The sequence below is a fragment of the Micropterus dolomieu genome, linkage group LG22 (assembly GCF_021292245.1).
Source record: "Micropterus dolomieu isolate WLL.071019.BEF.003 ecotype Adirondacks linkage group LG22, ASM2129224v1, whole genome shotgun sequence".
Lineage (NCBI taxonomy): Eukaryota > Metazoa > Chordata > Actinopteri > Centrarchiformes > Centrarchidae > Micropterus > Micropterus dolomieu.
The window spans coordinates 23,634,085-23,703,876 of NC_060171.1; the positions used below are offsets into that span (position 1 = coordinate 23,634,085).

The following is a 69,792-nucleotide window of genomic DNA, read 5'->3' on the forward strand; positions in this document are numbered from 1 at the left end:
AATGATCCCTGTGTCAGTGCATCCTGTGTGCGTGTTTGTGTGACTGTGCGCACGTGCGTGAATCTGTGTGCACGGTGTACACTCTTCAAGGACATCATAATCATTGGGTATCACTTTACACAGACAGCTGCAGGAGATATAGTATACCCTCATCCCATGTTCTATCTGTAGTAGGTGGTGGTACATTATATAATCCAACACCCTTTATCTGTGTATTTTTTTCCTATTAATAGTTGTTATTGCTGTATAATACTAGGCATCATCCACAGTCACAACCAGCTGTTCATGATGTGCACAGCGGATGGACACAATCAAGCCTCGGTAATAAGAAGCATCACAGCAGCAGGTGGAGATCTGCCTCCTCCCCCGTGCTGCCGAGCCCCTGATATTTTTCCAGGTCTGACTGGCATGCCTGTGACCTTCGAGGCCACCTCCATGAACAGGCCTTTGATTATTAATGTTGAAGGCGGAGGTCTGGCTTTCGACCTGGCCCGACACCGCAGTGATCTTTACTTAGCCTGGAGAAGGAAAGTATTGTTAATTTATGAGACATGCTGCCTCTCTGGGTTACTTCTTCTCTGAGCATATCTGGTCCTACCCGTTGCACTACTCAACAATCGGCATGTGAAAGTCAGCGGGGCGGTTGTTTCAGGGACACGTTTTTCAGGAATCTAAAGCAAAAATATTTATAAGGAGACTTTATGTGTTTGTAGTGTTTATACTGACCAGAATTTTTCCTTACATCTGTAACTATGTTTACTGTGGTGAGTTTACATGGTCTTACTGTAAGTTATAGCATTATTATCTCCAGTTATGTCACCTTAATATTCCTATAATATCCCTGCAGGAGCTCACTGTACTTAGTGGTGACTTTATAGTGATGATACACTAGTTTATGATTATCCCCTGGGGTATCACTACAGTATTCGCAAAGAGGCTGTTAAATGTCCTGTAAAATGTCTTTAGGTTGATATCCATAAGGGTCAAAGACAAGACTCCTTTTATAAAACGAAAAAGTCATTCATGAGTTGAATAGACAAGGTTTCTCTCAGGAAAAGCCTACCTTTTCCGTAGTTGAAGTTTAGTTTGATGGTCTTGCCCTGGTTGATGTGCAGGTAGGTGAACCACACGGCGGAGGTGAGCAGCACCAGCAGCAGCAGGAGCTTGAACTGCTTCCGGATTTTCTTCACGGGGAAGCGCAGCATCCTGGCTCAAACATCCTCCGGGTAGCCGCCCGGTAGATAGTCAAAACGGGTCCGTAAGGTAGGCAAGTCGCTCGCTGCTGTGTTTTGTTTCTGGCAGACCGCGGCTCTACTGAGGGGCTTCCTCTCCCGGTCACAGCGCCAGCATGTGACCGGCCAGCAAACAGGGAGTATTAACTACACCCTTGCAGCGTGTCTCATTCCCGCGGGTCCACGGGGTGACAGCAGCGCCGAACTCGTGGTATCCTCGGATCTGGGTCCAAACACATCTGTGGCAGTCATTGCTTATGAATGCAACCCGACTCCCGCACCTCTTCCTCGATGAATAGCCTGGCTTGTAAACAGGCTTGCCTGCTGGAGTTTCCAGGCGGCTGGGGCAGCAGGGGAAAGGCTGCACATCAAAAGCCGTTCAAAGTTCAGCTAAGAGTGTGATCGAGGGAGCAAAATAGCAGTCCTGCGATAATCTACACAAATCCCCCTGTAGCTCAAGCCTTTGCTGACACCGCGACGTTGATCATTTCATCGGCTACTCAAGGATCATCCCCGTCCATGGGTTTAGCGCAAAGAGCAAGAAGAGAAATGTGATTTTCATGTGGAGAGGTGATCGGACAGAGCATCTCCACAGAGCAGCAGCATCCCTTCCTTCCAGAGCGGAAGGGATGCTTGTAATCTGTACAAATGAGTAGGCTACAAATTAAATTAAAGGGCCTTCTGTGAAAATGTGACATCGGCTAATGCCTAAAATCCTCTTAGGGAATGTCAAGTGTAAAGGTAACCTAATCAGGGAAAGGTTAAGGTGGCAATCGACCAAATGTCACAGCCCTCTGCGCTCCATCTATTGTTGAACACAGCTGAAACTGAGACTCTGGCTTCCAATCGAGGGCAGCGGATTCAGATGGAGCGCGTTTTTATTTAAGTCCCGGGAGAGGAGGGGCGATCAGCTGTCATCCTCATACTCGGGTTGGTTTGAAGCCCCGCGACCAGTAAATATTAAACCGATGTAGATTAAAATCCGTGAATGCTCCATGGCGGCGTAACAAGAGAGGGTTGACAGAAATATTCAGATATGACTGTCCGATTTAATGTCCAGCGAAAATATGTCCATGTGCTCCGTTGTCTCACGGCAGGTGCATTTTTACCCAATTCCCCCCGAAGTACCTGCGTTGTCCGAGTCTACCGTGCACGCGCGATAAAGATCTCAAGCAAATAATCTCATCCGGATGAAACTAATAAACACTGATCTGGGGCGCTAGCGGCGATGCACTGCCTTCTGTTGTTATTCTCTCATGAGCTTTTTTCCCTTTAAAACGCCGCAATAGCATCGTCCAACCCGCTTGTCACCGCGCGCAGGGAGAAAAAACAGCTGAGCTCCAGTAAGGGTGTCGCGGGGAAACCAGCAACAAGCAGTGGTATCACCAGGACAGAACATGGTTTTGTTTTGCTACAATGGAACACGTAAGGGTATCTCCTTTCACTGCACAGTCCAATACGCCCATCAATTGAGCGTTTTAACGGTGCAGAACAACCTAACCTGGGTACGGTGGAATGACAAGTCCGGCGTCCAATTACACCCCTGGAAAGTGTTCAGAGGAGGCGGGATGACAAGGTTTGCTCTCACCGCTTGCTTGCCACCAGTGTGATCCATCATCCAATAGCGGTGCGCACAGCCTGAAACTTGTTAAGTAGCCTACCTATTCAACCCTTTCCCCCTGAATTAGAATGTCACTTGTCAATTTGATAAACAATGATTATATTGTAGAAGCAAGTAAAAAAAAAAAAAAGTACTGTAATATAGCTGTAGGTCTAGTACTATCTGTGCATAGAAATAAACGTTTTGTGTCAACGTTTATTGACACCCTGATTAAACAATTTAAATGCATTTTAATGAATCAATGAAATGCATTTCTTAATTAATTTCTCCCCTAGAACAATTATTCCTCATACTAGCTCTCTGTCCATCAAATCCTTACATTACTCAGCTGGAGAGCATCCCCTCTGAAATCACCTGTATTTTCATTTGTTTGACATTTGTTCAAAACAGATGCCTTTTGCTTCACTTATATCAGAGGTAATGGAAAGTCCATTTCGATTTTGAAAAACTTCAACTTCAGGCTGATATTTAAAGAGAAGTTGACACATTTATTGTATATTATATTTTTACTGTGTTGAAATATTTGTGCAGTTCGTGACATTGCTGGTTACAAAGTAATTATACACAACGTAGCGTGTGTGTGTGTGTGTGTGTGTGTGTGTGTGCAGGCGCAGGATACGCGCTTGACTGCCGCCCTCTGGTCAAAGATAAAAGAGCAATTTAGTGAGGCAAGAGAGTCTTTGGTCTTTACAAACCATTTAGTGAAAGCAAGGTTGTTTGTGTTCAAATCTTAAAAATATAAAAGTAAAATAAGTGTATATGCCTTTATCTCACCATCTACTACGTTTGAACTATTTCCAATGACAAGTCAAAATGGCTGAAGTTTTTGGTTCGACCAAAATATCTGAGTTCAGTGTTTTTCATTTATTCTTGCTCAGATTGATGTTGGGTCGAGCTGTACTGGGAATTATGATGGTATCAAACTCAATATAACAAGTGGAAAAAGGTATACTAAAACTAATACATATATTTATATACATATATATATATTTAAACAACTTGATTTTTGAGTGCCATGTTCACAATATCCACAAAAAAAATGAGAGAGCTGCTCACAGCTGAAAAAATGAAAACAAACTGTGGATGGTGGTGATTTGAAAAACCCCTTTCTGTCTCTTTCTGTTTAATTTAGATTCTAAAGTCGCAGTGTGATTAGTGTCTGATGGTGCAAGCATCATTTTCTGTTAGTTGGCTATGAAATGGTTCAGTATGTTGATTTCTTGTTTACTAATTAAAAAAACACACTATACTATAGATATTAACATTAGAGTACCAACTCTACACAGTTAGTATGTAGTATGGAATTGGGACATTGAGAACAATAAAGTTTTAAAATTTCCCACCCTGATAGGTGAGGTCTGTACACACCCACACAGTCCTGAGTGAGAAGATGTCTCATCAGACAAACACATGTGGGGTTGAGCCATGGGTGTGGAGTGTTAAAATAAAATGCAACAATAGTAGTAAACCTCTTTTAACATATTCACTTTAGGCTGACAAAATGCATCAAACATGCTGTTTATCCCTATACAAGTACACAAGTCCTATCATACAGCTGTAGCTAAGATAAGCTATTGATGCCATTATGATTCTAGATAAAGGACCAAATGTCATGAAACCTAGCCTATAAGAATATGACCTCAATTTTGTTTGTCCCAGCTGTGCTTTCTGAATCAGTCAGACCACAAACCATAATCTTCTGTCTCCGTGGATTAATAATGTAATCTTCAAAGCAAACACAGTGCGTAAATGAAATGCTTAGGTATTCATCTGGGCCCCATTGAAATGAGTACTTAGTGAATGACCTCAGCCAAACATCATTTACGCTGAAACAAAAACTTGGCAGCATTCACCTTGCTTAGGCTGTTGCAGGGAAAACTGAAGGTATTTCATCACACACACACACTGGGTTTGAAAGTCATCCAAAGTATGTAATCAAATAGTTTCATGTCTTTTTGTCTTTTTCTCCCTCTGTCTCTCTCTCCCTCCCTTGGCTGTAGGACATTATCATGGGCCCTTTGAGGTCCTGATATTATTCCTCTTGTTTGATCATCTGACTTGTTTTTGTCAGGCTGAAGACAACAACAACTCTATTTTCTACTCAGTCAGTGTACCTGATATTCTGTCTGTCTGCTCCTCTGTTATTTCTTTTTCATCCAAGGGCAGGCAACCATCTAATGCACAGCAAGGGACCTGCACACTTTTAACTCACATTAAAGGCAGCCAGAAAGTTTCACACACTGCATATGGCTCCATTTATTGGTGAGTAACACAAGGAGAGGGTGTAAATTGGATAAGAGAACGGTTTTATCAGAAAACACTTGTCTTAGAGTTTAGACTTTAACTTGTGCTGTTTTCCCTCTCTGCCTCCCCTCTCTTTCATGCCTGTAGAAACATTTGGCACCTAGGTGCCACCCTCTAGGGATCTCCATGCTTGAATGAATCCAGGAGGAGGTGGTGGTGTGCAGTGGAATGATATGGACAGAGAGGGTGTTCAAGGTGGGGGCTGATAAAGGTAGAGGAGCTGCTGTCTCCTGGGGTATTACAGAGAACAAGCCCACAGGGAGGATTGAATGCCCAGCTGGCTGTGACAGGTGTCAATGTGTGGCATTGAAGTTATGATACCACTGTGCACAGCTGAGGGGAAGGCACCACCAGGGACTCTCTATGCAGAGAGCATCAGCTCAGAGTGTGATGGCTTTTGCATTTTGAACAGAGGAGATGTGATACAAGGGAGAGAGGAGAAAATAGCCTCTTTATCAAGGCTGCCACGTCTTTAGTCAGCAATTCATCTGATCCAAGACCTGCAGCTTTTTAAAATGTCTCTCCATTTACTAATCCAGCATCTGCTTGTCTGTCGCTGCCCAACTGACTGCCTGCCTGACTGCCTGCCTGTCTGTCTGTCTGTCTGTCTGTCTGTCTGTCTGTCTGTGCCTCAGCCTCCTTCAGTCGCTCACAAACATGTCCTCCTCACCCTTTTCCAGCCTTCCTTTTTCCCAGACAGCACAGCAGCTCACAGGCTTTGATGAGAGGTCTAAGCTAAAATGTCACAAGGATTAAGGGGTTTCGCCTCCTGCACCCTACCGGATCAGTCCTGCCGACTCGCTGTGCTGGAGCTTCCTCCTCCGCAAACAGGTGTGGAGTGGCATTTCTTTCTGCTCCGCTGTGCCCTATTCAATTTCCTCCTGGGGAAATAAAATTCATCCACGTTTACAGATGAGTAAAGGAAGGAAACGGGGGATGAGGAGAGGTAAAGTGAAGGGATGAGGAGAAATGAAATGAAAAAAAAAGAGGAGTGGAGATGGAGTAAGATAAATTGAAGGGAGCGCAGATCAGGGAGGTGGCAGGTGATACTTAAAGGAGAGGGAAGAAATGGGAAAATGTGTTTTTCTACATTTTGGTTAAATGGGAATATTGGTCCGTATTAACTTAGTAAAGTAGTCCACATTGTATATTCCTCATAAAACAAATGCATGCAAACAGTACAAATACAAAGTAATGGTAATTATGTTTTAAAAGTTCTGAGTTTGAGAAGCTGACTTAAATCATTTCTAAATTCAGCACCCGCCCAGTGTCCCACACACACATAGCAAAGCACAGACACATGTCCTTATCTGCAGCTGCTTCCTCCAAATACAGTTAGACAGATTTGAAAATTAGATGTCTCCAGAGACCCGCAGTTCAGACGGAGCGCTTAACATCACATAGCTACAGCTGCTGTCATCTGCAGTTTTTTCTGACTGGGTCTACAGGAAGTTAGAGTTAACAAACCCTCTCGCATTCACTCATTCACCTTAACCTTTTCCCTGCAGATCTGCACATCTCCACACATCTTGTCAGTGTTGTTGTTGTGCATTGCTATAGTGAATTACTACATTACCATCTGAACAGGTGAAGTGTCTGAACACAGCAACAGTAAAAATAGCTCTGCTGCCACTGTTATATTAGCTGTAACCATTTATAATGGTGGCTTCTTCAGTTTTCTTAGTTATAAAGTATTTGTTCTGAGGTGCTATCACAAGGAAGTGTGCAATATCAAAAGAAATCAAACGCATGCTTTTTGTTGACAATGTTCAAGCCTCTTTCTCCAAGCACAGATTACGCTGATTATCAAGCCACTGATGAAGCTCAAACAACTGACACCAAAGCGAATACTGTAGCGTTAGAGTCTGTCTTTCATCAAGAGCGCATATCCATGCTTGACCTCTTTCTCAGATTGAATGCTGAAAAAAAAAAAACGCAATGCAATTCAACCAACTCATTCATTATGGACTGTGCCGTGAGTATGAATGTGCTAAGACAGAAATCTAGGTCATTTCTCCATCTTTAGTATGCCAGCCAGGTGTAGCGCAAAGAGGATTAGAGGGAAGTAATGCCAACGGGGCTCTCTAAGTCTATCTCTCGTCCTTTCTCCATCTCGCTCTCTCTCTCTCTCTCAAACCAAACAATCACACTTAAGTGCTCCCTGTTGTCACCTCAAAGAGCATATCCATGAAAAGTAGTCCAGATTTGTAATAAAACATTCATGCATTACCTGCTTCCAATGATGAGTGTGTTTCAAGCCCATTAAACAAGGAATATGTCCTAAATTTCAATTTTTACATTATGTGAGATCATAAAAGTCAGGGCCAGCAGATTGAGTCAACAGGTATTGTACATGGGTGCTTGAAGTCTCTCCCCTGGGACTGCTCTTAACAAAGAACATTGTTTTAGTAGTAGACTATACTAATATGAGCAGCAGTCCTTACCTCAGCTGGAATAGCTCCTTATGAAGTTCGTGAGAACATGGAGGAATTCAACATGAGTGATGAAACTACAGCATGCCGCAATATACTATATCAGTTTACCAGTTATCTAGCTAGCATATGTTTGCTAATAATATGACAATTACATTTTAAATGTTAATGTTAATGTGTATAATAAAATAAAAAGGGTCTAACTAGATTAGTAACTAATTTATAGTTCTCGAGTCAGCATTAGCCTTCTTGTGAGTTATTTTTTATTTCTTGCTTTGTTCCTTATTAGCTCCTTTGTAACTATTCATGATTTTGTGTACCATATTCCAAAGCATTACCAAATCAAAAAATAAGAGACGAAACATATTTGGGTGTTCATGTATCCACCAACCAAACATCAGTTGTGAGGTGGTGGGTGTGGATTCTGCAAAAACAACATGAGGAAATGACAAAGCTGTCTGGATAATACAACTTAAATTTGGGCTTTAATATTAGATCAGCCAAGTTATTTCAAATGAAATGTCACATTTGAATAAAAATACAGAAAAGAGAGCATGTATCAGTGGATTCAGGTGTTAATTTCGGTGAATACCTAGCTAGCCCCACTGTAGCCATGATTTATGTCTCTCATGTAACGTTAGCTTATGTTAGCCCCATGACTAGCAGGCCCCCCCTACAATGGCAATGATGTTGGTAGGGGTTGTATGCAGTTAATGTAAGATACATTTTTCCTGTAAAAGTTGAACATATTATTGTAATATACTTAAAATTAACAATCTCACCTTTCTGTAGCTTTTATAAGCTTCATTCTGTTTTTCTGCCATTTCAACTGGAAGTGGCCATTTGAAAGCCCAAAATATTTCTCCCTTTTAGCATTTTTCAGACCATCTTTTGGGGCTTGCCATCTTGTCCATTTTTTTTTTTTTTTCATTCTTTTTCTGAATTGAAGATGTCAGGAGACACTTTAAAATTCAGAGGAATTCATTTTCCTCCATGGCAGCAAATGAGAAGCAGAAAACAACGGTATTTTCAACCAAAACTCACTAGCCTAGCTAACGTTACAAGCCGTTATGCCACTAGGTTAATACTACAAACAACACTCAGTAGGCTAATGTGCGTTTCTCGCTCACTTAATTCAGAGAGACTGACTGTTTCTGGAATAAATGTTAAATTTATGCACTATGCCTTTAACTACTGATTCACTTCACCTTAGGTAGCCAGCTTCCTGTCCCAACACTAGCCTTAACATACAACATCTATCTCTGTAAGCTGTCAAATGGCATTTTCCAAGACTCTCCAGGAATCACAAGCAAGAAAAGGGTCATGTCATTTTTAATTTTAATATGGAGACCCAGAGTGTTCAATATTAAATAAGTAAATAAGATATTATGAAATCCAGACAAAATATAGGTTATTTAACCATGAAACTGAGAAATAGTCCAATACATATTTAAAACTCATTATTATGAGATAACACACATAACATAGCCTGGCTTGTTTTGATTGACTGACAAAGTTTTTGTGATGAAATGTGTCATTATCAAAATAATAATGGGGAAAAAACACATTTTTGTAATTTTGTAATTTTTTTTTAAACAAAAACTGCTAGAAAATTAATAAAACTATTTCATGGTTATTATGTCCTTATTTATGAGTATGATTATTTCTTCTGTGTAAGCCTCACACATCCTGAAGGGCTCTGACGAGGCAAGTACAAGGTCACTGATGCAACAGAAAATAATAATACTGTATGTAATTTATGTATTGTAACTGTTGCAAGTTGCATTTTTTAATGATACTGTAACACCTCTGACACTGATGCAGAAAATGGTATCAGAGGCAGAACCTGCTAATATCTCTCCATCACCACATGCTCCTTGGAGAATGTTAACATTCTAAAATCCTAGCCTGAGTCAGCCCACAGTGGATGCTCAAACTAAAGTGACCTGTGGGAAAAATTAGCGTGATCTATTGGTTCAGTCTAGGACAGCCTGGCCCAGCAAACCCTGAACAGATCAGAGCCTTATTTGTCCAGAGACAGGACACAGCAGGTGAGTGCCTTAGCCTTGGCTCATCCACCAAAAAAGGAACCAAGAAAGCAGTGGAGGACCGCTGAGAGGGGAGCAGTGTGTGGATTAAGACAATCATAAGAGGAGGCATTTGGGCTGGAAGCAGTTGAACCAGAATCCTGGGGCGCAGACTAACTCTGTGAGAAAGTAAAGTCTTTGCTGTAACAAGTAAGTTTCGTTGGCTGTGTGTCTTGGTTTTTCTGCAATAACAGAGCCAAGGGGGGAGTTAAAAAAAACCCTTTTGCAATCTGCCATGCTGGATGCTGTGAGAAAGAGAGAGAGATCAAGGACACTGAACAAAGAGGCAGAGAGGTAAGGAGGAAAAAGAGATGTTCTTGTGTTCCACTTGTAGTGAGACAGCAACCTGTTCAGCACTTTGTAGCTTCAAGTAACTTGCTACTCCTTTAGACTGTAGAGTTATACCATCAAAGAGTTTGCCGTGGCCGCTTGAAAACTACTTCCTTTGGTAAATATCAAAACTTACAGAACTAATTAGTTCATTAACCCCAAGGTGTTGTATTTATGCTGCAGGAAGCAAAATTTACACTTCGGTGACTAATTTTGTGGTTTATTGTTCCTTTGGCCCATAAAGTCACATTTACATGCTAAAGATATAGGCTGTTGCTAAAAGAAAAACAATTCTATATTTTTATACTGGCTCAGAAATAAAGACATGATCATGAGTACTCATCTTTACATGTATTTTTTTTCTTTTGAAGATTGTAATTTCACAAGTAGGTGCAATGAGTGACATTAATTAGAAGAATACATGGCGCTTGATACTTGGCATTTAACAGCTATGATGTGTGTAATCTTCCTTTCTTCAGCCACTGGTACAGTGGAAGCATTACACACCCATGCACAGCTTGCACACGCCCTGAAAGAAAGAAATGGGGAATGGGCATGAGAGAGGAATCCAAATTCAAAGTAAGAAAGGCAGCACACAGTTCATCAGCGGTAAGAATGCATTGCTGTATCTCACACAGCAGGTATATGGATTACCTTTTTAATTGGATCTTTGTGTGAGGCAGCCAAAGGCAAAGAAGGACTATTGTAGTCACTGTTGAAAGGAGTATGACTGAGCAGGGAGAGGGCAGGGTACGAGCAAAGGGAGGGTGGTGAGTTTCAATCATTTTTGGTGCGTGCCTCTGGAAACATAAACCCAATTACCACAGAGACAGAGCATAGACGTGTGTTCAATGCATGCACGCACATGCAAACACTCAAAAATACACTCACACCCATGCAAGCACACAAACAAAAGCATGTGTCTGCTCTGAACATCCTCTTTTGCAATCTGAGTACAGTATAGGATATTAGCTCTATCAATGTATGGATTTAGAGGGGATGGTTAAGATTGTCCTCCGTCCCCCTGGTCCCTTTTATCTACTGGATGTCAGAACACCTGTTACACACAACTAGACCTAGTCGAATAAAGAGTCAAGTGGGCTTTGTCTGCCAGTTGTAAAACAATCATTTCACATCTCTATTTGTGTCTGTCACAAGCAGGCACAGATAGGCACCACCTCAACATCCTCCTCATGGCAGCAGAGCTCCTCCAGGCCACTGGGGGCAGAATAGAGCAGATGGAACAGAAGATGAGGCAGATGTCAGAGATGCAAATGTCCTCCACCTCCTCTACCTTCAGCTCCTCCATGAGTTCCGCAAAGCTGCGAAAAGTTTCTCAGGGCTTGTTAAGAACCATGGAAGGTAGGAATTATCCACCAAGATCATCTTCTTCCCATCTGCCATGCTCTCTAATGTAACATTTTTTATCATGAGACATGGCATGAAGGAACCTCTGAGTTACATGTACATGTAAATAAGATAACAATTTTCTCACCTGTCCTACTGTGCAGACCATTCTGCTTAAACCTTGGAGCACATTGGGGACTAAAATATGTCAGGCTGCCAATTTAAGCTCCTGACCAAATGCATATCAACAATAGTTAATTAATAACATTATTCAGTACTACAGTGCAACAAAAACATACACACAAAGCAAAAACACAAAGTCATAATGATAATATCACATTTGCACGTGAGGCTGTTTTAGTAGAGTTTCGCCTGTATGTCCTTTTTGCTCCCTCAGAGCACACTGGGGTTCAGCGTAAGACCTCGGCTGTGGCAGAGTCCTTCAGCCAGGTACAGAAATCCTCCCAGATCCCCGAGGGAGAGTCTGTCCCAGATTTTGAGGAGAAGCTGCGCCCCATCACTGCCCAAGAGGGTGAGGTGAACCACTTCTTTCATCTCACAGCACCTTGAAATTTCAAGAAACGCCATTTGCGTACCCTAATATCTCTCTTCACATTGCGTTATAAACAACTGTGAACCCTTGAGACTATAAGAGAACTATGTGTGAGCTAATTTTAGACCCTTGCCCATAGTTTGCCTAGAAACTCCAGATGACACAAGCTTGAACTCTACTGGGAAGTAAAGGTTTGCTGCTAGGTGTGAACTTTAGAAAACCATTTGTCTCTCTGGGTGAAGGTACTGTAAATCCACTCTGATCAAAGTCCTGACAAAGCACACAGATACTATGATAAAGTTGGTTTAATGCTCATGACGTCCACGGAAGAAAACCTTTGCTGCATCTACTGAATACTAGTGCCTGTTCTGCATAAACTGCATGCGTTTGATGCTTATTCACCCAGGGTCTACCTGTGAATTATAGATTAAGAGGCTTGTTGAAGATAGCCCATCACAATATGCAGAACACTGCAGAGTGGCCATAGCATTAGCAGTCATGGGTTCATTTTAAACTCACTGGTCTCAAAAGGAAAACAGAAAGGGGCAAAAGAGAGGCCATTGATCTGATGCACACAAAACATTCATTCTCACTTTTCCAATTGGATTTAATGTGATGTTTGTTAAAAGTATGCATTCATGTGATATTTCATTCTTAGGTGACAATGCTGTGTTCAAGGCCAAGGTGACAGGGAAGCCCCAGCCCAGTGTTAAATGGGAACGAGCCAGTGGGTGCCCACTCTCTGATGCGACAAAATCGTTCTATGACAACATAAACAATCAGCATATACTCAAGGTTTGCCACTTTAACTACACAGCTCATAGTGTACCTCAGTTATTAAAGGATGTCACTGACAGCGTTTGCCATTGAATACAAGCCCAAGGCTGGGATTAAAGAAAACAATGATCCTGAAACTAAAATGAGGTTTGTGTTGATTCAGATCTACAGTATGAGTCTTGAGTTTTCTGTCATATGTTAAGAAGTTGAATGGTGTTTTGAAATCTGTGTTTTTATTATGTGATTTTAAATAGTATGTAGTTTTGCAGTTTTGTTTGTAGTTTTTTCTGTGTGCTTCGTTGATGGTTGATGACTTAAGAATTCATTGTTTTCAAGACAAATTCAGCACATGTAAACACAGATGCTGTTTTTTACCAAATTAGTTTGTGTTTGGAGCACCAGTATCTACAATCAACTCCACATGCATTTAAATTCACTGTAGATGCATTTACCAGGATGTGACCATAACAGACGACTATAGAGGGCAGCGGCTTTGAACAGCCTGTATCATTAAGCCAAGGGACTCTGCCATCTTGATGCTGTCAACTCAGACAGCACACCATGCATCATGAGGAAAAGTAGCTAGAAAGAAAAAAACTCTCTGATCCTTTTATCTGTAACCACTCTGGAGTGAATTTAGCGCTTTCTCTGTACCAGCCGGGGAGCTTAAGTGAAGCTTAAATAGCTATTATAAAGCAATTAACTTGTGGGTGCTGACATATGCATCTTCCCTTGCCATCTGTTTGTCTGGTGAGGGATGACTGTTAAGTTTAAAATGTTTACTGGGTATGCCCAGCGTGGCACTGCCTCCTTCTGCTCCAAATAAGTACTGCATTGGGATTTAAAGTGACCAGGCGCTGTAATTACAGTGTTTTAAATAGTCTACCAGTAAGCATCATGCAAGCCATTTTGATTCATTTTATGTAATCAGCAATGAATTTCCTACCACTTCAGATCAAAAACCTGGTCCTGGAGGATGCTGATGTCTACAAGTGCATTGCCTCCAACAAGCATGGAGAAGCCACCTACTCTATAACCCTCATTGTTACAGAAAGTAAGTCTAGCCATTTCATATAATACATCGTGTGAACCTTCCTTCGTCCTGGTAGTTATTTAGAAGCTTTCAGCTTAGTTTAGTTAGTGTTTTCACTCAGTGCCTCAGGTGATGCTGCTCTGTCTTTGTTTCTAGATCCAGCGTTGGACTTCAAAAAGATGCTGAAGAAACGGTAAGAACACAAGCCTGTTGTCTAATACTAGCCGTGACACTCCCAAAGCCTGTCAAGGTGTGATGGAGCTTTCTCTGATCCACCCCCAGATCCTTGGGTTTTTTATTATTTTTTTTTTGTATGCATCCAGAAATATCTACAGGACAGGAAATCTAAAGAGCTCCACTGTGTACCAGTTTTGCTGCAGGGAGTAGAATAAGATGCTTTTGAGCTGTCATCGTGCATATGCATACACTGTCAGACATAAATGCGCACACACACAAGCCTGGCACAAACCTTTGCACGTGCACGTAAACACACATGCACACATGGACTGTTTCCCGTGTGACGTCTCTCTCATTGTGCAGCAGTGTGGAAAAGAGAGAGGAGAAGAGGCCACCTACAGAGGAGGAGATGTTAAAGATCCTGGCTGGAGCTGACAAGAAGGACTACGAGAGGATCTGTGCCGAGCACGGCTTCACCGACTTCAGAGGTATCCTCAAGAAGCTGAAGGAGATGAAGAAGAAAGTGGAGGTGGAGGTGAGCCTATCAAACAGAGAGCTCGTTCACGCACCACAGAATCACCTAAGGAACAGAAGGTTTGGGGTCTGACAACAAACAACTTAAAAGTAGAGCAGAATTGAAAAGGAAAAACAAAAGTTTAATGTCGCATAGCAACATTCAAGTCATCTAACGCAAAGACAATACTTTACATTGTCATGTTGTAATTTTTTAAATTGTATTTGGTGTGTTCCTGTCAGTGTTTGATCCTTTAATATTTTGCCAGATGGTACGTGTGCTGAAGCCCCTGGAGGACATCACTGCCAAAGCTGGCACCAACATTGTCTTCGACACCATCCTTGAACTGAAGGATCCAAACATCAGGATGCATTGGTTTCTGGTAAAACTTATGTGTCTGTCGTGTTTCAAAGTTTGCATATATATAGGTTTCTGCTTAACATGAAGCACTTGTGAGTTCCCCACTCATCTTGGCATTTTGTTTACGATTCAGGGTGCTGAGATGCTGCGGATCCAGTACTCTCATGGGAAATACGAAGTGAAACAGATGGGAACTAAGCACATGCTGTGCATTTCGAGCGTGAGCCTCAGTGACATGGGCACCTACACTCTGCAGGTTGCAGACAAGAGACTGTCAGCCAGGCTTAACGTCATAGGCGAGTACAGAACGGGACTTGGAGCCTTCCCACTGCTCATAAGTCAGAGACAATGCCATCACACGCTTGTTTTATATTGTTTAACAGATGGGGACAAGTTTTATGTCAGCATAATGACCTGCATATGTGCCTGACTTTGTTGTTTCGCTTTTACACTATTATTCATTCCATTTATTGTCAGTTCACTGTCCCGTCTTTCATCTCATCATTCCATCTACAGGACATAAATAGACAAAATGAATGTTTAGTTTTTTGACAGAGATGTCTTTGGCACTTTCTTAGTCATCTTACATTTCTCTAAACACCCACATATCAAAGTGCCAATTGCCAAACATCTGTTGTAGCATACAAATGCATTTTTTTTTTCCAGATGAACCTTTAAGATTCCTGTCTGATTTCAAGCCCAAAAAAGTGACAGAGCGCCAGACCGCCGTGCTCGAGGTCCAGCTCTCTAAGAGGACAGATGCACCACTCATCTGGAAGGTTTGCATGCGACTCAAATATACACACTGAAGGAATTAAATACACTTTTACACAAGCACATGATATTCCATCTAGGATGAGATTTAAGACTTTGCTCTCGAGGAACATTTCACAGAGTTTTTTGGGTCTAGGTAACTCAGATGAAAGGGATGCACAGATTCAAAAATTCTAGGCAAACATGAACACCGGGGAAATACACATGAAGAGAAAGAATATGGAAATTGTTTTCCCAGAAGTGTTTGTATTTTGGCAGGTGAAAGGAAAAGAAGTGAAAAGAGATGAGAAGTTCAACGTGTCCCTGTCTGACGATGGTCTGACCTACACCTTGAAGATAAAGGATGTGAAAGTCAGTGACACTGGAGACTACACAGTCAGCATTGGAGACCTCACTGCCACCGTGCCGCTTTTCATTGAGCGTACGAACAAATATTTTCTACCTTCATAAAAAACTTTTTATGTGTACTTCTTGTTGGTTATGCTTTGTTTTGTTTTGTTTTTCCCATAAGGGCTGTGTCTTCCTGTTTTTTAGTGGAGCTAGTATATCCAAAGGAAACAAACTTCCCCCTTCAGACTCAGTGGAGATGAGTAGTTACTGTCTTTTTTTTACTCCCCTGAGATGAGAGGCTTCGTTTCTTCATAGCTATGCTAAACAACATCATCTTCCCTCTATCGTCCAAATGAAGACGTATGGGTAGCATAATAAATCCTCCCTTCTAGTGCTGAGTTGAAAGTAATCCAACCAAATCCCTCCTCACAACAAGCTCATTTATTACGCCTCTGTCTAACAAGATGCTTACTTGCCCAAGGTGCAAGCTGGGGCATGTAAATATCTTCACAAGGACATGTGGCTGTCCTCTGGGGTTGCAGGAACAGAAGCATAGTAATTGAGGTTGTGTTAATTACAGTTATTCATGAGTTGGCTCTATCTTTCTTGTTCTTTAACTTTAATTCTATAACGAAGGTCTACTGTATGTGTCGGGACTGAATATAAAGAACAAACCTAATAAGTGGGTCCAATATTAGTGATTAATTAATTGTGTATTTTCATTTTAGATTTGTTTAAAACCAGAGTGAAGCAAGCTGGTAGAAGCCAAATAAACGCTAATGTGACCCTCTTCCTTTTCCTTTTCCTTTTATCTAGGGATTCCCATCAAGTTTACCAGCCAGTTAAAGAATGTCCGCGCGCAGGAGAGAGGCATGGCCCGCCTGGAGTGTGAGATGAGCTCCAAGGACGTCCACATTCGCTGGCTGAAGGACGGGTGTGATATCACAGCCAGCCGTCGCTACATCTTCATGCGCGAGGGGAAGAGGGCAGAGGTCATTATCGAGGACTGTGAGCTGACAGATGAGGGAGAGTACTCTGTCATCTGCACTCAGGACAACGACGCACACGAATATGTCACTACTGCCAATCTGACCGTGGATGGTAATGATTTCTGTGTGTCTGGAGTTGTTTTTCAGGATCAGCCAACGGGTTTAAGGTCTATCACTGGAACATTATTGACTAATAAATAAGACCCTAAAGAAACAGTTTTTCTTTGTGTGTTGCCAGAGCGTTTTGCCTCAGTGAAGAGTGGTATGTCAGACACTCAGTGCCCTACAGGCTCCCCTGCAGAGCTGTGTGTTGTTCTTGATGATGAGAAGGTTGACGGAGTGTGGCTGAAAGATGGAGTGGAGGTAAGAGATGATACAAGACGGGATGAAAGTGTGTTAGTTCTGAAATGCATGATGCGGCAAATGTTTGGTCCACTCTCATGCATAGATGTCAAGCAAACACTTAAGTAAGTTTGTTTTTAGCTATGGCTCTAGTTATGGCAATGTCGGACCAGCACTGTGGTCCAGACTGAAATATATCAACAACTGTTAGATGGACTAATGGATTTCCATGGAATTTGCTACACAGGTCAATGGTACCCAAAGAATGAATCCTAATGACTTTGTCGATCCCCTGTCCATGAGGCTGACAATTGTGGTTTTGAGTGAAATGTCTATTGGGAGGATTGACATGATATTTGGTGTACACATTCATGTCTCCCAGAGGATGAATTGTAACAACTCTAGTGATACCTTAACTTTGTGTTTCCATCAACATCTAAATTTTAATTTGTCCAATACTACTTGATTGCTGATGACTAAAAATACCTGTAAAATGAATGACGTTCACATCAGCCTATACTTTGTGGTTAGTGCTAATTAGCATGTTAGCATTAAAATATGCTAAAGTAAGATGGTTAGCTTGCTAAGTACATGTGCAGCCTCACAGAGGCGCAAGCTGGACTGCAGATTCTTAGTCATGTTAAAGTGATACCCAACCTTAATGGCATAATTTAAAAGCTTGACACGTTAGATTGTCACTTGCATTTATAGCATTTTTCTATTAGTTTTTTGAAGTTCTATTACCCACACACACACTTCTCTTTTGGATAATTTATTTTTCATTAATACATAATAAATGAGAAGCATTTTGTTTGACTCCTTTGTATTACGTTTGACAGATTTCTGAGCTGAGTGGGGTTCAGGTGGTCAAACAGGGGGCCGTCCACAAGCTGATCTTCTCTGGTGTGACCAACGCCCATGAGGGAAAGTACACCTTCAGAGCCAAGGGGGCTGAGAGCGAGTCTGTACTCACTATTGCTGGTGTGTGTTTGTATTTGATATTTGAGCGTGTTTTCACAGGTGGAGCAGATACTTACTGGAACAAGCTGGAACGAGCTTAAGACACTGTCAATGGAAACAAACAATGTGTTCATATTTAAATCCAGACAGTGTCGTTTTTGATGCTAACACTAGGAGTCATCAAAGTCATTATATTTTCTAACCCCACACACTAAAGTTACCAATCCTATACTGAAAATGAATGAAAACCATGATGCAATTGAAATGAAAGCTGAAATCTATATCCAAAAAATAATATCCCAATCTATATTAACCCTATTTCCCAGACCCTCCAGAAATTGATTCCTCTCTGCTGGACTTGTTGGGGGCCCGACCTGTTACTGTGAAGGCAGGCCAGACAGCCACCATTAAGATCCCCTTCAAAGGCAAACCACCTCCCAAGGTCACCTGGTACAAGGATGGAGTGGAGGTCATGGAGGATGAGAGGACCAAGGTGGAGAGGACAGCTGATGGCACCTCACTGGTGCTCTGCAGGTGGGTGAGCAGAGAAGGGCGTCATCCAGTCAGATATTTTATGATCTTTTCAAAAGCCACACACAAATTAAAACACATACACATTTCTAAATATTTCCTCTCACTTTGTCTGTGTACTAGATGTGTGCGAGAAGACAGTGGTGCAATTATGCTCCGTCTGAAGAGTGACTGTGGCACTGCCGTTGCCAACCTGCACCTCAATGTGATTGGTGGGTGACAATACGTATTTGGTAAAGCAGTTTTCTTTAACAGAGTTTGAAATACTTAACACATGTTTTACCACATTCCACAGACCATCCAAAGCCTCCTCAAGGGAAAGTGGAGTTCCTCGAGCTGTCGGGAAAGTGTATCAAGATGAAGTGGAAGGCCCCCCGCGACAATGGAGGCAAACAAGTGACCAGCTTTGTGGTTGAACGGCGTGTGGCAGATAAGAAGTCCTGGACCAGGGCTGGTGAAGTAGACAGCAGTACCACCATCTTCAGCGATGACAAAGTGGAGGAGGGCCAGGCATACCAGTATCGCATCAGGGCCGTTAACATGGAGGGATTGAGTGACCCTCTCGAGACAGAGGAGGTGCGTGCCGGAGAGCCCGTAGGTGAGAGCTAATTTAAACTAAAAATGATCAATCAAGATCATCTCTTAAAACATCCAGGTGTCTGTGAACACTTTTTCTGTTCAAATCCACCAACTCAGAGCCTCCAGGCACAGCGTCCCAGCCCCAGGTATCTAACATAACCAAAGACACCATGACCGTGAGCTGGACCTCTCCTGCCCACGACGGGGGAGCCCCAGTTCTAGGCTACATTCTGGAGAGGAGGAAGAAGGGGAGTAATATGTGGTTGCAGGTCAATAAGGAGCTGCTCACAGGTCAGACTTAGGGCAGTATTTTAAGCTGTCGTGTCATAAATAGTAAGGATACAGTGTTTTAACATCGTTAAAGTCGTTACTCTATACATTAAATCTGTATGTTTTCTGTGTCTGTGTTACTCTTTTCAGATACAAAAATTATGGTGGAAGGGCTGGTGGATGATGTGGAGTATGAGTTCAGAGTCACCAGTGTAAACAGGGCTGGAGCAGGTAGCCCTAGTACCATTTCTAATGCAGTCCTTGCCAAAGACCCAATAAGTGAGTCCTTCATTGCCCCCTTAATTTCCCTTCCTTCCTTCCCTCTCTGCATCCATATTATTTAGACTAGCTACTGTATAACTTACTTATACTTTCCCCTTGTAGGAGCTCCTGGCCTGGTGAGGAACCTGTGTGTGTCTGATTCCACAAACTCCTCCATTTCTCTGAGGTGGATACCTCCAAAGCAGGGAGACGAGCCCTCGGGTTACATCCTAGAGGTTCGCCCTGAAGATGCTAAGGAGTGGATGAAGGCCACCAAGATTCCCATCACTGACACTGCCTTTAATGTGGGAGGACTTCAAGAGCGGATGAAGTACCACTTCCGTATCCGGGCTGTCAATGAAGGAGGGGTGGGGGAGCCCGTTGAGCTTTCAGAGGGTGTACTGGCCATGCCTCCGCCAGGTAATATGCTGCACTCTCCTTTTCTCCTCTGCTTAGTTTTGTCCTTGCTATTTAATTATATAGTTTTTTTTTCCTATACAGTGGCACCCAGGTTTGTTCTCCAGGGGAAGCTGAAGAACCAGATGGTGGTCCGAGCCGGAATGGCACTCTGCCTTCACCTCAGCTTCACTGTAAGACTCTGTTGAATTTAGCGATGTTACTTTGAGCCATCATGCACTCCACATGAGTCCTATCGAATGAATTCATACCCCTCAATACCTTCCCTTCTTCACCCTTACAGGCTTCACCTCCCCCAGTGGTAACCTGGTTCAAGGATGGTACCATCACTACGGGACAAGAAGTCATCACCGAGAGCAAGACTCACTCCCAGTTCCTCATTTTCTCCTCTCAGCGTTCTGACTCTGGCCTCTACCGTGTACACCTGAAGAATGACTATGGAGAGGCTCACTATGATGTCAACGTCAGGGTTACAGGTGAGTGATTGTATATGCATCTAGTCTGGTACAGTAGTTAGCACTATCGCCTCACAGCAAGAAGGTTGTGGGTTCAAACCCCGGTTGCCCCGGCCTTTCTGTGTGGAGTTTGCATGTTCTCCCTGTGTCCGCGTGGGTTGTCTCCGGCTTCCTCCCACTATCCAAAGACATGCAGGCTAGGTTAATTGGTCTCTCTGAAATTGTCCTTAGGTGTGGTTGTGTGTCTATGTGTGGCCCTGCGATGGACTGGTGACCTGTCCGGGGTGTACCCCAAAGTCAGCAGGGATTGGCTCCAGCCCCCCCTGCGATAAGCAGTTGACGATGGATGGATTTTTCCCAACAATGTAGTTCCTTTAAGTATATATATCAGAGGTTACATTTCCAAAATCGGCATTCACGGTCTTGTGAAAACTTCCAGGTCATGCAGAATGATATATCAAATCACTGGAGTGTTGGCTTTGGCTTAAATAAAATATTTCTTCTCCTTATCACCCTCCTTCCTCCTCAGACTTTCCCCGACCCCCGGAAAATCTCCGCCTGGAAGAGGAGGTTCCGGGCACAGTGACCCTACAGTGGGATCACACCCCAGACCTGGCCGACGACAATGAGGGAGCACATTACATCATCCTGAAACGTGACACCAGTACTGCCTCCTGGTTCACAGTGGCCGAGCGTGTCTTCAGCAGCAAGTACACCGTCACTGGACTGCTTCCCGGGAGGAAGTACTACTTCAGAGTCATCGCACATAACTCTATCGGAGACAGTGATCCCTTAGACTCGAAGGAACCTCTCATCATCGCCAAGGAGAAAGGTGAGAGGGAAAGAAGTTGTATACTATTCGTCAGCAAATTAATGCTCATTTTCTTGTATTTGTTTCTGTATGCGCATGTCTGCATTTACGGGTATGTGCATCTGTGTCTCAGAGTGCGTCGGCAGCCTTCGGTTGAGGGAATATGCCTCACCACCATGTCAGTTGAAACCCATGTTCCTGCTGCCACTGAAGGACCACGCTGTTCGCAGAGGGTATGACTGCACCATGAGCTGTGCCTATCAGGGCATGCCAACACCACAGGTGTGAAGGATATGTCTAACATTTGTGTGTACCGTCTTTGCTGTTAATATCATCCCCCAGCCCCCTAAAGTAATAATAATATTGGTAATTCCACTGCGTAGGCCTGCTGGTATAAGGGGGATTCGAAGATCTCGGACTCCCCTCGGTTTTGGCAGAGCACAGCCAATGGAGTATGCACCCTGGTCATCCCCACCTGTGGAGCCAAAGATGGCGGTGAATACACACTGATGCTGGAGAACCCTCTGGGGATGGCCAAGTGCTCCTGCAACCTGGTGGTTTTTGGTAGGTTTTGAGAGGGAGGGTGGAATGATGGTTTAATGCAAAAAAAAGTTTATTATGCTTTGCATGATCTAATTCTTGATCTCTTTGAATGTCATGTCTTCCAGATAAGGATGATATGGGTCTGTTGGAGAGCTTGACCAAGCAGGCAAACAAAGAGAAGCTTATTTTTTAAGAAGTCTGCTTGAACTGTTGCCATGACAGATGCACTTCGTTTGGCAATGGCCTTATGCTGCATGTTCTATATAGTTAATAACAATAATCATAGCTGTGGTTACAGTTTATCTATTAGATTTTTAGGTCAAAGTGCTGTTTTTTCCCCTCCATCTTTCAACTCACTGTCCTTGGCTTTGGTAATGCATCAAACTAACACCAGAGGTCAGACTTGCTCCCATCCTTGAGTAGGCATTCAACACCTGGAGCAGATTCATGTTTGGTGTGTTGTAGGGGTTTTTACTCATTAGTCAGTTCACTCAACCCAAGAGATTGTTCTTTCTCTCTAAGTCACAAATACTTTACTCTCTATAAAGAAATTTGACTTTCATCTTTTCTCTAGTTTTTTTTCCCACCGTACACACGTTTCACAGGTCTTACTGTACCAGGCCAGATGACATGTCAAACAAGTGGAATGGATGGAGTGTGTGTTTGCACACAAAATTCAAAGCAAAACAATTTAATATAGCAGTAATTAGTTCATCATATCCACTCAACCACTTTGGAACCAGAGTTCAAGAGTCTGTCGCTGGTTTGAGTCAAGTGACATGGAGACTGCCAATTATGCTACAAAATCCTACTTCCCTTTGAGGTGTCGGTTAATCTGCATAACACGTGATGTCCTGGGTTTGAATCCAGTCCACAACTTTTATCTAACATCATCCTCTTCTCACTTCTGTAGTTTTGCCTGGTGTTACTATGGGTGACTGAAAAAAAACACAAATTAAATCTCGAAATGTTTCTCAAACAAAAACAGGAATGATTTTCACCTCAGCTGAGCAAAGAATGCCACCAGAAAGTACACACTTGGCTCTGTCAAGCAAATTATTGGATTTGAAATGAAACAATGAGGGTAAGGTGCTGGCTCCCAACTTTGCAGGTATTACCATTCACATTAGACAATCTGAGTAGCAGAAAGTAACTAAAGTTAACTTATTAACTTGTTATCATATTTCATATATTTCATATATGAAGTCTATAACTGTTTACAACTCATAGATGTCAGGAGACACTTGCCAGGCCTACACTGCAGCCGTTAACACTTCTTGCTTGTTTCGGAGGCTTTTTGCATTCAGTCTGGTTCTCAGCAAGTGAAACACAAACTCAGTTGGAATGAGGCCTAATGATCACCTTGGCATGTCAAGTGGTTGCCTTTAAAAATATATATTTTGCCTTGTTTATATATTTAAGATCACTGTCCTGCTGCAGTGACCTAAGACATAATGTATATAAAGAGCTACAATAACAACATTGTACATTAAATGTAGTTTAAATACAGATTTAACTTGAGCCTTTGAACATGAAAGTGTACTTTAACTTCAATGTGATTTTTCATTTCAAATCCAATGTGTAGAAACAAAAAACATGAAGTGTCCTAATACTTTATGAATGCAGTTTGTGATGGCTTCCTTTAGGTTAAAGAAGCCTGACAACCTCTGTAAAGACATTGCCTTGGAGTGGTATGCTGCTTCTTGAGAGAGGGAGTGTGGTCTGGTAAGGAGCTGCCAAATAGACAGAGAGAGGTTACAACCCCTCTCCATCTTTGACGTCACTGTGCTGGCTCACATAAACTCCATTTCTATAGAGCCACCAAGGGACTGGCAGTGTCAGGTTGCCAGGTTCAAATCAATTAAGCGCCAACAGCCACTAAACAGACGTCATTGGTACCTTCCGACTCCTCACAGCTCAGCTAAGACACAATAAGGTGGAAGTTGATTTGAAGAGAAAGCCTGAATAGCGAAATTTGGTATGTGAGAGAAACTAAAGGCCACCATGTAATTTTATGACTACCTAAGAGATATGGGATGAAAACCTAAAGTATTAAAGGGTTTTTCAATACATAACTTGAATGGAGCAATACTGTACAGCAATGAGATAATTGTAGGGTCTTTCACCTTTATTATGAGATTCTGCATCATGTCATTGGATGTCGTAGTGTAAGTGGAAGTATATCTCAGAGTCTTGTTTTATAATGATATACAGATATGGCTCATTTTCTAAAAGGCTGGAGTTCTTTAATGGTAAGACCTTGGCTGTGAATGAATGAGACTCACTTGGAGAGAATTGGCACAGTTCTTACAGGAATAAACTATGAGATGTGGTGTGTGTTTATGTTTAAATGGGGGAAGAGGGAAAAAAAACCCAGACAGAATGAAAGAAGGCATGAGGAAGTATTGGTAGCAGTCTGGATGAGTTTCCACAGGGTTAAAGTTTGCTGAAAGCACATTTTCCACTTTGGACAAAACAATAGCGTGCAGCAGTTACTAGAACAGAGCTCTCTGTTGTCCTCCAGTCCTTTCGGCCTTAATGGCACTTTATCTGCTGAGGGCCAACAGCTTCTGTAGAAACACAAAACACTGAACAGTTATAAATATCAGCTGACATTTTGAATGTGGCACCTGTGATTCTAGGAAACGACAAAATAAACAAAAAAAGGACCAAAGGATGTTAGGTTGAAGTTGCATTGTAATTGCATTTATTTTGCCAAGAGATATTCACATTCATAGCAGTTTCACTACAGCAAAGAAACTATTCTCACAAAAGAAATAAATCACAAAGTGAAAATCAAGGACAACAAGGTAAAGTGTATCAGAACAAAAGCATAAGAGAAAAAAAACATTTGTTCATAAAATGAAGTCATATGATCCATTATAATGGGCGTTCAATACAAAAGGCAAAAATAAAATTTGGGGCAGCTTTTCTGCAAATAAAAGGATAAATGATAAATAATGTTTTATATATAAAAGGTTTGTAACACTTCAAGAGCAGTTAATGCCTTTTAGAGAAAAATGCTGATTCTCTCCCACGTTACTTTCTTGTACTTAAACAATCAACATCAAAACAGTGTCTTCTGTTTCTCTTCTCTTAAAGAAAGACACGGAAAGAGGAAAGTAAAACAGGGCATTTACTTTAAAGGATACAGTACACAACAATCCTTTTGTTTTAAAACACTATAGCTGCTAGTTTTAAAGAGAGATTGACTGGCTTTACAGAAAATTGCAGCACACAATAGATTCAAATTATCATTACAAAGGGAAGATTTGGCCTACTGTCATAAGCTCATACTGATGTTGGAGGCCCGTCAGTCATAAAAACACCTGCGTGTCTAGTGTGCCCTTTTCCGTCACTAGATGAGCGTTGACATGGAGGATTCAACTCAAACAACTTGTCATGCATGAGTAAAGATACATAAACTTTACAGCCCTATGGTTTGTTAACCGCTGTGTGGTAATGGGCACAGCTCATTTACAGCAAAGCTTTCAAATCATAGATCACGAGAAACAACAGCAAAAAGATAGAAAGCGAAAACTTAAAATCAAAGAAAAGTGCAGATTTATCCTAAGGACCAAGTGGAACCACAGGCCCTCTCTACTACGACAGCTACTGGTTCCAGCTCATTACTGCAGCATACTGGCCTCCCACAGCTCTCTCCGGTCCCTTTTGTCTGCACGCACAAAGCTCAGAACAACAGGACTGTTGACAGGCTGAGGTAAAGTGATGCGCCTGCTGGCCTGCCATCTGTGGGGGGACAGGATGGCAGCTTAAGGGCCGGATGGAAAGGGAGCCTTCCCCTTTGTGTCATATTTCACCTCCTCACCTAATTCCAGCTACAGTATCGCTCAACAATAACCCCCTTTCTAAGTGGAAGGCCATATGCACTCCTGCACCAACAAGGGGGGACCTCTGTCTCCTGCAAAACAAAAGGTTGTTGGACACATGAGAGGGCTCTAATGCTAACAAGTTCCACTCAGTGAAATGAGTTCAGTTTGCTTTTCTGCTTTTCAGCTTTGGTTATCTGTGCCCAAGCCAAATAAAAACAGAAACGATGGAGGAGAAACAGAGTGAATCACACCTCCAGATAGGTGTAATAACAGGCAACTTACTGACTCAGTATGGTATTTGAGTTTATTTCTTGCTTTACAGGCTACCACTCATCTATCACTTCACTTCACTTTCCAAAGTCCTGGAGATTTTACAAAGTGTGGGTTGGCCAACAATAAATAATCTCAGAAATACTTCAAACTAAAGCCTGTCTTCTGGCATTTAGCCACCAGGACTGTAGGAAGCTTTATTTGGCAGAAGACAAAGAAAGTAGTTCTTACATAAATTGCCCACATAGCAAAGATGAATAAGACGGCTTGACTAAATCTTGTCGTCCCCTCGTGGTTTTTACTTTAGACTGCATTGTACAATCAGTCATGTTAACCAGCATCTTTCCTTGTACTCCACTAAACCCTGATTTAAAACAGCATGAGCAGACAAATGCATTTCTGCTAGCAAGCCTCTGTGGACGTCTTTCAGCACAAAGGCTTATTAACTGTTGACAGAACACGTTCTGCCGGTGAGGTGGATGAGATGAGAAGAAGGAGACTACTGCAGAGTTGGACTTTGCAGCAATGCTGGGAGGACAATTTAAAACATGGGACAGGGGGCTGGTCACGGAGTGGTCACACAGATGGACTGATAAAACACTTCTCACTGACAAAGCAGAAATATTGTGCTGACAGGTCAAAAGGAGACTGAGTAACTATCGGGCAAAGCAGCAGTCAGGAACAGACGCATGGGCTTGAGTGTCTTTCCTGGTCAAACGAAGACTGTGTGCTGCTGTTGATGTATAAAAAACCTTGATGAGTGTCAACACCATGGTCTGCCTGCAGATCTGTCATGGTGGCTGAAAAAACATTTTGATGTTGATTATTTGTCTGATTTTTTTTGTGCGCATGTGGGTGTGTTACTGACAGCTCCAGGGGTCATTGACCCAGAAGAAGGTTTATTTCTTTTCCATGGCAATTTGTTGATTATACAGCACAATATATCATGTTAAGGTGCATGTGGACTGAACCATTAAAAAACAAAGCCTGTCCCTTTGCTATTTGTTGTTAGTCATTAATACTTTCAATTGCTAGTGTACATTTGTTTTAACATTGTTCTTTACAGTATACAAACTTAGTGGTATTAATCAAAGCCAGTGACATATACTTGTTATAAGTAGGGGTATAGTCAAGCGGAGACATGTCTCCCTATGGAAATGCTTACTACTAAGTTCAAATTAAGCTTAAATAATGGATATATCCCACGTTTAATATACTGTCCCCAGTCAAATTCTACCTTAAATTCATCCTTAACTGACAACATGTTCAGGGAGATGCTATAAAACACATAAAGGGGTTACAAATCTCAAGAGGTGAAGGCTACGAAAACAGCTAGAGAGCCTTTTCAGAATACATTAAAGATATCCAGCAGGTATCCACATAAACTACGATGGTTCACAGCATTTCTGGCCTTGAGTTGGTTCTGACTTGTCGCAGCTTAACACAGACATTTGATACACACACTCTCACACATGCACACAGACTCAAAACATACATATATGTTGACATAATGAAGAAAGATTTAGATTATACTGATTGAAAATTCAGTAAGACACTCCATCCTAGCAGATACCGTTTGCAGAGAGTGAAACAAATGAAAGTTTGGGGGTGGGGGGTGTTAAGATAGATGAAAGACAAAATATCAGCCAACCTGTCAGGGATTAGCTGGGGTGGATTTTGTAGGATTAAAGCTGATGAAGTGTCCTGTGAGGGGGAATTATTGGGAATAATAGGATAACTGTTCCCTCACATGACTAGCCAGCTCCTTTTGCGCTCTTGTGGGCTTTTTATTTAAGTCAGGCTGGCCCACGTCAATGTATATGTTTAATTTCATGTTTTTGTGCGTGTCGTTATGAGTGAGTGAATGCCGTCAGGGGCCCAGATTCACAGACAGAAAGTTGATAAACAATAAGATTCCAGTCCTTTCTTATCGGTCTTCATAACATGGTCCCAGGTCACTGACAGCATGGGTTGGCGGATCTATTCCAGAGCCCCATGGAGTTTTCCTAATAACTAAACCAGCAGGGGTCGTAGGTGTCAGGTGTTTGAGCATGTCAACGTTTCTGGAAAATGAGCAGGCAAAACACTGTGAAGCGCTTGAGAGACTCAACACCAAAAGGAGAAGCAGGTGCACTGTACAGCATGTTATAATGTTTACTCTGGTCTGCTGCGACCACAGTGTTTACTGTGTTCTCTTTGTGACAGCAGGACAGTGTCAATAACATCTCAGCAGGAAGAATCGAGCTTCTACAAACAACCTCCAGCTCTCCTAACATAAGTCTTTTCAATCAGTAAAACTACAATACACAGAGGTTGTTGCAGTCACGCAACTTTTCCCTCCTTGCCTTTCCACCTCATTGCCTTATTTTTTGTTCCCATCTGTGTCATTATTTCTCTGTATATCTATTTAATCAAGGACATCCTAATTCATTCATCTGCAGAACTGGGTGTGAATTAGTTGGGGATGTTAAAAAGTGGAGTGAACAGAGGCAGTGTGGTTGTTGTGAATGAAATGTAAGGGACTGCAGATAATAAAACAGGTGCGGATATGCTCCTGACTTTAAGAATAGCACCCTTAATTCAGGGGAACACACAGCAACAGAGACTGAAAATCTCGATTTTTAACATGGTCTCAGGCATACAAAACAGGTGACAAAAATCAGATGTTAAAGTGTATCATTGGACCACATAAAGTAGACGTGTGTGGTGGGAGTCAGTGTGGTGACTGTGTGTGATGAAACTGTGTGAAAAGCGAGGTAAGAGTGTTAATCAAACACACATAAATGCACACGCACACACACGCACACACACACAATCACTCTCCCACACACACACTTCTTGAAGGTCCCCAGTGACATGCTTCCCTTAAATTAAACATAGCAGTTAAAAGTAAAGTAACACTCTATATATAGCAGGTTAATATTACTACACTTGTCTCCATTGTAACTAGGTTGAGAGACAGCCATTCTAGGATCAGAGGAGGCAGGTAAGACTGTTGTCAGGAGAGGCTGAAGATAATACTACCATTTCTTCATGGTAAGAAGACAGGTGTGTGACTACCAAACTTGTGGGGTAGTAGGGTGATAGCCATGGGAAGACGGTAGTGGACCGTGGCAACATGGTCGTCATGGTAACAGCTGTGTGGGAACGCCACACAGAGATGAGGGTTGAGGGTTTGGGGATCTGGCAGTGAGATATGTCCATGATCACTCAGGGCCGGAGGGGGTGGGGTAGTGGCTGCCACCTTTGCTGCAGACATTGCTGTACCTCATGTTCTCTTCCTGGCCACCTCCGCGTCCTGGCACTCAACGGCCGACAGCGCAATCAGCATCTGGGCGGCGTAGTAGGTGGCCATGATGATGGCACGCGAATGGGGCACGGGGAAGCAGAACTTGTTGACGGCGATGGTGAGGTCGGAGACCATGAAGAGCACAGCGCCCAGGCAGGCGGACAGCTTGGTCCAGGTCCACAGGTCGTTGGCCAGCTGCAGACCCGCGACGGCCCTCCAGCCCATGAAGCCGATCAGGCCGATGTAGACGGCCACCAGGTAGGTGAAGGGGCCGGACAGGTAGGGGTACAGCAGCATGTAGCTCAGAGAGGACACGGCAGTGATAATCAGGCCAGCAGACACGTTAAGTGGCTTCATCCCAAAAGCAGACGAGTAGAGGATGTGGCTGATGGCAAACATCAGAAGGCCTGCAGGACATATATATATATATATATATATGTGTGTGTGTGATTTTAATCCAAATGCAGTCCTACAAAGTCGCATCCTATCTATATATCCAATGTAAAGTACAGACTCATGCAAAAATCATGAATTAAAGATCAAATGGTGAAACCTGATGAGGTGATAAGCAGCTCATCTAATTCATAAGAAATTAGGATAATTTAGGTTTATTACAACTTGGCTCTTATATTTATATAGTTTTGGCCTGTGTTTCTATTGGTTATGATAACTTTGTACTCACCAAAGTCATTTCCTAAAACTGGGAACTCTGTGATACAAGTTACAACAAGTTTGGCACCTTATAAACAAGCCAAATTTTTTTTAGATTAGCTACCACTTTATTTGGAGAAATGAGAGCTCCCAAAAACTAAAACAAAAAGTTGGTCAAAGTTGAACCAGGTGTGAAGTCTGAAAACCATAATGAATGTTTACAACAAATCTGCTGTTCGCAAGTAAATTTAGCTTACCTGTTTATTTACAAACCTGCATGACTACCTGACCTCATTAGTGATGTCACTGCCTTCTCAGATACAATAATGCTAATGACAGCAATGACCAAAAGTACAAAAATAAGCCCCAAGTTCAAATAAAACAGATGCATCCTTTAATATGTCAAATCTATATGAAAGAAGATAGACCTGCGGATGAAACAACTGTAACAAAGAGACTGAGTGTGTAAGGTTTCTCCTCACCGTGGACAAAGTAGCCCTGCTCCTGCCAGATGAGAAAGGCATCACCCAGAGCAGAAAAGATGAGGCCAGCCAAGATCTTGCGGGCACTGGAGTGAGCACCTAAGAAGCTGAAGCCATGTGCCAGTAAAAACACCCACAGGCAGAAGATGGGCAGACATTTGATCAGTGCGCTGAACCAGGATGGGCTTGAAGTGGGCAGCCACAGGACAAAGTATACACAGGTTGCCTTGAAGAATGGCACCAGTTTCGGGCCTTCACTCTTGACCTGAAAGCAGATTAAATATTTAACTTATCAACTGAGTCATAGCTGGTTGAAACTGACATGAAGTGGTTCTATGCAGAGAGAGTCACAACAATGTGATACTACTGTTTCTCTGCCTTAAAGTAGATTTATTAAAAGGGCTTTTATCTCAAAGCAGAGGACACGAAATATATCACAGGAAGCAAAAACCTCAAAACACTCAACAGTTTGTGGGTTTGAGTATCTCACATCTTTTTCAAGTTAAGAGTGAATAGCAAAGTTACTTTTTCTTTTGGTGGTTTAGGCTAGGACTGGAACGGTTTTCAAGCTTGCTTTAGCTGCGTTTCCACCAAGCGGTCCAGGTCAATTTGTTAAACATTAGGACTATTATATTGGCGTTTTGGATACCATTAGATCTAGGGTTAGGTACATGTAGGTATGGGTTTTAAGGATACTATACCGAAAGTGTTTGGGGGGATTGCAGCTTTTGTGTGGTCAGTAGTTTCAAGACAGACATACACATGTTTCGGGGCTGAAGTGAAACTAGTAGAGTAGAAGGGGAAATGCAAAAAATAAAAATAAAACTCACACTGTCCCTTTGACTCCCTGTAACCTTTTCTTTTCTTCTTTTTGGACTCTCTCCCCATCTTGTTTTGTTTCTCCTCTCCTCTACTTCACCTTCTTCTCTGCATCTCATGTTGTTGAGAACTGTGTGGTGTATTCAAGTCTCAATTTCTCCCTTCCAACTGTGCTATGACTCATATTCCCTTCTGTCCAAATAGATGAGGCCCAACAGGGTCACAAAAATACAAAAACGGGACTGGAACAAGGTTTCACAACACCTCTGGAAAGACCACCCACCTATGGTTCTGAGAATCAAAGAGGGAGAAGAAAGGAGAGGCAGAGTTGGGAGGAAGAGGAATTGAGTAAGGACTCACTAGTGCCGAGATCACTGGAGGAGAGATGAGGAGGATACAAGCAAGGCAGGGAGGGGAGGATGAAGAAGGGTGCCATAGTGCAACAGGGAAAGGGTTGAAAAACTGGGCTGCTATTTGATGTCCCAACAAACTGTTTTCCAGTGGCCATTTTGCATCCCTCTCCACAAACATTCTGTGGTAAAATAAAATGACGCAAACAAAAATCGATTCTCTGATTGCAATATTCACGAAAAGAATAAGTAAGTAGGGCAGAAGAAAGGAAACATGGGGAAGAGAAGCTTTAGTGGAGGGGGACAGTGAGCGAGATGGGGTTACTGGCATTCGTGATGAGCTGGATTTAGGAGTGGAGAAGTGGAGTAGTTGCGAGAGATGGGAAGGAGAGGAGGCGAGAGAAAATGAAAGTTTACTCTAGTTCATGTGGTTTTGCTCCGGGTGGAGGGGAGGCAGTGAAGACCCCTGATTGCACAACTGCTCAATAAAATAGAGGACCAAATTACCATACAGGATCAGATGCAATATCTGAGTGACTGCAAGCCTGCCCTGGTTCAGCAGATATGACTAAGCAGCAGGCAAACAATAGGGACACAAATTCACGCATGGTCACAAGCATGGTCAGACAAAAACAAAAGCCTAGGTGTTACCGCTGTGATTTAACCTTTAAATCACACATCATCAGAGTGACCAAAACAGCATTACGTCACCTCCGAAATGTTGCCATGGAGCAGCCAATTTAAAGCCTGCAGGATGCTGTGTGATGCACTTTTCACTATTTCTTTAAAAAAGGCCTATTAAGAAGCTGCAAAATCCTGACTCCTGACAAAACCATATAGTGGAGCCATATCACTCCAGTTAAGCTGAACTACACTGGCTCTCTGTATCATTAAGATCACATGAAGCTCGAAAATGACTAAGGACTGGCCAAGAATACAGATACCCTGTTGTTATATGCACTTCACATTCACTCAGATCTTCCACTGTGGCTTTGGTGCATCTTCAGAACCAATAATTGGACATTTTATTTTCAACTATGCACCCAAATTGTGAAATACAATTTCTAACTTTCAGGGATTTTAGTGAGCAGCTTCAAGTGACAGCTTGATAACTTGTGCTTTAACTTGCCATGTTTTAATGCCTCTGTACCTGTAATTAGTTCTTTCCATTACTACTATTCATGTACAGCACCAGTCAAAAATTTGGACACACTTTCCCATTCTGGTATTATATGTACGTCAACTTAATTCTCTCATTGATCTGAAAGTAATGTGAAATAAGTATCAAAAATCAAGCTGGTGAGGCTACACTACGTAATGACTTTTAGGAACAAAAATACATTTTGCTTTCTGCTTACATATCCATATAAGATATCATCTTTCAGGAGCAAGTAGTATGAGGCAAAACTAAAGCTAGGTGTATAATGCCAACTAATGCACTCCTTTTCTCTCCATTATGTACTTTGCCCGGGCTTCATAAAAAAATGGAGACGTAAATAAAGACTAGGCTAGTCTTATGACAAACATGAGTGTGTGTGTGTGCGTGCATGCGTGTGTGTGGGTGTGTATGTATGGTGAATATATCTATCCCATTAAGACCGGTGCCAAGCAGAGGAAACAACACTGGCAGCACTACCAGACTAGCCAATATCATAGCTTTATTTATCAGACTACTTAAGCACATGACACAAGAAAACACATTTTTGTTGTTCTGCCGGGATTCAAGGATGGCTCCAAGCATCATCATTACACAGACAGGTCCTTTATATTATTTAATAATAAAGTGCTGTAAAAGAATACTTTGCCTGGGATCTACAAGCCCTTGCCCACTGATATTAAGACTCAGTTATCCATGATCATGGTTATTATCTGTGGGACAAAACCCTCAAAAGATATGTAGATCACCGAAGTCTAGTAAGGGATTTTGGAGGGTGAATACAAATTCCTGGGAGGAAAGTGGAAGGAAGTCAGAGATTCCCATAACCTTAGGTTCTATTCATGTTGCGTTTAAGCCATACTCTGCAGTTTCCTTTTCCAGTGTGGTTCATGTCTTACTGTATCTACACAATGAGAAATGGGGTGCAGGTAGGTGAGAGACAAGACCAAACTCTTGAGTACATGGGAAACACCTATGCTACAAAGCCTGTAAAAGCTTCAGTACTCTTTCAAATCTTCCACGAAAGGTTTATCTCATTATATCATCAGATGGGCTGAAATATCCAATGGTGTGTTAGGGCCATTGTAAAATTTAAAGAGCAGGGGTAGGGAGTTAATATTCCGAGATTAAAAACACAAAGTTACCAGGAAAAAAAACTTATCTTGCTCTGTGCTATTAAAAACAGTGTATGCAGATATTAATAACAGCCGTCACACAGACTATAAGCTACTTTCACAAACACTATTATGAGATACTTCCTTTGTTCAAAGACCGAAAGCATAAAAAATGGGGGAAGAACTGCAGACATTTATAAATGACTAAGATGTGACACATGCTTTCAAGTAATTTTGTTGCAGTCCCCTCATCTCTGCTGTACTGTATGAAAACTCCACGTCTTCGCTGCACTGACTCTTCTTCATGTCTAAAAAACCCCCAAAACTCAGAAAATACTATTACAATTACAGTGTTAAATTACAAATAGGCAATATGCATGAATATACGATATTAATGCGATTTTAAACATATTGCGATGTATTAGAATTTATTACTTTTATCCAACTTTAAATTGCGTCCCCAAAGGAAAGCTATTTTTCTACAGCCTGAAAAAGCAATTGATTTTATTATTATAGTGCCAAAAATGTAAAATTCTCATGTACAATTTATATAATAAAAGATGGATACTTGGCGTCAGTGTATCGATACAGTATTGCCTGGGAAAATATTGCGATACTATGCCGTATCGATTTTTTCCCCCACCCCTAGTGGCCTCTAGCGGTTCGTGCCCATGCTCGAACCAATGAGCGAGCCAATAACAGAGGCCGAAACACTGGGGATGGCACAAAATGCTGGAAACTGCAATGTTACAGAAATATTTTTATCAGCTTGACATAGAACAAATCCATGCTCGTTGCATGACAATGTTACATTGACTGCATTTAGCCATTTACAAGGTCCAAGGTTATTTATTTGTCATTATAAAGCACAAGGTTGAATAACGAAACAAAGTTGTTAGTCCCTTCAAGCTACACAAAATTTATATTAAAATGTGGTAACATATAAAATAAAACAATATATACAGTTATTTATATACAAATAGCCTACTCATATACATCCCAGACATTACACAGTGCATTATCTTGAATCTGCATCTGGGGTGAATGTAAACAGCAACAACATGATAAAATGGTTTCATCTTCACATTAAAAGGTCTGACATTTGGGAAAGTCCACCTCCTCTCATCTTGCTGGAGACATCTTTTCAATAGCTTTTTGAGAATCTTTCACTGAAGAGGCTCAGCAATGTCAGCATAGTTAAATGTATTGGATATGATAACGAAAATGGTTAGTGAGCTAGACTTAATATTATAAATGAGATTGCTGCCACACTTTATCAGAGTTAGACTGCAGTAAGTAACATTACTGTACTGTAGAACATAACCTATAGTCTTATTTGGTAGGCAAATGAAAAGAATCAGTGTTCTTGTGTTGACATCTGAATGATCCCATGATAAAGAAAGGCTGTGACATACAGCTGACACCTGCTTCTGTGTTCTGTTAAAGAATAATATAGTTAATGATTAGCTGTATTTGCATGGTCACTAACAAGCAACAGGTTTTTTGTTGCAGTGAACAACAGGATGGAATGACTACTTTTTCCAAAGTGGCCTGGTATCTAAATCCAAAGAAACAATGGTACCAATCAAATAATTCTTACAAATTGTTTTATGTTCTTTTGATCTACAGACATGCGGTGCTTTTTTAGTATGTTAAACTATAAATCAATGTAGTTTCAAGCTAGCAGATGCAAAATCACGTGAAAAATATTCAATCTTGCATTATGTGGGGGGGAAAAAAAATAAAAGTGAGTGATGAACATCGTTATCAGCAACTTCTTTGAGCACAAACTTGTCTTGCATCTCCAATCCAGAAAGTAACTAACAACTGCAGCTATTAGGCGATAATGCTTCTGCACCAACCATGAACTCACAAAAGCACTGCACTGAAACACTGAACAACATTCAGCCAGGATGAACATCCATTCAAACATTCAGGGTCATACACCAGAGTGTCAGAAACATGATACTCGTAAACATTTAAAAGACCTGTAAACTCTTGTGTAAATTTGGCAGAGGGGAACTGTAACTTAAGTATGGCACTGGCAGGCACGGCTGGCATGTGAGTCATATGACAATTTTATTTCTATGTAGCATCACACAACACTGTTTCCTTCCCTCTTACAGCTGCTTGTACTCCAAGGATAACTTGAGGTCAGTTACAGACAAGCAGTACAGTACAGCACAGTACAAGATATGCAGGTGTCCCTCCACACAGAGGAATATTAAACCTGATCTCAGTTGAACCATGGACCTTTTTAACATAACCTCTGCTGCATTATATAAATCCCTAAATTTTTTAAGTTTGTAAGTAAGACTGAGTGCAGTAAAAATATTTAATCATAAGGGACAATAATCAGACGCCTCAATAATTGTATTGCTAACACCAAAAAGCAAAGGGAAACTCCCACTGTATCCCTGGGCTACAGCAGACACCTGCCAGAAAGTGCAAAGTCCACACTAGTTAAGGACAGTAGCCTATGTGCTGGTCTGAGACTGTGTGTGCTCTACATCATCTGTAAAGGACAAACATTGATAAATTCTGAGCAAAACAGTCTGTTTACCAGGTGGCATGGAGTGTGGTAGTGTTTAAATCCTGAATTAGAGTTAGAAATAAAAATAAATCCTTTATTTAGTCGCTTTTAGGTCTTTGTGATAATAGAGTTATAGCAACATCTAATGGGGTAATGATCCCCTTTCGCAATATATTTTAGCTCTGAGCAGGAAAAGAGGATGTCTTTTGTTTGCAACAGTCAATGTGATGTTTCAGGATGACCACAAACTCTAACAGTGTTTTATCTCTACATTCCCATTCATTGCAATAAAAGTTAAGGAACCTAAGGACCTGCACAGCATCGTCATTGCTTAGGCAACCAGTTTGTACAGCAAGCATTCCTCCACACAGGCTCCTCTCACAGCAACCCCACAGACTACACATCAGAGTTTACTACAGGCCAAGTTACATTACACCACACCATCCTTCATGGCCCCTGCAAATTAGGTAACATTTTCATAGCTCTGTCAAAGTAAGAGGATGCTATGGCTGGTTAAATAATTCATGTAGTGGTCTCATTTTTTGTCAAAATAACCAATTGTCTGTAGGTGCACTTAGATTAATTATTTATCTAATGGATAGGCTAAACAATAGAGTCTACGTAAAAGCACAGCTATAGCAAAGGAGATGAAAAGAAAGGCAGCTACAACAGAGCACTGCTCTGCGCATGCGTTACTGTGGGGCGCAGGAAAAGAAAAACAAAAGACAAAAAAGGTCGTCACATGACAGGTTTTCTTTTTGTCGGGGGCTGCCTTTGGAAATGTGTGGAAACGTCCTTCTGTACGTGGAATATCGAGAAGGAAAAGCGTGAACAGTCACTGCTAGAATGTCAAGAAAACGGGCTTCACGGAACACATAAGTTCCTGCTTTGGGTCTCCAACACATACAAATGTCCATTATAAAATGATAAGACTCTGACAAAGAAGTGTCCAAGGGCACCTGGCAGAACATCTGCAATTTAGCAAACGGTCTTATTTACTGCTAATTTAAGTATCACATCAAGAGCACGCGCCTGCCTTCGAAGACAAAGTTTGACGTGCTATGTAATGAATAATAACGCAAATAAAACATTAACGTTACACAGTGAATTAGTAACTCAAGACAATCGCCAATTAACCATAATGATACAGACATTAATAAGGTTTTATAATATCATTCTCGGAAGTGTTGTTACATTGTAGCTGAACTAGCTAGCCTGCCAGAATAATTCCTGGTTAATGTGTGAAAGACACCAACGCTGTTTTGAAGCTGATACTCACCACCGTTACCGGAGAAACCATTTCTCCTCCTGTGGAGTCCGTGTCGGTAAAAAAAAAAACAAAAAAAGTATATATATACCCAAATTCGCTTTAGGTCCTCCTGTTTTTGTACTGAGGGATGCCGATTGTTTTTGTCCTCGCTCCGGTGGGCGGTCCGACAGCCAGTAGGAGGTCAGAAGCCAGACGTAACGTGGGCAGGGCTTTCTCTGTTGACCAATAGAAGTAGAGAGTCGTCATGACGGAGGCGGGCCAAGACGTCAGGGACGCCCAAATAGGAGGAGTCAAACTGCTGTAGAAGCAGATGGCCTTTATTTACATTTTCCAGACATTGAGCTTATTGATAACATTTGTTTGGATCTTAATATTGATTTTGCACCGACAATCCTTTGTTAATGGGGCAGACTAGGCTAAAAATCAGACCAAAAGCCTGATAAATCTGCTCGAAATGCTGCTCTATTAAAATACTTTGATGGGAGCCATTTATTAATACAGAGTGTGGATCTTCTGTCTGATTTCCCTTCAGTTTGAATTTTTAATCAGTTCTTTGGATGTTCGAGATCTCTGCTCGCTTGTCTCAGTTGAGGCAAATGTTTTTCTCACTAAAATATCATTATCATTAGCACATATATAATAAAGAATGGCCCCATTTTGTAATGTTATGCAATGAATTAGTAAATATCTATTAAAAAGATGATACACTGAACTGAATGGAATTGTGTACCCTAAGAGAATCCTCTGGTTCAGCATTACATACAATTTTGTTTTGAAATTTTCATTCATCATTGGATAATATATCTTTCTATTTTTCTTTCTGTCTCTTGCACTTAGCTCTTTTTGAATGAATAAACCACTAGGCTATATTTTTGTTGTAATCATGTGTTTGATGTGGCTTGGTCAAACTGAGACCATGAGTTATTAACTAGACATAATATAATATGGAATACAGATACAGAGAGAAAACAAAGTAGGGAGCTATACCTCATTGAAGTATTATGTGTTTCAGCAGCATGTTTGTTTCTGTGGCTCCCAGACAGGGAGAATAGACCAGTATTTGTGGGAGCTGCTGCCTTGAATTGCAGGAAAACAATCAAATACTAGCCTACTTAAGTAGAATTTTGGGGGTAATATTTTATGATATTTTATAATTCTATACTACTTTTACATATGATGTATTTCAGTTTTTGTTCAACTTAACTGTTGGTTGACTGTCGGTTTAAAAATGATAGTTTATAGGACAGCATGTTGTGAAATATCTTACAATGTTTATACCCAAATAAGACATTCACCTCGACCTACATTTAGCTGATAAAACTTTTTCACATTTGCACAAGTATAATTTTGAATGCAGGACCATACATGATGGTATTGCTATTTTTACTTAAGTAAAAGATATATAGCAAATACTTCCACCACTGGAAACCATAGGCCTAATTGTAACAGTTCTGGTGTAGCTATTTTGTTAATTGCCTGCGACCACTATCACAGGTTGGCTATTTGGGCAATGAGGAAAGAATGACTAGATATAGCTTTGGCGACACCTCACATCACATTTCTAGAGTATTCTACGTATGTGCAAAATCCACTATGGTAGCGACATCATGTGGCCCACAAATGTCATAATTATTTTAATACATCCATGCCCATGTAGCCTACACAGTGGCCTATACATGTGTATTGTGAACAAATCTGTTTCAGATTTTTGTGTGTTGTGTTTCAAATGCATCATCATAATTTCTCATGCAAAGCATTTTTTTTTATCGAAGCAGATTTCATTTTCACTTATTTTTTTTAAAATTTATTTTACAAACTCCACTTGAAGAACCGTTCCTGAGCTCCCTGTACTTTATTATCGATCAAGATAGATAACCCCTTCTCTAGCCTCGTATTTACACAAGATAAGAGAGCAAGTGGAGTGTCACCGTGACCTTAGTACAATTATAGGTTAGTACATTTTTAGGAAAAATCTCGCACATCTTTAGAAAATATATAAAATGTAAATATTAAACTCACACTGTCGCCAGCTAATTAAAGTATCCTATTGTATCGTTTAAGCCAGTGGCCTCATTTCAACACTGACATCAACATCCCTCCACTTATCATTAAAAACATTAAACAAGTGCACCTGTTAAACAAAGGATTTTTAATAAAATCGTGTACTACTTGGTAGACTATTTGTATTGTTCTGCTCATCAACATGGTATCAACCCAAGGCCGAACTTTAGATAAATATTGATATATTTGAATTGAATATGATATTTTTACTGACGTTTTGTAATCTTGCAAAGACGGAAGTGAGCAAAAGCGAGTCCTCTCACTTCCTTAGATTACTCTTTGGACCTTTTAATATTCGGTCTTTCTCGCTGTTAGACTATACGTGGTCTCCACCAACACCCGGCGTTTGTTATGGCTGAGTTTGTAGTCCTTTTCTTTCCGTAGGCTTTAATCATACGGATATTTTGATGGATTTGGCCTTGGTTTTGTGTGTTATATCAGTACAGAAGGGCAAATTCGTCTATCACGCTTCTTGGTTGGCTAGTAAACGTAAGGTTAGCTAAGTTCGCTAGCGTGTGCTAACTTAAGCTGATGAACGTTAAGTTAACAGCTAACGTTAAAGCAGCGTTAACTGTTTAATACACAGTTTTTCTTCCCATGGATTGTTTTTGATAAAGTATTCACCTTGTAGCTATTTAAGTGCCGTTTGGTAAACCCAAATCCCGAGCTAACTTACCTGGTTTGTTAGCTAAACGCTAACGGTAGCGGTAGCACTCAGCTGTCCCAACTGAGTCTGGCTCGATTCTCTTCAAGCTGCCAGCTTGCATCACCTGCTGCCAAAATGATGGATTTTGATAACATATTGGACCTCGCCTCGCAAAACCAGGGGCCCAGCCATGTACAGGTAAGTTAAAAGGACTGTCACTTGCAATCAACTTACTAAGGCCACACAGTATAATGGGGATTTGTGGCCAACCTTGTTGAGCAATGCCAGCTCATCTCTCAGGACATGACAATGTGGCTGCCTGCTAACGTCCACCCTTGTGAGCCCGCATGCTAGGCAAACCTGTGTGCCTGTCACGTTTTTAGATTACCAATCAAACATGTCTGATAAATGATGATCTCCCCATGATTGAGAAATTTGAGCACTGCAAATTGTAAAGACAGCTTTGTAACTGCTCCACATTCAGTAAGCTTTCATGTATTTGTTCCTCTGAGCAGAAGAGATACAGTTTACAAGTTGCACCTCCCAAAAAGGACCCGAGGTCGAAAGGGGTAAATCCTGCTGCTGTGCAGGCGCTTCTGAAGAAGCAACACGTTGAGACCAAAAAGAAAGGTAATGACAAAATGAAGTTATTACTAAGTATTATTGTTAAGTAGATTACTGGGATTTGATAATCGTGTACAAACTGTATATAAGGCATTCTTCATTGATCATTTTAATATTTATGTTTTTCCCCCAGAAATTCAAATGAAGAAAGAGAAGGAGGAACTTTTAGCTAAGAGGATTGAGTTGAAGTCGGACCGTAAAGCTCGAGCCATGGCTTCTAGAACTAAAGACAATTTCAGGGGCTACAATGGCATCCCAGTGGTAGAGGTTCCTAAGAAGAGGAGATCAAAACTAGAAATGCAGGAAGAAAAATCAATGAATGAAGAAAGATTTAGGAATAACTCCACTGACCCAGAGGATGATGAGGATAATTATGAGTACGAACAGACAGATTCAGAGCCAGATCAGGAGCCAGAGCCGCTGAGACCAGGAAAGACCACAGGTGTTAGTGGGAATAGTAGCAGCAAGCCCTCAGCCAAAAAAAACAGTGGGCCACCCAAGCCTGCTCCACCTCCCATGAACTTTGCAGATTTACTTAAATTGGCAGAGAAGAAGCAGTTTGAGCCAGTTGACCTAAAACCCAAGGCAGTCAGAAAGGAGGAAAGGCTCCGCACAGCTGACGAGATAAGGGAACTGGAGATGGAGCGCAAAGCTAAGAGACAGGACAAAGACCGAGACTCAAAGTCAGAGAGAGAAAGAGACAGCAAGTCTCAGTCTAGCTCTAGTTCAATAAGAAAAGCTGCTTTAGAGAAGGAGCAGAAGAACTGCAAGCCAAGTGCGTCAGGGAAGAAACTGCACCAAATACTGACCAGTGATAGAGGCCACTCTTCTTCTAAGCATACTGTTAGTGACAGAGAAAGAGAGAGACCTAAAATGTCTCAAAGTGATAGAGACAGATCCAAGACGAGCTTGTCTAGTTCATCTGGTGCCATAAACAGTAAAGTTCTCTCAAAAGCCACATCTTCTCAGGTTTCAGCCAAACAAGGGGTCCCCAAGCCCTCATCTAACCACAAACCCAGCACCTCAAGTGACCTTAGCTTCAAAAGAGAAAGCTCATCCTTACTTCAGGGAAGAGCTTCATGTATTCCTGGGACCAGGTCTCCTGGTACAGCTGTAATAGGCCATAAATCTCAACTTGGTAGCTCCCAACAGATGAGGCCTGGTCAGGGTAGCTCATTGAAGCAGGGCTCAACAGTCGGAGGCCAGAAATCTGGAAAGGCAGAATCCCTACGGACTGGAATTAATTCTGCAGTAAAATCAAGTGGTAATTCAGTGATGAGACCCTCATCAGGTGGCCCTCCTAAGGCAGGGAGCCAGCCTCAGGTGAGGCCTGGAGGCACACTTCAGGCAAAATCTGGGGGCGTCCCACAGGCTAGGCCTGGTGGGAGTGGCCTACAGGGTCACCCTGTAGGTCGTGGATCCCGACCTCCAGGGATTGGACCAGGTCGGCCTGGTAGTGAAGGACCAGTACCCGGACGACCAACTGGCAGCACTGGATCAGGACCTGGAAGACCCAAGTGCACTGTGGTGTCAGAGACCATCTCTTCCAAGAATGTTGGTGGATCCAGATCAGGAGGCCCTCCCAGGCCAGGCATGCCTCCCAGGCCAGGCATGCCTCCCAGGCCAGGCATGCCTCCCAGACCAGGCATGCCTCCCAGACCAGGGATGCCTCCCAGGCCAGGGATGCCTCCCAGGCCAGGGATGCCTCCCAGGCCAGGGATGCCTCCCAGACCTATGATGAACAGACCACCAGGTAAGAACCAGAGGGAGGATAATGTTATGATATTGCCAAAGAACTGTTAATTGTTGACCTGGCGGACATGTTCCGGTAGTAGTAACCTGAAGTTATACAGCACACTTCAATACAGTAGGGGTAGAACAATGAACAAAATCTCATGCCAATAAAGGTCACTTCATATGTAGATAATTCAATGAATTCAATGAATAAAAAGTTTTTATGGAATGGCCTATTCCCTACATTCATGCTCCTCCATGTTTGTTTGTGTTGCCTTCATGGAAATTTCCTGCTTCTTCAAAGAACACAAGTCATCGTCCAAATGACGGAAAATATTGCCATTTAGTGTGATTTGTGACACAGCGAAAAAACGATAGACCATAATATGGACCACTAGATGTTTTTCCTATCGTCACATGTATATTGTCATATCGCACAGCCCTATCACATAATATCTTTACTGTATGCTCTGCATAGTTCACTGTATTGTATCTGAAAGTAAATCATTTACAATCAATGACTGCATTAATATGGTGTGATATAATACAAATTTAACACAACAAAACAAGAACATAGTAAAAAAGATATTGAAATTTTCAGAATTAAGTATGTGCATATATATTCACCGCTGATACATGGAGCAATGTGCGAAGTATATGATTTCATAGTATAGTGTTATATGCACAGCAAAGAAGACATTAAGCACTTTGTTTTGGCTCATAACACCCAGACCCCCTTAGCAACACATTACAATAAACATCGTAAAACAATGCATGCAATACATGTTTTGATATAATATAACAGATAGCTGCTGAAATTTTGCATACAGCCTGAAACAACACAATCAGTACTACAGGGCAAAGGGTTTGTTTGCCAAACTGAATGAAGTGTGTCAGCAACACTCAGCATCCTTTGTTGTTATCCCTGGGTCAGAGAGCAGCTATCTTTCTAACACCAATAAACAAAACATAATTTCAATGTTACACACTTGCAAGTTTACCATTCCCTAACTCCCCAAGCAAGAGCAAATGTCCTCTTTGTACAATGTGTTTATATTTATGTCCAGGAAAAGGACAAACGCAGTACCATGCATATTTGGTGCCCGAGCAGTGACCATTGCGAGGTCCAAATTGTATTGTTAATGATTATTCTGAAAATTAATTTCTGTATTTATTATCCAGGTACAATGTTACCACCTATCACCTCTGCATACAAGAGGAAATATGAGGATGAGGAAGATGAATATGACCCGGAAATGGATGATTTTATTGACGATGGGGGTGAAGACCAAGATCAGATTTCTAGGCACATTAAGGAAATCTTCGGCTATGATCGATCCAAGTAAGTGTTATCCCCATATAATATGGTTCCAAGTCATTCCCCTAAATTGTAAACCAAATTCTGTATAAAAAACTGTGTATGCTTCTCTCTCCTCAGATACAAGGATGAGAGTGACTATGCTCTTAAATTCATGGAGAGCAGCTGGAGAGATCTGCAGAAAGAGGAGGCCAGGAGGTAAGATGAAAATTACACCTCACAGTCCCTACCTCTGCATATGTACTTTTTGTCCCAACGACTGCAGTATTTACCCCTTTTTACAATGTTATTTCTGTATCCCTTTGCTTTGCTACTTTAGCCTGAAAATGGCAGTACAGGAAGATCTGGAGGAGGAGAGAAGAGAGGAAGAGGAGCTGAAAAGGCTAAGCGCCAAGAGGAAAAAGAAGAACTGAAGCCCCTTTGCTGTTAAGATGAATTTAAAAACCCTTTGTCTCCTGAAATATGGAGCAGTAGGTCTGCTATCTTCACACCAGTAACTGTCCACATTGGCCTTTGTTGCTTTCCGTCTGCTTCTGTCCTTATGAACAGACAAAAAGCGAGTGGAGTGACAGTTGACATTGGCTCAAGAGGAAAAGAGAAGAACTTTAGTCAAAGACAACCTGAAAAAGTCAGACAAAATATGCACACATCATTCAGGCATTAGGTCATTGGGATGTAAGGTCTCACATTGTTCCTGTTATATTTATTCCCCCCCCCCCACACACACACACTTTGTGCAGGGTTTACACTGTCAACAGTCCCAATTTCTCAAAGGAATTGAGTTGCAAGGAGAACTGTAAATATTCAAGAGTGTGATTTTTTTTTTGTTTTTTTTTTTAGACTAACAATGACATACAATGTCAAGTGTTGATAACATGCTATTTTTGAGCAGAAGTTGCATATTTTTCCAAATGTTGATTGTAAAGTCAGTTGAATATGCAGAAAACATCAGCACTTGATGTGTTGTTTCTCCTTAAGTGATTTGAAATGAAATTATTGCATAAAGGATTTTATTTAAATGTCTACTTTTACATCAATGTTTTTTCAGAGAATGCCCATCTTAGTAATATATAAAGAATTTAGGTTCTACTACGAATGTTACGTGTATAAAATGGAATGATTTTGGTTGTCAGTGAAAGCAATGAGATATGATCTTTCTATATGTTGTGTGCAAGAATATTTAATTTGGTTTAAAAAGTTAAGTTTTTTTATTTAAAAAAAAACGTCATGACTGTTGGTGGTGTTTTCAACCACACACTGTGCAACAGGAACTAATAGCGTTACCGTTAGCATCAAGTGTATTAGAGACGTTTTATAGAGCCTTTTCTTCCCTCTGGGCTTGCCGTACATGACGTACCAAATGGGAGGGAGCTGTCGTTATGCTTAGCTACTGCTGAAAGTTTGCGGAAGTTGTCTTTTCTGCTGAAGTTGAAGACAACCGTCAAGAGGGTCGAAATCAGAAAGACGCGTCATTTTTAGTTGTACATCAATAGATGGACCTCAGTTCAGAGAAAATAGAGCGGATCCTCTCCAAGGTTAGTTATTTACAGGCTTTGAAAGCTTAATTTAAACTGTCTTACCAGTGCCGACTAGCATAGCAGGCTACTATGTTGCTGTCACCCTTCCCCAACTGGCTAAACCAGCTCTGTTACTTAACATGTCCTGAATTAACGTTGATAATACGAAAATATGATTTTATAGTCAACTTTGTTTTCCAAAACAAATCCAGCGATGGTGTCGATGAAAATCGATTTGTTTGGCTTTTGGTCACCACACAATGCTGTTACATTTATTATAAAATTGTCCAAAGGATATGCTTTGAAATGCAGTTAATTCGTATGTCTTCCTCGATATTTGCTATTAAAATTCCCATGAGCTACAAAAACAACATGTTCCAGTAGTGCTGTTGAGTCCGTAGCATCTGAGCATGCGTACAGGGCAGCTCATTTTAATGTGTTATGGGAAGCAGCATGATGGCAATAAAATCCTGAATTATATACTAAATCCCTCATGGATTTGGAAGAATAATATTATGGAGCCTCCTTGATTGATTGCTCTTTATATGTTAAATAAAAACTGAAAACATTTGTGTATACAGCCAAAAAATAAGGAATCAACGTCAAAATGAGATTACAACAATGATTAAAAATGGGTGGGCCCAAGCTTCATTGTCCTGACAACAGTAAATAATAGTTAATTATGCATAATACACCAGTATAGAGATGTTCATATACTGCCTTCATCTCAGCAACCACGGTGTCTTTTTATCCCTGGATATTAGTACAAATTCCATGATGTTGCTGTTGAGGAGCTGCAGAAAATGTATCGCATCTACCCTGGGATGAAACCGTTCACAGGCACATACAGTAGGTTTTTCCTTGGAAAACACTTAATTCATCTTTTGTAGACCTCTACATACATGACTTTACATCTGTTTCTTGTCAATTTCAGCATTTAGTGACGGCACCCAAAAAGATCTCCTGAAATTAATTGGCAACCTCCCTGTCCAGTATGAAGGTAAGGCTGACTTCTGACACTAGAACTGTCCAAGGAAATGGGCTTATCATTAAGGACATTATGTACTGATGGCAGCGTCTTTATCTTAAGGCCGCTCCTACAACTTTCCCATTCAGCTGTGGCTAATGGACTCATTCCCCATCACTCCTCCCATATGCCTCCTGAGACCAACCCCTAACATGGTCATCAGGGAGGGCAAGCATGTTGATGCTCGGGGACGGATCCACCTGCCAGGGCTGCACACCTGGGATTATGTAAGGCTTTACACTATCTGGGTGATTTTTAAAATTGCATGGAAGATGTTCTGAGGTGTTCTCATCAGGTTTGCTGCTGTGTTTGGTTTTTTGCTCCGTAACAGCCCAAGTCATCTGTTGTGAGTCTTCTGAATGAGATGTCTGCCAAGTTTGAGGAGGATCCTCCACTCTCTACAAAGACCACAGGAGAAAATAAAGACCCCAATGAGCTTCTGGCTTTTGTCTCTAATCTCCAGATAAATGATGGTGCTTCACTTGATATGCAGCTTTGCTGTTGATCAATAATCAAATAGTTGCTTGCTATTGTTATCTTAACTCGTTTCTATTTCAGGTGGAATCGTACATCATGATAAACCGACCAACAAAGTCTCAGTTATCGGGGGAGGAGATTTAGGAATGGCATCAGTGATGAGTATTTTATCAAAGGTAATCACCTTTTTACATGTCAGGAATTTTAGTTCATATTTTATACTTCAGCAGCTCGAATTAAAATGTCAAATTCTTATATTCTGAAGCTGACAGATAATTTCTTTCTTCAAATTTTCATCCAGTGTGAAGTGGATAAACTTGTTTTCATTGACGTCGCCGAGAGTTCCACCAAGGGCGGCAGTACAGATCTAGAGATATTTAGTCTGCCTAAGGTTGACGTATCAAGAGGTAAGTCACTTTCTGTACTGTCACACCATAATGTGCCTCTTGGCAGAGTCATAGCAGATTGGCATTGTGGTTAGAGAGGCTGTCCTTGATGACTCACCGCTATCACAGCAAACATTCACTGAATCCCAACAAGCTGCTGTTCTGTAGCTGACCTTGAACTTTGAGCGGTCAGAGGAATCACAGAAATTGTTTTATTTTATTAACGATATCCAACAGGAATGAATCCAGAGTTAACACAGAGTTTGTGGGTAGAAACTGCGCTTTAAGCTTTGACTATAATTCTACAAAGTTTGCTGTTAGATGTCTGCAGGAATTGACTCCGGATGACTCTCATTTTGTCAGATATATCCGCCTCCGCGGGCTCCAGGGTTGTCGTGGTGACTGCAAATGCGTGGAGCAGCGAGCAGTCGTATGCAAGTGTGGTTCAGACTAATGTGGACTTGTACAGAGGAATCATCCCAAATCTGGCGCGTCTCAGTCCCAATGCAGTGATGCTCATCGCTTCACAACCAGGTTGGTGTTGGAGAAAAAGACACGCCCTCTAAGGAATAGACCCCTCTGCTCATTATCCTTTTTTTTTTTATATATATATCGTCAACTCTGTCCTGCTTCTTGTCCAATTCCAGTGGACATCATGACCCATGTTGCCTGGAGGCAGAGTGGCCTGCCTCCGACACGGGTGATCGGAGCAGGGTGTAATCTGGACTCAGAGCGACTTAGTCATATTCTGGATATTAACCTGAACACTCACAAACCAGCCTGGGTCATAGGAGAACTTTCAGACAATAAAGGTGAGCAAGAGCGGATCAATTAGAAATATTTTTTTTGTTTTGCATAACCATCTGATACCTTTCAATTTTTTTTAATGGACTCACATGATTGAGCTTGTCAGTGTTTTTGTCTCTCAGTTGCTGTGATGAGCAATACTGGGCTGAGCTCCCAGCAGCCAGAGATAGCTGCAGGCTCCAGCTCCAAACCACTGTTAGACAGGTACTGGCATGAATAAGTATGACCTCGAGTTAAGGATTTATTTGTAGTTTAATGAACTAAATCTGAAATTGTGGACAAAGGTGCTGTTGAAGGACCTTTTAGGAATTTAGAGAATAAGATGAGATTAGAAGAATTCATGATGGGGTTTTCTGCATTCAAATATAAAGTTTAAAAGCACACACTTTTCTGTGCTTTAGAGCGTTTGAGATGATGAAGAATCGAGGCCAGCGGTCGTGGTCTGTGGGTCTCTCCATTGCTGACATCACAAACAGTGTGCTGACAGATAAGATGAAGACCCACTCTGTCTCCACACTGGCTCAGGTAGAACCCACAAGTGTCTTGTGTCAAAACAACAGAATTATATTTACGGCTATTTTCATGTGTTGTGCTTCACTTCATTTATTTCCCTAAGTGTGTAAAGTCAGTAGCATCAGTGCTTGACACTGACATGAAGTTATAGGGGTTTCAGTGAAATCAAATTGCCTCAAACAATAGGAAATTTACGTTTAATTTTTGGTTTAGGTTGTTATGACAATGATACCAGTGAAGGAAATGAAAGTTAAGCTTACTATTATGATATCAAATAAATGTCTCTTGTGCCTTTTGTATAGATGACAAGCTGTTTCTTTAAAGTACATTTACATTGACATTGGATTATAGAAGATTTTTCAGGTTCATCTCTGTTCTCTGTTTGCTTTAGGGCTGGGGCGGCATAGGTGCAGAGGTGTTCCTCAGCCTGCCGTGCATCATGGGATCAAATGGTTCCACACGCTTGGCTGGAGTGTCACTGGGACAGGAGGAAGACTCCAAGCTGAGGGGCAGTGTCGCCTCCCTCTTTGACCTCATGAGTCAGCTTAGGATATGAAGGATATGATTGTACTCCCTGTTTTGGCATAACTGACCAGTATGGGAGCAGCAGCTGCTCACTGGCAGGGCAGTTTCCCAGTAAACACACCCTCAGCAGACAGACTGTATCTGTGCTCAAGTTAAATGCAGTTTGTTAGCTACTACCAGTTAAAGTTATGGACAAAATTGCTGGCTTAAATAAGCATTTTTGTAACTATTTACCAGCACTGAGAAGTTACTATTTTTGTCTCGTACAAAATTTGCAATTTGGAAAAAGATACTTGAATGCACTTTCAAAGCCATGAAATTCTATGCAAAAGCATGTAAAGAATAGTGATGCTTATAGTTGACCTTTTATTATATTTTTGTCACTAACAGCTCAAATTGAATTTGGCATAGACTACTTTTACCAAAGATGTATGTGATAATGTAATTGTTGTTTTTTTGTACTAACCCAATCCTTAATTCTTTTGGAAAAAATCAGGGTGTTGGGAGATAAAGTATAAGGTATGTATATCATATGCAGTACAGGGTGCTGGTGTTGACTCAGAAGTACTGCTTGTATATTTGAGTGGCCTTATTTGCAGTCTTTGTGCCATTAACATATTTAATGACAATATGAAAAAACTTCTCAAATGACATATTTAAAAGGCCTATGCTCTTGTGTTATTTTGTGTAAAATACTTTGGAGAAGAAAATATATGTACAGTACAACTACACTATTTTGTGGGTGTGCAATAAATATCTTAAACCATGTGTGGACTGTCTCTGTGGGAAAGAGAAGACAACAGACAACTAAGGTTTATCTCTTTATAAAACTCATAAGCAGTTGCATAAATGTACATAAGCTTTGGTCTGAGCCCCAGCGTCTCTGATGTCAACCAGATCGATTAAAGGAGCAGTGATGTACAATTGGTGGTCATGACATGACTAAAGATACTCCAGGCTAAGATTCAAGTTCTTGGGTAAGAATCGCAGCAGCGAGACCAAAGTTCACGAACAAACTGTAAAAAATCACATCACTCCCTCAAATGAAAAATGTTTAGCATTAACCTGGAACTCAATTATAAAACAACAGAGTACTTACAGAGAATGACAAAACCTCTTGGTAATGACAAAGGTCAGTGCAAAAAACAAACATGTTTAGGCATAGTATACAACGTAATATTTAACTGAATGAACCAACAATATAAACATGTTTGACTATTAGGTCCTTTTACAGTATATTATGGCTCAACTTCCATTTCTCAAGAATATTTGCTCAGAGCAATTAAAATAAATTGACAACAGAATCACTGCAATGGCTTTTGGATTCATTCGCTTCTCTTCCCAGTCCATGACACTACAGGGTGGTGTAACACGGGGTCTGTCCTTGTATTCTTAAATTGAGCTTACTAGGTTGTTTGACATGTCTAAATGTAGAAAAGACAATGTGCACATTCATAAATAGACACTGTAGAGAGCATTTATATCAGGATCAGAACTAGTCTTCCCAAGAGCCTCTCATCACTGGACATTAGTGCTTAAAGCCAATTCCTGTCGATGTGTAACCCTTCTTACCACTAGATGGAGCTACTCTTCATAAATATTTTGACATGGATTTTTTACTGTAGCCAGTCTGTGCTGACAATATGTTGCATTCATTAAATCCCCCTGTTAAGTCCTATTCTGCCACCTTATTTAGCTTTGATACATGCATCTATATATACACACACATCAATACAGTACATTATTGCTGTGAAATCACGTGTTAGACAAACAGATCCATATATATATATATATATATATATATATATATATATATATATATATATATATATATATATATATATAAAAACACCTTTTCTTTGAAATTGACAGCATCCTAACAAACCAATTTCAAACATAAAAAAAGCAGCTGAGTACCCACTGCTACCTATCTGGGGAAAAAATGTATTATACTAGCTTCAGTATTTACACCAGTGACATATTGCACCACGTTTTTTTTTTCTGTCGCTAGTGGTAACAAATTCAGCTTCTCTTAAGAGTTTGCTGGTTTAGTGGTCCTTTGTAGTCAAGTATTGACCTAAAGATACAGTAAAAAAAACTGTTACATTAACAGTTACTCATTGCAGTTTGACATACTGTTAAGATGTGTGAGCCTGCTCACAGTTTACCATAAATGCTGTTTTAAACGTTTAGGCTTTGGGTGCTTCAGTGAAGATAACCTTACTCTGCAGCCTCAAAAGCCCTTGTTTTAAGAGTCACTACCCTCAGTGCTCTGCGGACAGGTAAAGACACTTTGTTGGAACAAACAGAAACTTACTAGAGATGAAGTGATGGTGAAACACACAGCTAGTATTAGATGACCTCATTTCTTTTTTTAAATTTTCATCAGATGAAAAACCAAAACTGATCTCACGCACTAACAAGAGCAGGCGAGTTAATACACTCACTTTTTGTGCAGCAAACAGTAGCACAGGCAGCAGTTTTAAATACAAGTTTGACACTTTAAAAAAGTTAACTGCCCTTACAAAAAAGGTGCAAGTATCACAGAAATCTGTACATAGCAATGAAAAAAAGTCCTTTCACACACGCACGTGCACACATACACACCAACCTTTGACACACTGGATAGATACTGGCCTTTCAGCTCATAAATGTCTTTGAAAAGTAATCACGTCTCAACAGAGAGTCTGAATCATATTGGGATAATCAGTAACACTTGAATGTTACTTAGAAACTTCAAAAGGTCACTGATTTGGGCAGTTGCTGTCCACTTGGAGGCATACTGCAAAAGTCTGGGCTAGATCGGACCAAGGGCACCCCTGCTGCCGACTGTACTGATGGCCTGGAGTGGCCTGGGGGAGACCCGGTGTACAACAGTGGTGCTGGGAAGGCAGAATGGTCCCTGGGGCCCCTGGAGAAAGGCTTAGAGTAACCAGGCGAGGTGGCTCTCTGTGTGCCTGAACAGCTGGCAGCACTACACTGGAAGGGACTGAGTCTGTCAGCAAAACTAGGTGGCGGAGGGGGGATGATGGAGTCCTCCACCCAGCTGTACTCTCCTTCATAATCTGACTCCTGAGGCAAACTGGGGAGAGCACACAGCAAGGGAGGAATAGGAGAAGGCGAAGGAGGGATGAACACAGGAGGTGGAGGCACAGGGTAGAGAGCAGGGTCATAGTCTCTGCCAATGGTATGTGGAGGATTGCCGTGCATGCTGGGAATTTCCTCAGGCGTGGGGCCCAGCAGCCTCTCCAGGTAGCGGTCGTCTTCATCAGCCTCAGAAAGGTTGTCATACTGGGAGGTGTTGGAAGGTCGTCTGTCTTCCGCGGGCACCGGAACGTAGAGAGAGACTGGGAACTTGGTTGGCTTTGGAGGAGGAAGTCTGGGAGAGGAGGAGTGTGCAGTGAAGGCATGGGGAGAGGAGGGCTTTGAGGGAGGAGGTTTTTTCTGTGTGAGGTCAAGAGACGCGGGCGGTTCCAGGCATGGTTTTGGAGATGGCTTCATTTGAGTGACCAGTGGTGAGGCTGAGCGGGGTGAAGGAGACCGACTTTGGGTCCTGGTCCCAAGGCAGGGTGATTCACTGTCCGGGGGCCTTTGGCCATTCTGCTCAGTGTAAAATAGAGGCGGAGGTGGCAGATTTGGAAGGTCTATGATCTCCTCCTCAGTCTGCATGGTAAAAGCATCCAAAGGGGGCTCATAGGGCGGAGGCCAATCTACAAACTCGTCCTGGGTCTCTTGGTCTACAGGCTGGCTCTCCTGTTCCCCCCTATCTTCTGTCTGGCTAACCTCTGCACCACTGTCCGACCCAACTTTGGCACAGGGTTTGTCTGCTTTTGGTGGCAACGGAGGTGCTCTACAAGGCCTAAAAGGAGAAGGTGTTCTTTGTGTGTGTACTACAACTGGGTCAGGTGAAGGCAAAAGAGGTGTTCTCGAGTCCTGGGGCTCAGAAGGAGAAGGGGTCTGATGTAGGGTGATGCTGTCTTTTTGCTGGGCCTCTGTATTGGGTTGGCTGTGGGGCTGCAGATTTATTTTGACCTCAAGAGGAGTGTCAGGCTGCAGAGGCAGAAGGAGAACTGGTCTCTCTTGACCCAGAGGTTTCTTTGGCAGCTCCTCTGACTTGGCTAAAAAAAACGACATGGAAGATGGGGAATACATCAACAGAAGAAAAAGATACTTTAGGATGTACCAAACAAAAAGTTGAATGCTGAAAAATTAAGAGAATTAAAAGGAAACACAACTGCACCTGGAGGAGGTTGGTCTAGCTTTTTACTGCGAAGCTCAGACATAGCAGCCTGTAACTGTTCAACCACCACATCATCAGGCAGGAAGAAAGAAACAGCCAGCTGCTCCTGGAGAAACTCCCTCAGGTCCTCTAACTGAAGCTTCTGCAGGCGCTCTGATTGGACAAAAACAAGGCAGACACAAAACAGAGGCAAATCTATGAGGTTGCATGTCAGGTAACCTCTGTGATACAGTGAACCATGGACAGACATACCGTTAAAAAAAAAGACACAGGCCTAACTTTAAAATACCAAGCAAAGAAGTGGCCCGTCAAAAGAGTTCTTTTGCAAGCATTCAACTAATGTGCTGAGGCAATGCTTGTGCAAGCGTCCAATGAAAAGTCAGCTTTCGATTCTTCTCCACAGCAACCGGCCACTTGCATTATGTAAGCCACCCAGTTAGGAAGCAGCCAACCGAGAAGAGAACAGCAGCCAGGGCTGTATCTGGGCACAAAGCTGGTTTGACTCATTTAGCACGGCACGGCACGGTACGGAAGATAATGGAATCAGCCTCATACTCACTCTTGTGCAACTTGAAGGTTGTATAAGCCATGGCATTTAGCATCTTCTCTCCCTCCAATACGTAGATGTCCCATAAACGCAGGGTGAGGGTAAAAGGGGTCTGTTATGTAAGACACACAGCAGTAGAGAGCCAGTCTGATTAAAATATAATAAAACAACCCCAGATGTGGTTCTGTGTTCAAAAGCAAAAGCAATGGAAAGCACTATGATATACTGTTTAATGAGTTTAAATGTAGAATACATCTGGGGAAGGCAGCGGAGATCTAGAGATGGAAATCCAAATACTCACTCTGTCAATGAAGCACTGCAGAAACCATTTGGTGGTGTAAATCCCTGTTGTCATCTGCTCCTTGTCCTGTAGAGCAAGAATTAATGAGAAATAGCTCTAATAGCCTTGGGGCGGCAGTAGCTCAGTCTGTAAGGCTTTGGCTGGGATCCGGAGGGTCGCCGGCTCAAATCCAGCAGTTGTGGAGACTGGTAGCTGGAGAGGTGCCAGTTCACCTCCTGGGTACTGCCAAAGGAGGCCTTGAGCAAGCTCCTGAACCCCCAACAGCTCGGGGAGCCACACTGACTGGCAGCCCCCACTATGACATCTCTCCGTGTGGGTCATGTTTGTGCATGCGCATGTGTGTGTATTTCATACCTGTGTGTATACTAACATAATAACAGAGTGAAAACATTGAGTTTATATATTTCCACACTTGTTTGTCTACGTGTAGCACCTTATCACCACAGCAAATTCCTCGTATGTGTAAAACACTACTTGGCAATAAAGCTGACTCTGATTCTTCTTTCCCCTCTGGGGATTAAATAAAGTATATCTTCTTCTTCTAAGGGAAGTTACTCCTCATAATCTGTTCTCAGTCATAAATCTCACTTTCCAAATAGTCCTGGCTCTTGGACTCACAGTAACATTCTGAACATGTGGCCCTCTACGTCATGAATTAATCAAATAAAGAGAAATTACGAGATCACATCAACTGCAGTCCATGACCTTGTAGGCAATCAGTTCGCTACATGTCTCTTGCATGGACAAAAAGCATCAGCCGTAGAGATGTACTTGAACTTACCAGGTGTTTCTTCAGCTTTGGCAGCATTTTGGAGAGGATCAGCTCATGGTGGGCCTGGAAACGATGCAGCTTGGGAAATCCCGGGATGAAGAACCCTAGGACAGTGAAAAAATAAATCAGCAGGCCATAAATGGTGTGGCATAATACATAATATTTATAAATGAACGAATCACATTCACAAATCTAAGTAAACACGCAGACTGACTTACATTTTTCACAACTCACACACATCTGCATATAACATTGCTACTGCATTGTCTCCTGTTCACTTTCATCATTTTTAATAAGAACAGTTATGATGTTTGATATGTCTAAACATTAAATCAGCTCTGCCTTTTCGCCCTGTCTGTCTTCGTCCTCATTCTCACCATGCATGGCATGCTTGCTGTTGGTGAGGAGCTGGGACAGAGCCCAGAAGGCATCTTCCTCATTCAGGTACATGAGCAAGATGGCAGCAATCTGACTCATCCCCTGGCAGTAGCTCACCTCCTGGGGGGAACGCAGGAGAAGAGACAGGTTCAGTTCAACAGAATGGGCAAATGAGAGGAATTATTCCTAATTTAATAAAACACACACACGGGCCGAGAGATGAGGGGAGGAGAGCACCTGCATGTCTGATGTGGTCTGAAGGCAGACTGTGGACGTGTGTACATGAAGCAATGATATTATAAGCGCTTTTTACCAAAGGTTGTTCAAATATTTACTGTAGCCCAACATACTGTACGTTCTGAGTAATGTCAGGTCTTCAACTTGAATTACCGCCAATTTGACTCCACAATGATTCAATGATTTACACTAAATGCACCGCCCCCGGCAAGCAGAGATACACAATACCAGACACACACTTGGTATTTGTCCATATTAAGGCCGATATACTGCGCAGCTACAAATGGACACTCCATAGTATCCTTTCAAGGAAATACACTAAAGATAATTAGGGTTACACTTAGGTTAAACTACACGTTCTCCACATTCCTCTTTACAATCACATAGGCAAAAGAACAAACAGACCCCCCCCCCCCACACTCCCTCTTTTCCCTCACTCTCTCCTACTGACCCAGTTTCTTCTGAGCAGTGTGTGAGAAGAGGGGCAAAAACGAAAAATGGAACAGCACATGCCCGTTTCCTCTGGCTCTAACACCTCTACCACACAGGAACCGACTACAGAGCCCCGTCAGAAAAACAGACTTGGACTGCTGGGAGATGTAGAGTACTGTATGGTCTTTGGATGGTTAGATAATTCTATCCCTACCACGCGGCAGCAGTCTGTGCTTGAACAAGAATTAATGTACACAGATTAGTCTACATCCACATGTTGAGATAAACGCTGCTTTATTTGAGTAAATATGTGTTGACACCACACAGAGAATTCTCTATTTGAAAGTACAGAGGCACTTTAAAGTAGATGCAACGAATCACCGTTATGTCTGAACTCGGCATCCACAACTGCATTCCAAACACATTATTATAAAGCAAAGACTGCTCCAAATGAATGTTGTTGATTGAAATAAAAAGGATGTCACTGCCTGGCTTGGTCTGTCATGAGAAATGAGTTCTTGAGGTGGACAAAAGTTTGTAATTTTTGTAACACCGGGCTCATTTGTACAGTTTTCTTGCACAATAAATGTTACATAGTGTCAAAGGGGAACTTGGTCTGAACAATGTGAGCATGGATGTGGGTTCACTGGTGGTCTGACTGTTACACTGCGCTGCTTACCATTCAGTCAGAGCCACACTCATAAATAAAAGATCTCACCCAAGGCTCTAAACGAGAACGAGAACAGATGGGTTTAGAGTGCTCGGCCTGTTCTTTGCTGTATGGAAACGAACACACTGCTTTTACTGTGCAGTCCGTGTACACAAGAAGACTCCTCCATATTATGTAACACACACGCATCCACATAACATACACATCTACACACGCACAAACAAACTTACCGTGTTGTAGACAGAGTAAGCTGCCAGTACGTGAAACAGTGCCTGCTGCCTAGAGAGGGAACAGAGAAACCACTGGTTAAAACTAGGATGTGATAGCAACAATCGAGCAAGCAGACACCGTGTGTCGGACTACAGTGTGTTTATATTAATTTATTAAATAAAAAATTCTCCAGAGCTACGTCAGTAACAATTTCTCAACCGCCTCTTCCCTAAATTAACTCATCAATAAGCACACTCAAAACACCTGCTAATATATCTGGGGAGGGTGACAAGCCCTGGTTGAATCCCATCATCCTGGTGGTGTTTGTATAACTCTGTGTGTGTGGAAATACTTCCTCTTTAAACAGAGGCTCTGTGCCCGAGCTATGCAGCTTTGCAGCAAAGTATTAATGAGAGGTGAGAGATGCATCAATGCTGCAGTGACACTTGGCATTTAATAAAATAGGACATTTGTGTTTTTAGGTATCAATAAGGTGCAATATAAAGTGTTGCTTTTGTTTAACTTGATTTCACATTGTATATGTGAGCAGATATTGTGCTACATGGACATCAAAGATTCTCATCACATCATTTCTTCCAAAGCTTCTATCCAGTATCTGTGAACGCAGGGTTGTGTGCTGCGTGGCAGATTACATCTGGAGTCTCAACCGTTTCAGACAGTGAACACAAGGCAGCTATTGTGTGTAAGTGTGTATGTGAGTGGTGAAGGGGCAATAACAAATAAAATGCAGACGATAGAGGATGTCTCCCCTCTGGTCCTCTATAGTAAATACACGTCTTACTGACAGTGACAGGAAAGGAGCTTTAAATAACTGTCAGTGTGTCGGTGTGAGTGGAACAGCTGTTGACTTGCAGGGAAGGAGTGGGCAGCCAAGCAGGATGGAGCGGTGTTTTTGGTCCGTTTGGACTTGAATTGAAAGGGGAAGTACATTACAAAGAGCAAATGGAGAGCACTCAGTCCCACTCTCAGAGAGTTAAAAGCGACTGACTGATTTTCAAACTCACAGTTTGCTCACAAGCGTGTTCTGAAACAGATTTAATGTGTGTTTATTTGAATCTTTTTATGTATTGGCACTATAATCGGTGTGTTGTCTCAGAAGAACACTATGGGCAATGTTATTCTGTACATGTACACTTGATGTCGGTGCGCATTTCTGTACAAATGCTATTTCCTGTAGGGCTTCGTGCACTGACAGGAAGGCTAATAAAACACAGAGATGAGGAAACCACCGCTTTGGTTTTGTGTGTGTGTGTGTGTGTGTGTGTGTGTATTGGGGGGGGGGCTTAAGACAGATTAAGCCAGAGGTCGCACCCTCTAAGAGAGCAAGCGCAAACCTGAGCATGTGAGGTGACAAAGGGGATTGAGGACATTTGTTATGAAAGCTACCTACACCATGTCACTTATTTCACAGTCATGGGAGTAGTCATATGATCCAGAGACACATCAGCAGTTTGTTTGCTTAGATAGGTACAAAATTTCTATTGTGACTCTTTTGAGTGGCAATTATGTCATAGTTTAAAGGAAGGTAAATTATCACATTGGGTGACTAATATAGACACGCATATACATGCAAAAACATAACAAACACAAGCTGTTCCACACAGCTTTCTGCCGAGCGAAGCTAAAAACTCACTTGACTCCGAAGCGGTCCATGAACATGATGTGGTTCCTGAATGTTCTGTTGACATCTAAGTCTATCTGTTTGATCTCCGTGGAGTAGCTACGAGCCTGCCGCTTCATTTTCTGGAGGATAGAAAAAGGACTAATATGTTATAAAAACTAGCTGACTGTCAAAATTTCACACAGTATCCACATTTCAAAGGAAGTGCGGTCTGTCACTTTTGAGATTCATACCTCGTATTTTCCCACGTTATCTTGTTTGACTTTCTCTATGTCCAAAAGCAAGGCCCAGGCCTGGCCTCTCAGCTGCAGAGGGATGCCTTTGTACACACGCTTCACCAACTGAAACACACATGACAGAGACATATGAATGGACATGAATAGGGACTCTCTAAACATAACGAGACAGTCTTCACCGCAACAACCAGAGGAAAGTGGCAGAACGTCGCGTATAAATGCTGCTTTATGGGACGGAGCCTTGTTAACGCTCTTGAATGACAAGGACTCATCACATGTACTTATGTACTTGCTTTAGCTGTCTAGACCGGAGAGGAGGGAGGGATAAGGGAATAAGCTGTCGTTAAAAAGGGAATGGAAAACAAATTTTTAACAGAAACGGAAATAATACGTCACTTAGTTCAGTAGAACAAAAAGGAAGTGAGGGCTAAATTGAGACACCATGTAGGTTTTTCACATTTGTGAGTTACACACCTTTTCACTGTTCCTGTACTTGTCCCAGTTCTTCACCATCTTTAGCCATTTCTCCACTCGCTCTATCTCCTGCTGCTTTTGCTGAGGAGAGGAAATAAGGACATACGTGTGCTCTAATGCATATGTGAAAGGGCGTCATTATATATATCACATGCAGGGTCAAAAACTGGACTTGCTATGAGAGTTAAAAGTTGATACCTTCTCTTCAAGCGCACTGGGCGTAGGCAGCTCTTCCTCACTGGAGCAGAAAAGCAGAAATACACAGCATGTATTGGATATAGGGTCACAGAGAGGCACTAGTATAAGACATCATCATAATGTGAGAAAGGCGAGAAAGACAAAGAGTTTAAGCGGGACAGAGATAATCTAGATACAAGCTGTCCTCAGAGAATTCAAATCACTTCAAAGAAACCGTCAGAGCTTTAAGTCAGGTAACTTACTGCAGGAAGCCGAAGCGGTCAGTGACCTTATAGATGCTGTAGTCTGCATCCTCCCATGGGTTAATGCTGACACCCTCCTGCCTGCCCTGAAACACCCACATACCACAACCCCTATTAGAAAATCTTGTATGCAAAGTAAACAGTTTAAAAGTGACTTAAGATGGTGGTTTTGTGTACAAATGAACGAATGTACGAATGAATGATGGACTGCTGTCAGCATAACAGGAGATGGGTCAGATGTTTTTTTTTAAAGATAGAGCCAAAAGTAACATCGATAATGAACTTTTCTCTGCTTTACTTATTTGGTCCATTAGTCATTAAAATTACACATTTCCTGTGTTTGTGTCTTCTCTTTCACATTGATTGATCATTCCTAGTAATCCCATTTTCACTGCCTGTTGGTAACACATTGCAGGCACCACTCAGGGCCTCTCTATACAAGACAGACCATCAACTCCCGTTTGATTTGTTACATACTGTCCTTTAAGGAAATATCATGTTCCAAAGGATTAGGATTTTCCTATTAGGTTGCATCATCTTTATGAAGACTTTAATGAACTATGGTACTACCTGCCCCTGATTTTTTGGCAGTGGCTGACATCTGTACCAAAGAATAGCCGGTAAGTGCAGGGAAATGCTCAGCTGTGTAGTTTCCTTCAACTGAACCATGGCACTTAGTATATTTTTTTTAAGCTACAAAACCCCAAGTGCAAGTTGTGTTGCTCACCTTGTCATATTTCGAGATGATTTCAGCGCGTTCCTCTGCTATCAATGTTTCAATGTCCTTCTTCATGTCAAAATCTAGAAGGAAGCAGACAAAAATTGCCATAAAGTACATCAATTTGACTGAATATGTAAATTTTATAAGATAGTGTAGCTTGGTGATTTACTGCTGGTTGTTGGTGTGAAATATGGACAGGGTGTGGAAAGAAGATCACATACTTTAAAGCTATTACTTTAAGCAAAGAGTTTATTAACATGAGAAGAACAACTTTGTCTGTATTGAGGTCAGAGTGCAGGTCAATTAGAGAACAGTGCTTAGCTGGAAAGATTTCAGTGTGCTGCTCAAGAACATTCAGCAGTGTGAATAATTTCTGACACAGGTGGGTTACATTTGTTTGGGAAATGCTCATTACGTCCACCGTAACAACAGGCATCATTTGAGGTAGTGAAACCAGCAAGACCACAGAGCATGCTGTAGTTCCTTTCCAGAAGTCTCACCATTAAATCAACTTGATCTTGCTAACTTGCTTTTCAATCACCAAAACCCAAAAGGAACATTAACACATTTGACAAATTAAACAGATCTGACACCCGTCAAAGCTGGGATTATGCTAATGCCGCATACCATACCGTGAGATCACATTTTGTTCTAAGAAAATAGAGTATGATGACACAAGCCACAAGGCCATCAGACACTTCCTGTTAAGAGTGCCCAGAGATTCAGCTGACTAAATGGTTGGAGCCATTAAAGTTCACCGATTCTCACTGTGAAGTTATAAGTAGTGGAATACTGAACATCACACCGTTATTTTTAGAAATAATGGTCACAACATTCAAAAGGTGTATTTTATGTGTTACTGAGGATCGTATATTGCTCTTTAAAAGGATGCTGAATTTGTGTCACTTGGTTAGCAAGCGGTGGAATGCAAAATACTCAAAGGAAAGAATGAAAAGATGAATCCATTTCAAATCCAAGGGGTTTCAAAAAAGCACACAGAAAAAAACACCTGAAAATGTGAAAGCTTTTGTTCCACCGTGATATGTTACATCTGACTGTCAGTGGCTGTTCAGGGCTTTTAAAAACAATATTTTCCTCATCTTCTTCCAAATTTGACTATATTTCAGGTTGTAAATCCAGTGAATTTGTCTGAGAAGGGCAGCTCAGGTCAGACTGCAAGTGGATCAGAGTGGTTTAGCTTGAACCTCTAAACCTCTCACAAAATCAAATAATCTGTGCAGTGAAATGGTTTCCCTCCATTATTTGGGAATAAGCACAAATACTGTGTAAAACAACCCATTAATCCTCTTACATGTAGTCATGTAAGACTTGTATTATAAGACTCAGACAGGTTTATAACTTATCAGTTATAACCACCCGAACAAGTACATTAAAAAAAGGCAGAAAGCATGTCACTCCTAGGCTGTTTGAGGGTTAAACACAGTCAGAGTAGATAGTGGGTCACAAAAGGCAATTATAAAGTGTGACACAGAGTGACAGTCGTGGGAATTTATGTCTCTAGTATGTGTGTGCGTGTACATGTACATGAATTTGGTCATTCGTGGTCTGCCTGTGCTAACTCACAATAGTCAAGAAGCAAGAAAGCGAAAGATGGGCATGAGCCTGAGAAAAGAAACAGAGAAGTAGACAACTGAGGCTGCAGCCGTTGATGAAACCAGAAGTCTGGTGCTCCTGGAGCCTAACCCCCTCCCCTTTTGTCACAGTATAACCCCTACCTGACCCTGGTATAAGCTTGCGCCTTGCCTTCCCTGGACTGACGTGCTCTGGCCGCAGGCTCAGCTGCTAAGCAGTTGTCAAGGCAGAATTTTCGCCCCGAGAGAGAACAGCCTCACCGCTTGTTTGCCAGATCAGCATCTCAGTGATGTTTGGATATGAAGAATATGCCACATTATGCCTAGCAGGCACAGTGGAGATGAAACAAACACACACACAAACCCCAGGCCGGTCCCACCCTTTGAATGTGCTGTAGCATTAAAGCATCAGGGTTAAGGACCTGCTACTATGTGGTATTTATTTTATGGAACACGTTAGACTAGACCTTTGATATGTGGCAATCTTAAATGCTGTGATGGGACAGATGCTGATAAAGTTAAAGTAATTTGTGATGGTCCAAAACTAACATGATTTACTTCAGAACCATTCAGTGACTTAAGCTCAGAAGCTATAAGGAAAACTCTACAGGCAAGCCCATTGCAACAAATGCCATGCACTGAGGAATACTTTCACTGACACTAGACAGCATGTGTAGCCAACTGAGGCCTCAGGCATATGGTATGCATGTCTGTCATGTTTTGCTGCGACAGGTGAGAAGGCACCTGCTACCGCGCACAAACACCCTTTAACTTTTTTCCTACAGCTCCTTGTGCTGACTCAGACATGTTTTGTCTGAAGCGACGCTGCGATTGCTCTTTCCACATATTTCTACACATATTTACTACCTTAGTCAGTTTCACTAAACTAGAGGTTGGAATTTCATTTTATACAAATGTGAGAGAACAAACAAGATAAGGAAAAGGCCCAGGACCGTGGGAAAGCTGTAACTGGATCTTTATTTATAAAAGAACAGCAGATAAACTCCCAGCAACACCCATGCTGTGTACTAGGGGTATAACGGTGCACAAAATTCACGGTTCAGCAAGTACCTCTGTTTTGGGGTCCCGGTTGGGTACGTTTTCGGTACAGCAGGGTAAATACAAACACTCAGAAAATAGCATTTATATTTTCATTTATTTTGAAAAATGTCAACATTCAAAAGTGGCTCAGTGGCCATAATTCTTACTGTGACAGCTAAGGCACCCAAATACTGGCTTACGGTCAATGAAAACAAATAAATAACACAAATGTCAGTAAAGTCTCCATGGTAACACTGACCTTTTAAAACCAATTTAATTTACATTAATGTAACTACTAGGGATGAGGTGAAGGGTAAACCTGCCAAAACCTACTGTCCCGAGTTTTCAATAGTTGTTAGTATCCTAAATTATATCCATTTAAAGTATACACTGTAGTAAGGAGCCTGAAAAATGATGAAGACAGGCGTGAAACCTGTTAATTACCGGTTAATTTTGCCTCTGCCTCTCCTAAAATCAGGATTTATGATTTAGTATGTTAATATTGATATGTTATTTCCTTTTTATCAGGTACCAAGGTCATCAACTACATAAACCTGATCTAAAACAAAACAGAGCATCCATACTTCTCAAACAACAGCTGAGCAACAAGAGTCTCTTATCTAACAGGTGGTCAGGGAAACCAACCCAATGAACAAATGGCCATTGCTGATGCTCCCCCCCCCCCCCCCCCCCCCCCAATTTCCTTTTTCTCGTCTATCTCAGGTCAAACTATTTCAGGTTCGAGAATTCGGCGAATTTTTTTGAACAGATGAGTAAGCCTGCGAAGTGGTGCTAGTGCTTTATCAGGTTATATTTAAAAGTCTGCGGTGACAAGCTTAAAGAAGAAATGAACATAAAGCTGAGATCTTTAACTTGTGCTGTTTTTGCCCTCTCCAGGGGTGGAAGTAATGTTGAATGTATTGTTAAGAGAATTTCTTTTTGTTGACAAATGCAGTACATTAATGCACACATAAAAAATACGTGCTCACAACTACATTATAGTATTATAAACCACTTATTACATTTTTATACACTGCTTAATAAATGCTAAACACATGTATGTATGTAAATATGTTGTTAGCAAATGGATACCAGGCAGAACCAATAATTAGGTCTGTGTTAATGCTAAACGTCACCATTATCATAAAATGACCTCTTATTTTATTTATATAGCTCCAATTCATTACAGAAGTTATCTCATTGCACTTTCACATAGAGCAAGTCCAGGCGGTACTCTTTATTTACTATTATTTACAGAGACCCAACAAGTCCCACCACGAGCAAGCACTTGGCGACAGACCTCGAGCAGAACCTAGACTCAAGGTGGGCGGCCAACTGCCTCAATCAGTTGGGGTGAGGCAGGAAGAAAGAGAACATAATACAATACAAATAATAATACAAATATTTATAAAAGTACTAATGATAGCAATACTACTACTACTACTACTACTAATAATAACAGTAGCAGCGGGTGTCAAGAACATGGGACCAGTAGGTGGCCCGCAACATGACTAGCAAGAGTTGTGAGAAATAGTCTCGGCATATAATTAATAAAATAGGGATTTTTTCATTCAAGCTGCAGGTGGGGGATTGTGAGCTGTTTTTTTTTACTGTCTATGAGGTAAACTGATGTAAACGGTCTGTTGTACTTCATCTTTAGGTCCCAGCTGTTTACTTCCTGTGTTGAGTCTCCAGACTGCAGATAGTATTGTGTTGGGGTCAGGAAGAAAAGGAAACCAATGACCGCCACTCCTTCAACAACAGGTTCAATGAGAACTGCAAAAGAAAAAAATGTGACAACAAAACGGGTCTTTCCCCCATCCAAGGAAAACCATTTTACTGACAGTGCCTCAAGTTATCCAGACTTGGTGTTTGCAGTCAGCAGGAAAGACATGAGTAAAGCCAAAAGATGGTCAGTTCACATTAACTGGTATTTTGCTTGTGAGTCACCAACTGAGGCACTCCTAAATGGGCGCCCTGTCAAAAGCATTACATGGTGTAGTTGGTTCAAAACTGACTTTGAACAGCTCTTTTCAAGTGGTGACTAGAAAGGTGGTGAGTTGTGGCAGAGATCAGGGCGTCAAACAGATGGGAGCGGGAGGAAAAAAGTGAGTAAGCGGCAGAGAAGGTCACTGAGTGGGAGAGGGCAACATACAGTTTACACCTGGGGGAGCTGAAAGTTAAATGTAGAGACACGACAATATGTGTTCACATCATTTACATACTAATGCTTCCACATCTCTCAAAATGTAGGCGGGCTGAGGCAGGGGCGGCGAGAAAGTGGTAGGTGGGCCAGTTTTGCAGATAAAGCTAAAGACGCTGAATATGTAGTGAAAAAACATTTTCCTGTATGGCTAAATGTTGATAACCTGACTGCTTACAGGATACAAGACTTTGAGCCTGGGGCCTGGGTGACATCATTTCCTGTTATGACATAGAGTTCTAAATCCAGCTTGCGTATATAAGTTCTCAGTGCACTGTTGTAACCACAAACAGCTTGCAATGCATTCTGAATCACAAATGGCTAATAACACAGTTTTAAACAGAGATGTGGCAGCCTTCTTCTTTTTTGTGCTGCGTTCTGCGTATGACATGCCCACATGCCCTAAGGTGTCATGAACAAAACTATAAATAATCTGACTTTCAGGAGGCAGAATTATCAGGAATTAAGCTACAAAGACTTAGAAGGGTGAAGCTATAAGACTGTAGGTCTCTGAACCAAAATTTATTCCTGTCTTAGAGAGTAGTAAACTATCTGAGGGTGCAAAAGGATTAGAGAAATAAGGACAAATGAGACTCGGGTCTATCCATTAGCAGTTGTCTACACAAAAAAAAGTAAACTGATGACCTTGAATTTAAATGAGATTGTTATACTGAATTTTAACATACACAGTCATACCTTTTACCCCATTTCACTGAAACAATAAGGCAAAACCTCTCTTATACATATATTTCTACTTTTCCTTGACCCATAATCATCTCTCTTTTGGTTTATAATCAATCTTAATCTGACTGGCAGTCAGATGTAAGACAGAGGATTAAACAAGAGCAAAATCAGAATGAAAGCCTGAGATTAGGAGGAGTCTGGCATTAGTCAACCGACTGTAGGAGCCTGGAAACTCTGAATGCAGCGAGCTACTCTGGACAGATAGTTTGGGTTAGGTAAGGTGTCTGTGTTTACTGTGTGCGTATCAGAGACATCCAGAGCTGAAACCCCTAAGTGAAACTAAATCAGGGTGTGTAAAGTTTACAGTAACAGAATGTACGGCAGAAAAGAAGTTGGAACCTTCCTTCCGTCCGGTTTCATCCTGCTCACAGATTGCAATGAAACCCTAAGGGACAGATTATCACATTCTAAAATCTGATCAAAGTTTTCATGAACCATTTTCTTTATGGCTGGCACCCAAAAACCCTCTCCCCAAATTGCTGATGGCGTGATGAAGACGACAGATGTTTGGTTCTCGTTAACACTGGATGATTAGTCAGTGCGTGCGTGGTCAGCCAAAGGACGCTGTGGCTCTGAGATCAGAGGAGCTCGGGCCATGCACTCATTCAACCTGGCTGACCTCAAGGAGCATACTCCCATACCGTTCCTCTCCTATGATCCATTTGTGTCGTTTATTATCAGTATGTTTAATGAACCATCATCTAACTGTACCCTGGGGTCTGAAATTACCATGCACCAAAGGCAAATAAGAAAACACCACCTTATTTTAAATGATTCACAAATGGAGATTCCTTAAAAGTTTTGATTTAAAATGATTTTTTTTTTTTGAAAATTCTGAATGTTAAATAATCGACACCTAGTGCTACATCAATAACAGACCTTACACATGCCCCTCATTTGTGTGATTGAACCCTTTTCTGTCCGGCCCATGAAATCAGCGTTTCTGAATGTGATTGCACGGTGTTATGTTGTCTATACAAGACCTGCTTAAGATATCACATCACACATTAAACTTACCACTTTTGCAGCTGTAGTGGTTTTGTACATTTCTGACTAGGGGAACCCATGATATGTAAATGTGTAAAACGTAATCATTTCGGCAATAACTGCAGTCGTTACTAATACAATTCATGATAAACTTCAAAGAATGTCTTGTAATGCACTAATGCCGTTATCCCTGTAATTACATTAGCTTAACGATGGAGGTTTGTGGTGATTGTGGAGAAGAAGCATATCATTCCAGTTCAGAAAAAGGAAGGAGGCTAACAAGCGACCACATGGCTCTAATTTCCACATGAAGAAGTCTGAAGTCCCAGATGGCAGGAGCTCCAGTTTTTAATGGGCGTCAGACACACAGTATGTGCACATGCATGTGTCCAAAAGAATCTGAAAATAATGGAACAACGAGAGGGGGAGAAATGGGATCATCTCTAAGAGGTGGTTTCTCTATTTTCAGCAGGGGCAAGGAAGATGTGAATATAAATCAGAAATGTTTTATTTGAGTAACAGATTTCTTTGTGCTCCACTGTATAGAAGGGCAAGAAGCTTTGGTGTTAATGATAAAGTAGCTCCTGTTGCAGGTTCACCCTCAACAAATCTGTTTTCGTCTTAACACAATGCCGATTTATAAAAAGGGGAGCCCCTCAGAGACTAAGCATTTCACTAAGTCACACCACAGGAAATCTAAGCAGGCTGGTACGAGATGTTCGCCCCTTTCTTTAAAGGAAGGTATGGCATCCAGATGGAACCTCAGAGATACAGTAAGCTGCTCAAACTGAATAACGGTAAGCTCGAGGCTCCAGTGTAAGCCAGAAAGTGATTCAATATGAGTGTGTGATACACAATGGCAAGTACCTTTTATTAAAAAACATGTTGTACTGTTTTCTCTTGTTTGCCATTTTCAAGCATATTGCCTATAATGACAAATCACTACATACAGCAATTATGTTTAGGGATGCACCGATTGGATACTGATATCGGACATCGCCCCGATACGGACTCTAATAGCTTGATGGGGTACGTGACAAGGTGGCAGATTTATTCAATTAAGTTACACACGTAGAATGTGATGCATCAGCATCACATAAAAGAATGATTCCCAATCTCTTCGTCACAGCGAGGAATACAGCTTATTCATTTTACACTGGTATCGGATCGGTACTCTGCATCGGCCGATACCCAAAGTCCAGATATTGGTATAGGGACTGAAAAAGTCGGATCGGTCCATCCCTATGTGTGTGTACAAATTTAACCCAGACACTTCGATACCCTCACCCTCCAGACACAAGGATGCAAATGTCAAAGGCCCTTGCTACCAAACATGTGTTTTGCAGGTGTGATGGGGAATGGACAATGGACAATTGTTTACCCTTACCCCAGTGGTTCCTCTCAGGCCTTGTACATAGTGGCTATTGACTCACAGCAAGGCATGACAAACAGCGTGCTAACTTAATCTACACTTCACTGGGTTGAAGCAACAGCTGAGACCACATAAACTAGGATAATAACTTGAGGGAGAAGAACGATACCAAATTAGGACAATGACATAAAACTGCTGGGAAGCCTTGATGGCCAGCCACAAAATCTCCCTTACAAGAGACTCCTTGTCTTTCTTGCTGTCTGAGCCTCTCTATGTTCCGTCTCCCTCCGATTCTTTTGTACAGCTGTAGTGTTTGTGTTTATGCACAGAAAATAGCAGCAGTGCAGAGACTGTGCGACCCAAGGGCGAAACATCCAAAGCACAGGGACTGGGAGAAAGCACATGGCTCAGAATAGCTTGTTGTCCCCAAGGGGCTTTTCTGTCCTGCTCCACTCTCTATCGCCACTGTCACTCTGCTTTATCGTTTTTCCAAAGCTGAGCATGCAGAACACAGATTCACCAATAACACTCACCATCACGAACTACCTAACATTTTCCCCATCTTAACACAGGAAATAACAAGCTGGAGTCTGAGGAAGGGGGCTCTCTGTCACCTCACCCTGCATCTGACCCAGCCTGAGAACCATCTCTTGTCCTTACTGCTACCTCCTCCGTCACCTGGGGGGGAGGGGGGGGGGTCTAAATATAACAACGACTACACAAAGTTTTAGACACTGGAGTTGCGGACCAGCCCGAGAGGCCTTGTTTCCCAGAGTGGCAGCACTTTTTGAGTGGTGGTATGAGGAGGACAGGAATGTCAAGGGAACCGTATTCATAAACACACAAAACCACAGGACCCTGCTGAGAAAGCCACATTCTCATAAATGGATCCTCTTCTTGGCAAGGCTGGAGTCATAATACTAGCAGTAAAGCCAGAGAAAATAGTTTAAATAACCAGTGCTATTACATTAAAAATTAGCACTAGTACATTATAAAAGCTTTGTGAACTCATATTTGTATAAGGTATATATATAACATTTAACAATGAATAATGCATGGTTAGGAAATGTACAAGGGAAATACACAATGTTTGGGGAAGTTATGCAACCTCACGGTAACTG

General features: G+C 41.7%; 6 protein-coding genes across 9 annotated transcripts in view; 3 read left to right on the plus strand and 3 right to left on the minus strand.

Annotated features, from left to right (window-relative positions):
- Positions 1-2,649, minus strand: part of b4galnt4a (beta-1,4-N-acetyl-galactosaminyl transferase 4a) — a 149,414-nt gene extending 146,765 nt beyond the window's left edge. Inside the window, exon 1 of the mRNA XM_046037942.1 lies at positions 1,064-2,649. Within this exon, the coding sequence (XP_045893898.1) occupies positions 1,064-1,205 (142 nt within the window). The 5' untranslated portion in view covers positions 1,206-2,649. The remainder of the gene's footprint in view (positions 1-1,063) is intronic.
- An 8,552-nt stretch (positions 2,650-11,201) lies between these two features.
- Positions 11,202-22,591, plus strand: LOC123961345 (immunoglobulin superfamily member 22-like). Of its 2 annotated transcripts, none has more exons than XM_046036647.1 (25): positions 11,202-11,368; positions 11,751-11,885; positions 12,565-12,701; positions 13,638-13,737; positions 13,873-13,909; positions 14,257-14,428; positions 14,676-14,789; positions 14,901-15,063; positions 15,434-15,546; positions 15,800-15,962; positions 16,688-16,972; positions 17,099-17,223; positions 18,042-18,183; positions 18,489-18,696; positions 18,817-18,905; positions 18,989-19,291; positions 19,390-19,563; positions 19,693-19,821; positions 19,927-20,223; positions 20,305-20,393; positions 20,504-20,696; positions 21,205-21,507; positions 21,620-21,768; positions 21,870-22,050; positions 22,155-22,591. In XM_046036647.1, the coding sequence occupies exons 1-25, from the start codon at positions 11,245-11,247 to the stop codon at positions 22,220-22,222; spliced, it is 3,993 nt and encodes a 1,330-aa protein (XP_045892603.1). In that variant the 5' UTR covers positions 11,202-11,244; the 3' UTR covers positions 22,223-22,591. The 2 variants fall into 2 exon arrangements, with proteins under 2 accessions (XP_045892603.1, XP_045892604.1); XM_046036648.1 differs by having other exon boundaries at positions 14,260-14,428.
- Positions 22,592-24,708: 2,117 nt separating this feature from the next.
- tmem86a (transmembrane protein 86A) lies at positions 24,709-37,959 on the minus strand. Its single transcript, XM_046036653.1, has 3 exons — positions 37,807-37,959; positions 30,555-30,819; positions 24,709-29,828 (listed from the first exon to the last, which is right to left on the minus strand). Exons 1-3 carry the CDS (start codon positions 37,825-37,827, stop codon positions 29,401-29,403), a joined length of 714 nt encoding a protein of 237 aa, XP_045892609.1. The 5' UTR covers positions 37,828-37,959; the 3' UTR covers positions 24,709-29,400.
- Positions 37,960-40,159: 2,200 nt separating this feature from the next.
- On the plus strand, positions 40,160-45,203 carry spty2d1 (SPT2 chromatin protein domain containing 1). 2 transcript variants are annotated; one of them, XM_046036650.1, is made up of 7 exons: positions 40,160-40,702; positions 41,020-41,134; positions 41,262-42,804; positions 42,841-42,881; positions 44,045-44,204; positions 44,301-44,378; positions 44,500-45,203. In XM_046036650.1, the coding sequence occupies exons 1-7, from the start codon at positions 40,640-40,642 to the stop codon at positions 44,591-44,593; spliced, it is 2,094 nt and encodes a 697-aa protein (XP_045892606.1). In that variant the 5' UTR covers positions 40,160-40,639; the 3' UTR covers positions 44,594-45,203. The 2 variants fall into 2 exon arrangements, with proteins under 2 accessions (XP_045892606.1, XP_045892605.1); XM_046036649.1 differs by having other exon boundaries at positions 41,262-42,881.
- Positions 45,204-45,350: 147 nt separating this feature from the next.
- Positions 45,351-50,200, plus strand: uevld (UEV and lactate/malate dehyrogenase domains). Of its 2 annotated transcripts, XM_046036651.1 has the most exons (12): positions 45,351-45,715; positions 46,462-46,546; positions 46,632-46,697; positions 46,788-46,951; positions 47,056-47,197; positions 47,283-47,377; positions 47,503-47,608; positions 47,951-48,121; positions 48,235-48,399; positions 48,517-48,598; positions 48,796-48,919; positions 49,299-50,200. In XM_046036651.1, exons 1-12 carry the CDS (start codon positions 45,674-45,676, stop codon positions 49,461-49,463), a joined length of 1,407 nt encoding a protein of 468 aa, XP_045892607.1. In that variant the 5' UTR covers positions 45,351-45,673; the 3' UTR covers positions 49,464-50,200. The 2 variants fall into 2 exon arrangements, with proteins under 2 accessions (XP_045892607.1, XP_045892608.1); XM_046036652.1 differs by lacking the exon at positions 45,351-45,715 and having other exon boundaries at positions 46,471-46,546; positions 46,814-46,951.
- A 1,083-nt stretch (positions 50,201-51,283) lies between these two features.
- Positions 51,284-69,792, minus strand: part of si:dkeyp-19e1.3 (TBC1 domain family member 10A) — a 22,445-nt gene continuing 3,936 nt past the window's right edge. Inside the window, exons 2-14 of the mRNA XM_046036654.1 lie at positions 60,739-60,812; positions 60,012-60,097; positions 59,770-59,809; positions 59,572-59,652; positions 59,095-59,202; positions 58,874-58,983; positions 57,240-57,288; positions 55,670-55,790; positions 55,302-55,396; positions 54,521-54,586; positions 54,232-54,331; positions 53,673-53,825; positions 51,284-53,550 (exon numbers count right to left, since the gene is read on the minus strand). Coding sequence (XP_045892610.1) covers positions 52,169-53,550; positions 53,673-53,825; positions 54,232-54,331; positions 54,521-54,586; positions 55,302-55,396; positions 55,670-55,790; positions 57,240-57,288; positions 58,874-58,983; positions 59,095-59,202; positions 59,572-59,652; positions 59,770-59,809; positions 60,012-60,097; positions 60,739-60,804 — 2,457 coding nt within the window. The 5' untranslated portion in view covers positions 60,805-60,812 and the 3' untranslated portion in view covers positions 51,284-52,168. The remainder of the gene's footprint in view (positions 53,551-53,672; positions 53,826-54,231; positions 54,332-54,520; positions 54,587-55,301; positions 55,397-55,669; positions 55,791-57,239; positions 57,289-58,873; positions 58,984-59,094; positions 59,203-59,571; positions 59,653-59,769; positions 59,810-60,011; positions 60,098-60,738; positions 60,813-69,792) is intronic.

Excerpts from the sequence above, each read along its gene's own strand:
- LOC123961345 (XM_046036647.1), top strand. The coding sequence starts at position 11,245 with ATGGAACAGAAGATGAGGCAGATGTCAGAGATGCAAATGTCCTCCACC. Across the intron at positions 13,910-14,256 it reads AAAAAGATGCTGAAGAAACG|CAGTGTGGAAAAGAGAGAGG; the intron begins GTAAGAACACAA and ends CTCATTGTGCAG. Across the intron at positions 21,769-21,869 it reads AGGGCATGCCAACACCACAG|GCCTGCTGGTATAAGGGGGA; the intron begins GTGTGAAGGATA and ends TCCACTGCGTAG.
- tmem86a (XM_046036653.1), bottom strand. The coding sequence starts at position 37,827 with ATGGTTTCTCCGGTAACGGTG. Across the intron at positions 30,820-37,806 it reads TGGTTTCTCCGGTAACGGTG|GTCAAGAGTGAAGGCCCGAA; the intron begins GTGAGTATCAGC and ends ATCTGCTTTCAG. Across the intron at positions 29,829-30,554 it reads GCAGGGCTACTTTGTCCACG|GCCTTCTGATGTTTGCCATC; the intron begins GTGAGGAGAAAC and ends TATGTCCTGCAG.
- spty2d1 (XM_046036649.1), top strand. The coding sequence starts at position 40,640 with ATGATGGATTTTGATAACATATTGGACCTCGCCTCGCAAAACCAGGGG. Across the intron at positions 41,135-41,261 it reads CGTTGAGACCAAAAAGAAAG|AAATTCAAATGAAGAAAGAG; the intron begins GTAATGACAAAA and ends TTTTTCCCCCAG. Across the intron at positions 42,882-44,044 it reads TATGATGAACAGACCACCAG|GTACAATGTTACCACCTATC; the intron begins GTAAGAACCAGA and ends TTTATTATCCAG.
- uevld (XM_046036651.1), top strand. The coding sequence starts at position 45,674 with ATGGACCTCAGTTCAGAGAAAATAGAGCGGATCCTCTCCAAG. Across the intron at positions 46,547-46,631 it reads ACCGTTCACAGGCACATACA|CATTTAGTGACGGCACCCAA; the intron begins GTAGGTTTTTCC and ends TGTCAATTTCAG. Across the intron at positions 48,400-48,516 it reads AGAACTTTCAGACAATAAAG|TTGCTGTGATGAGCAATACT; the intron begins GTGAGCAAGAGC and ends TTTGTCTCTCAG.